Here is a 72,089-nt window from a genome sequence, read left to right as displayed (position 1 = left end):
GTGTGTGTTTGTCCTGAGGCTAATTTAGGTTCAGTAGTGTCTAAGCTTAAGGACTGATGACCTTAGCAGTTAAGTCCCATAAGATTTCAAACACATTTGAACATTTGAACATAAATGTTTCATCTTGATTGGCTAAGAAACACACTCACGTAATTTAATAACTTTGAAACAGCGGAATTAAATTATCATATGATTTGAAACAGTGAAATAAAATAATGGTCTGACAGTTTTGGTCGGGATACCCCATGTGTGGTGTTCGTCCGCCTGATGCGAGTCTTCTTATTTGACGCCGCTTCAACGTTTTGCGCGTCGATGATAACGCAGTGATGATGGGCATAAGGCAACACCGAGTCCGCGAACGGATTAAATGTATTATTTTCGTAAAACGTGTGGATCTTTCACTCTGAAATTTAATCCAGTTTTCGAGATTAATGTCACTTTCTAGCACTGCCTTAACGAATTATAGGTTCGTATTTTGTTGTGTGGGGGATTTTCTTCGTTACTAAGGAAATACATCTTTCAAATTAAAGGAGACAATGCTTGGTGGTTTAATACTTTTCAGTTTCTTTCTTTTCACTAAATGTGCATGACTCAGTTTTCAACAGCAACGGCTTTTGCATGCCTTTCTGACTTGGGGTGATTTACTGGTTTCCCGAGCTTCCAGTACCTTTTCTAAATCTAGTATAAGGTACGAAAATTAACACTCTGCCTGTCTTTGAAGAGCTTCGACATCATTTCTTAAATGCGGTTCGAATCCTGCCTCGGGCATGGATGTGTGTGATGTCCTTAGGTTAGTTAGGTTTAAGTAGTTCTAAGTTCTAGGGGACTGATGACCTCAGATGTTATGTCTCATAGTGCTCAGAGCCATTTGAACTATTTTTAAAAGTGCTTCACAGAATTTGGAAAATCCCCACTCCGATTGCGGTCAAAATAGAACCAATTGTATCAACACTCCAATTTCTCCAATTTGTAATCTTGCGTTCACTTTGTTCAGTATGACTACTCAAGAATGCTAGAGAGCTCATTTTTCATTAGTCTCACACTCATCTGTGTCTTCTGCAATATTCTGGCTTTTATTTGAAAGGATGCAAATAAAGTTTGTTGTTTCGACATTGTATTTCGGCACTAACCTTTTTATACGACGAATTGACGAAGAATGCACACACGTTTCATGATCACATCACTCTTCCAAAATAAGCTTTTGACTAACTAACCCTTAAAATAACTGCAAACAAGAAGCTGAACTTTATTACAACAATGGGAGCTTATTATTCTCGTAGTGGGAGGCAGACGGTAGCTTTTGCATTTAGAGAGACCCTTTCTTCGCGGATCAGTGTGTACAGAATTATCACGGCGTGTCCAGTGTTCATACCAGACTTCGTAAACAGCGGCTGCCGGCATAAATGAAATTTGTCGAACCAATACAAGCTTATTAGCTGTAATTATACATTACACCAGCACAGGCGATAATTTAAATTCATAAATTATTCTGACTTTTAGTGACATAAACTGATCAGCCTGAAAAGTAACCCCACGTACGTAATAGCCTGTATGTCCACTTTTGGGACGGGTAACAGCGGCGACGCGTCGTGGCATGGAAGCAAAGAGGCCTTGCAAGTCACTGAGAGAGCTAGCACCACATCTGCAATCGAAAGTCACCTAATTCCTATAAATTCCGGAGAGGAGGCGACGAGCTCTGATGTCACGTTCAGTCATATCCCAGATGTATTGGATCGGGTTCGGATCTGGAGAGTTACGGGAAGAGGACAGCACATCAATTGGAACTCGCCACTGCGTTCTTCGAACCACTCCATCACACTCCTGACCTTGTGACATGGAGCATTATCTTGTTGAAAAATGTCGCTGCCGCCGGGAAACACGATCGTCATTAAGGGTTGTACTTGGTCTGCAGTCAGTGTATGATACTTTTTGGCCGTCATGGTTCCTTGCACGAGCTCCACTGTATCCAGGGATGCGCATATGAATGTTCTCCAGAACATAATCGAGCCGCCGCCAACTTGTCTCCGTCGTGCAGTACAGATGTCAAGCAGCTGCCATCTCACTTCATGATGAAATGGGTATAGGGGTTCTTCAGAGCACGCAGTGCTCTGACACAGCGCCAAGGGCCAGTGCCTATGGTCTCATACCCACTTCAGTGGTAGATTCCGATGTCGTCGTGTTAACATTTGCACATACATGGGTCGTCGGCTGCGGAAGCCCATCATTAGTAGTGTTCGGTGCATTGTGTGTTCAGACACACTTGTACTTGCCCAGAATTAAAGTAGTTCCGCCGCAGTTCGCCTCCTGTCCTGTTCTTCCAGTCACCCCAGCCTACGACGTGCGACATGTGGAATGAGGGGTGGTCGCCCAACCCAACGGCGTCTGGAAGTGGTTTCACCTTGGTCTCGGCACGTACTGAAAACAGTCACCACAGCACTGGTCGAACACCTGACAAGTCGTGCAGTTTCCGAAATACTCGTGCCGAACTTCTGGACCATCACAATCTGCCCTCGGTCAAACTCAGATAGATCGCGCACCTTTCCCATTCTAAACACGGACAGCACGCTCACTGATACTAAGAGTACATACGTCGTGAGTGTGTCTGACTAGCTGTCATTCCTCGCCAGGTGACGATATTGTCGCTTGGACGGGTTTATATCCATAGTAGGTGGGTGGTCATAATGTTCTGGCTAATCAGTGTATATTAAAAGATATTAATTTTGAGAGGGGGAATTCCAGTTCCAGGGGGAACTGCTTCCCTCTCCCTCCTCAGGCAGCCTCCCAGAATTCAGCATCCAGCACTGCGGGACCCAGGATGGTATCCGTCAGTAGTTTAACAACGACGGTTGCCACGTACAGCTAAGTGTATACTGGGCCAGTACCTGCGTCCCACCTCGGTTACACGATTCGCAATCGTTTCGCAACACCTCTTCATACTTTCGCAGGGATAGGACTAGACGCAATTAGATACAGTACACAATGTCCTTCCCGGTCGGTGGACGTGTGGGGCAGATGTGGCGACAAGAAGGACACCTGCCCATCCGAATCCCCTAATAATGCGAAATCCAGATAACAAGACGATACGGTATAGAAGGCGAAGAAAAGAAGAGGAAGAAATATAGAGGTCCTATCTTCCGATTAATAACGGTATACTGTGCTTTATCGTGAAGCAGATATCTCTATGTGTTTACTAGACCCATCTGTTGATTTCCTTACAAGTAAAGGTAAGGAACGTGTTAAGTATCAAATAAACCAAAAAGCTACAACAAACCATGAGCTAATCTTAGAAATGAACGTTAATCACTGTTGAGATTTACTGTTAATACAAGGTGACGCAGAATAACGGGAGTGTTTGAAATGAGTAGTGGCAGCCATGGGCGGGTGGCAGCACTGCGGGTTCGTGACAGCGAGTAAACAGTCCACCATTTCAGTAATCATGGATCAGTGGAACGGACAACAGCGTGCATTAGCCATAAAAATCTATATATATATATAAAACAAAGTCGGGTTTGTTACAACACTTATAACTCGAGATCGGCTGGACCAATTTTCATGGTTTTTTATTTGTTGGATTTGTCGCCGCCCCGAATAGCAGAATACATCTTAAAAATAATGAAAAATTGACGAATACTTGAAAAATGCGTTATTTTCCCTAAAAGTTCTTTAGTTTCGGAGCTGTCAAATTTTTTTGTCAAAATCTGTAAGTAATGATTGACATTTATGCATGCGTTCATAAACTATTTAAAATGGATGAATAAACTATTATGTGTATTTTTTTTAAAAAAGTTGAAAAATATTACGCGAGCGTTCAGAAATGTGTAATGAATACTTAGTCATTTCAATAAATGCTCATTTGTTTATTACATGTCAAACATTTGTTGTCCAATCCTGTCAAATACTGTAACAACTATTTGTGTGTGCGTTCAGAAATTTATTTTGTGTAAAATGTCTCGAAAGTTCAGGTAGGTACTGTTATATTTGTTTGTTTTAGACATTAATTTGTGTAAATTATTTATTAAATTAATTAAAGATTTATTCTAGAGGTTAACAAAAGTGTAAATGTCTTTTCATAGGTTGTCTATGATTTTTCTTGATAAGCTATTGTCTATGTCTCGATTGTTTTATGTGGTTTTGTGCGAGTGCATATTCAGTATTACTATTAATATAAATGCCGCGTCCTAGAAGATCTAATCTTTCCCAGCGGAGCCGTAATTCAATTAGGCAACGGAATATCGCGAGTCAATTATCTGACGAAGAACGAGAAATTGCCCGAGAAGAGCGCCGCGTTAGGATGGAGCAAAGAAGGGCCTTAATTCGTGCTTCTCAAACACAAGAGCAAAGAGAGGCAGCCCGTGAAACGGCTAGATTAGAAACGAGAAATCATCGAGCTTATCGTACAGATGAACAGAGGAATAATCTTCGAAGTGCAAGAAGAAATGGTTCAAGTATTGATTTGAATCGAGCAGCGTTTCGATATGATTGCACCATCGACTACAGCTTGCATCGTTTAGTTTGCATTGGTCCAATGGACGTTGTTTGCCAGCATTGTGGCGCATTGAAGTTTGCTGGTGAAACGCCTGGTTTGTGCTGCCTTAGTGGTAAAGTGACATTGCCATTAGTGGTCCCGCCACCAGAGCCATTGCGTTCCCTGCTTTATGGCGAAACACTAGAATCACGACATTTTCTAGCGAACACTCAAAATCAAATCGTAGGTACTCTGTATTCATTCAAATCTATCGACTGTGTAACAAACGAAGAAGAAGCCACTAATTATCCAACTGAATTTTTGAACTCCTTGGATGTGCCTGGTTTACCACCGCACAATTTACAACTGAAGGTTGGCTCGGTAGTCATCATGCTTAGAAATTTAAACCAACCAAAACTGTGCAATGGAACGTGGTTGGTGATAAGAAAACTGATGAGTAATGTGATTCACGCGTCGATACTTAAAGGAAAATTTAAAGATGAGGAAGTTCTTATTCCAAGGATTCCGATGATCCCAACAGATATGCCCTTTGAGTTTAAACGAATTCAATTCCCGATTCGTCTTGCCTTCGCCATGACGATCAACAAATCACAGGGCCAATCCTTGACTATTTGTGGCCCCAATCTAGAAAATGCGTGTTTTTCTCATGGTCAATTGTACGTGGCATGCTCACGTGTCGGCAAACCATCCGCATTATTTGTTCTTGCACCTGACCAAAAAACAAAGAATGTCGTTTACCACAAGGTGCTTGAATGAAAATCCGATTAATGAATTAATCAGAGTCTATCCCAACCTGCACAACATAGTTTTCAATGATTTTTTTCTGACATGTGTTTGAAATACTTAATTATTATTATTTTTTTAATTTTTATTCTCATTCTGTATGTATTCTTCATCATTCATCAAAATAAAATACTTTAATATTTCTATCTATATAATACTATTTTGTATCATTGTATTATGTTCATCAAAGCCTAAATTAGTTCAGCTAAAAGGTAACACGACATTCATTGACTGTTAGGCGGTACGAAGTTCGCCCGGTCACCTAGTGTTTTATAAAAGCTACGATAGTTGGTAGAGGCGCAGAGAGAGCTTCTACTTTTTATAATTTAAGACGTCATGATGCCGTTCTGTCGAAACACGCGATCAAATGTTGGACTAATAACTTCGAAGAGACTGAATCTGCCCTCAAAATGAAAACAACAGGACGACCTGTGCGTTCTCCAGCGAACATTGATGTTGTACGCGAGTCTGTCTTACGCAGCCCACGGCGTTCAATTCGTAAGCAAGCAGCAGTAGTTGGAATGTCCCGGGAGAGTGTTCGCAGTACTCTTCATCTTGATTTAAAATTTCATCCGTACAAACATCAGATGGTGCAAAAATTGAAGGAAAACTATTACCGGTTACGATTAGGATTCTGTCATCAACGAATGATAACAAAAATAATCAATGACGATGAATTTCTAAACCAGTTGTGGATGTCAGATGAGGCACATTTTTATCTCACCGGTTATGTGAATAAACAGAACTACCATTACTGGGCAAACACATATCTTAATGACGTTCATGAGTGCCCTTTACACGCTAGTAAAATGACAGTATGGTATGGTGTTTCATCACATGAGATTATCGGACCGTATGATTTCACAAATGAACACGGAAACACAATAACTGTCAATGTTGATCGTTACGTGGAGATGTTACGAACTTCCGTTAGACCTGTATTGAGCAACTTTTCAAACGTTCAGGAAGCCTGGTTTCAACAGGACGGAGCGTCATCACACTCTGCACCGCAGTCAATGGCATATGTGCGAGAATTGTTTCGCAACCGTGTGATCTCACGATTCGGAAACATTCCCTGGCCCCCTAGATCACCAGATTTATCGGTTTGTGACTTTTTCTTCGAGGGTTACCTCAAGAGCAAAGTCCACTCGACTCGACCAAGAACCCCGGGTGAGTTAAAACAGAGAATTGGGTATGCAATTCGCAATATCCCAGCTGAGATGTTGCAGCGGTCAATGAGGAATCTCAACAGCAGATTTCAAGATGTATTCGCACAGTTGGACGCCATGTAAAGGACGTAATTTAAATGCTATCAATGTTTCGTAAATGGTAAACTTGTAAGGTTTCAGTTACTATGAATGCAAGTTCTTTTCTTCATCACTTCTAGTTTTATCGGATTGTGGAATTGTTCCCGTTATTCTGTGTCACCCTGTTCTATACAATTACAATTTGTTAGATCAAATGTCTTCATGTCAACAGCAGTCATTTAGTCATCGATTCAATATCAGCAAACAATTTTTATGCGTGGAAGACAGCAATGTGTGCAACGCAGTGAAACTACATTATTCTGCAAGTTTGTCAGCGAAAAATATAAAAGTCTTTCACGGACACTGTGTTACAACGAATACTGTTAGAGCAGTATATTGCGCACCTGTCAATTTAGACGAGTAATGACTCATTATGAGAGCCATTATCTTTGTAAAGGTCAGTCAGTATGGCTTTATAATTATCCATTATCTAGCTATTTCTCTGCGTATACCAGATTAAGTGAGTAGTACAAGAAGTCACGACACTACGGTCATTTTCTCTTTCACTTTGAGCCTTGCTAAACCATACGACCTTCAAGATTCATCTATTACTTTTTGCAATTAGTAGCTTATTAACCGGCCACCCAATTTGAACTCTTCTTACCTGTTTATTAAACTCCACACACACCATTATCATTCCCCTTAAAACACAATATACCACATTCCTTTAATAGTTATGTTCTCCATAATCAGTTCACCAGAAACCAAGGTTGACGCTGTACAAAAAATATGTTGAAATTTTTCATGAATTATTTACAAAGGCTCCATATCTGCAACTGCGTGCTTTCCTGACTTCACAAAAGCAGATACGATATTGCATCGTTCTTCTTAACAACACAGGAAATGGAATATCATATATTGGAGGTGGGAGTTGGCACCGCATCTGCACACACAAGTCACCAAATTGCAGTAAATTCAGGGGAAGGGGCGGTGAGCTGTGGCACCACGTTCAACCAAATCGCAGATGTTTTCGATCGGGTTCAGATCTGGTGAACTGAGAGGCCAGCACATCGATTGGAACTCGTCACTGTGTTCCTCGAACGACTCCATCACACTCCTGGACTTGTGACGTTGCGCATTATCTTGTTGAAAAACGCCACTACCGATTTACGATACTCCTTGGCCGTCATGGTGCCCTGCTAGAGCTCCACTGGACCAAATGACGCCCACGTGAATTTTCCTCATAGAATAATAGAGGCGCTACCAGCTTGTCTCCGTCCTGCAGTACAGGCGTCAAGGAGCTATTGCTCTGGAAGACGACAGACTCACGCTTTCCCATCGGCATGTTGAAGGAGGTATTGGGATTCATCAGACCATGCAATGCGCTGCTACTACGCCAGCGTCCAGTGCCGATGGTCAAGCGCCCACTGCAATCGTATTTGCCGATGTCGTGGTGTTAACGTTGGCACATTCGTACGTCGTCGGCTGCAGAGGACAATAGTTTCGAGCGTTCGGTGCACTGTGTGTTCAGACACGCTTGCACTCTGCCCAGCATTAAAGCTTGATGTTAGTTCCGCCACAGTTCGCCGTCTGTCCTGCTTTACCAGTCTGCCCAACCTACTAGGTCCGACGTGTGGAATGAGGAGTAGCCGCCCAATCGCACGGCGTCTGGACCCAGTTTCAACTTGATTTTGCCACGTGTTGAAGACATAGCACTCCTCGAACACACGACAAGTCGTGCCGTTTCAGAAATACTCGTGCCGAACCTCCGGGCCGTCACAATCTGCCATCGGTCAAACTCAGATACATCGTGCGTCTTTCTACAAACGTACAGCACGCTCGGCGAAACTTCATGCACCGTGCGTGTATCTGACAAAAAGTCATTCCCCACCAGGTGACGCAACTATCGCCTGGACGGGCTTATGTCGTTAGTAGGTCGGTGGTCATAAGATTCTGGCTGATCAGCGTAGCTCGGGTTCAAAAATGGTTCAAATGGCTCTGAGCATTATGGGACTTAACATCTGAGGTCATCAGTCCCCTAGAACTTAGAACTACTTAAACCTAACTAACCTAAGGACAACACACACATCCATGCCCGAGGCAGGATCCGAACCTGCGACCGTATCAGTCGCGCGGTTCCGGACTGAGCGCCTAGAATCGCTAGACCACCGCGGCCGGCTTGCTCGGGTTCTGTTATTATTAAGAGTGTATAGATCAAGATAAATAGTGAAGTTCGAATTTATGTGATTTGATATTTTTACATTTTATTCACATAGCAGTTGCACAGGAATTATTTCAATTTTTCCTCAAATCAAAAGTGTTTCATAATTACCATGATTAATTTCAAGCAATTGAACTTTTTTCTTGCAAAACTAGCCCTAGTGCATGACAATTTGAACCCATTTTATCCACTTCCCCGTCATACTTTGACTGTGAAAATTGTAAAAAATTTTCTCTCAAATCATTAATTAAGTTTTTCAAATTACCGTTATTACTTTCTATAATTAGACATTTTTGTGCCAAACTACACCTCACGCTGGTCAGTTTGATACCCTATTTGTTCATTTCCCGCTGTTCGTTAGGCTGTGAAAATTTTAATAAAAATCCATTTTTTTTAAATTTCAGGGTGATTTTTTGTTTTTTGTTTCGCTCAAAACATTTAACCCAAAACGTCAACTTGCGCTCTATCTCTGTGTCTATGCTATTCTATCACCGTGCCACAATAACACATGAAATGTACAGTATATATATGTCTTTATGAATTTGCGGTTTGCTATAATCCTTTATGTAAATTTGTCGGTGAAAAAATGTAATTTCTTCGCTGCGAAACAACACTGTGTCCGACGTACAGTGAGAAGCCTATGCTACTTTTCAGAGACAGAATGTAGCACAGTTAGTGTTCTTCTTGCTCGTAAGGTACCTTTCATATCGTAAAACATCTGTTATGGCACATATATAAGGTCTGTGGTCAATGCACTATACTAGTAACAGTGGGAGTCAGATGTTAACTTATCGGGCGCCTCATATGCTGCTGCATGAAATCGCCAGTGGTTACGTGTAATAACAACCAGGTAAAAGAAACCTCATGATGATGTTTAAACATTGAAAAGTTTAAACATCAAAAAACCTAGTGGATTAAATAAAACTATCGCAGAGAGAAATATTTCTTTCATTCAAGCTATGGATCCGGCTGTAATTGGATGTGTAAGTCAGCTTAAACTACTGCGAATTCAAAGTTATACCACCTCCAGTAGATCATGCCTACTAAAGCACTGCGATTCTCAAATCTATCTTCGGACTGAGTATAGATTTTGTTTAAAATACTTCATAGGTCAAACACATGTCTCATGTCTGTTAACTTTTGAAAAGTTCCAGATGACACAGAATGCTGAAAGGAAAACATACGTTAATGTTAGAAGTTTCACCGTTACTAAAGCGGAGGATTAAGAATTTCTTGACACGGAACGCGCTGTATTTTATGCTGGGACGAGAGTCATCACCACACGGGCTACTAACGTGTATTCTTTAACAATCACAGATTTCAATCAAAGTTTCTTAGCGATCTACTGATGGTGCTAGATACAGTTTCTCAGTTTGCCCAGTTGATTACGTATATGGCGAAGCCCTACTACGAAGGACACCACGAAATTATTGGATCACAACTTAAAATATTAAACACGTGTCTCAACTATGAAAAACTGGCCAAGTGCGAATAAGGACTCGGGCACTGATGCTTCCATGCTAGCTTAATTATTCACTCAGTGAATCTAGAATCTCAACAATTTTGCGTGTTATCGGTATCGTTACTGGCATGACACCGGTTCTGGGAATTCCAAGATTGTGTCAAAATGTATACAGTGTTTCCTGAGACTAACCTGAACTTGGCAAAAGAAGCGGACAGGGGACTTCAGTTTACGCATATGTAGAGAGAGCAGATGTAATAAAATATTTTTTCTTTACTTACTAAAAAACTAATGCAACTTACATTTTATGTTTGGATGCAGTAATATTTTTCTGTTACGGTTTTGACGGACGATGAACGCACTGCAAGTTCTAATGGCAAAAAAGATATTTTTGTATGATATAATCATAAAGTAATAATTTTCGGACTTTGTCCTTTGCCCTGTACTGTGCAACTTTGCATCTTGCCGAATTTTATGATTCAAGGTCAACGTGACATACTCTATTGTTTTTTTTTAAGTGAGTTTGTGAATATCAAAATGTGACATATAAATGGCAATATCATTTCTTGGCGTTGACTCAGAAACTTAAATATTTTGCACTGCCATGGGACCATAGAACTTAGTATATGATACAAATTTGGGTGATACGCCTATCCATCCGTGAGATAAGGGTTCTTAACAGAAGTGTAGACAGAAAGACAGGTAAAAAACTGACAAAAATATTTTTTCTTTGTGCTATAATTACAAATTAACAATGTCATGAGTTTTTCCTTTGCTTGCACTGTGAAACCTAGCTTCTTGCCAAATTTCATGATTATACGTCAACCTTACAGGTTTCGATGTGTGAATTTGCTTGTATCAAAATATGTGTCATAAATGGCCATATCTTCTGATTGGTTTGATTTAGAAGCTTAAATTCGTTACGTCGTCTAGGGATCATAGACTTTAGTATGTGACATAAGTCTGATACGGCTATCCCTTCCTGAGAGAAAGTGTTCTTCATACAAACAACAAAGGAATATTATACTGGTTTCCTTTCTACCGATTGGGGTACCTAACCCTAAAAAGTAACCGTAAGCGTTGGAAAATGCGAAACTCTGTAGCTTATTACAAGAAAAGAAATGTATTTTAGTACTGCCTGATAATAGGATTAATGTTTTATAACTATACTCACTCATAACATGTAAATAAATAGCAACATGTCGAGTGAGAGTGAACATTTAGATTCAGTCGGGTCTGGGTAATGCATGGGGGTGGTTTATTGCAAGGACAGCGGTAATATACGGAACATGGACGAAATACGTATCTCGTAAGGCAACACTAGTTGGAATCAGTAGACTGTTTCGCGCCAATGCTCGAGAGTTTGGGATCTACGTCAGATGCCGAGCATACAAAAGGAAATACCATACGGATGGTCACTCGCAGGAGATAACTACATAGCATTCAAAAAATGCATATCTCAGTATGGTTGAAGGAATACGCCTAGTAACTCACAGAAACTGGATGGCAACGTTTTCCAGAGAATAACCAGGCTACTTCAGCAGTCTTATTCATGAGAAAATTCTAGTATTTGCTCTCAAAGACAAGTATCACTAATAATTAAACAACAGTCTTACACAGATGCAAAGTGATAAATCCCAATGGTGCAGCGAAGAAGATTCCATTTTTACTCGCTTTAAAGAAAAATTTTGTGGGCAGGAATATAATGAAACATAGACTACATCGAAAAAGTTTCCTCATGTTGCCTGTGAAACAATCGTAAAAAGTCCCTTACGAGCTCTCCATCACTATGGGCACATACTATAACTGAAAATCGTATGAGACGTAGTTTTCATTGGCCTTGTAAGCTGAGGATCGGTCACTGAACGTATGCCGATCTGAAGGTTTTAGTGATTAGGCAGGGGGCCAGCGCATGTTGTCGTGACGTAACTTTGGATGCGGCAGATATACCCTCCGTCCTTTACGGACTGTCGAAACCGTTGGAAAAGAACTTTCACCCAGTGATATTATTAGCAGCTGTTTAAGCTCCTCGTGGAAGTAAAACGAAATAAAAACCTATCTGCACGATACGTGATTGCCAGAAGGGTTAACGTTCGAGGAACATTTGTGGGAGATAGCTTCGTACTTCGACGAGGTCAGTGTCTCCATCTCCTTGGCCTTTAGTGCGGCTAGACCCCATTTCAATGTAAAACTGACAGTTAAGTCACCCGTTTCTTCTTCTTTTTCAAATTCGCAAAGCACAAGGCGAACTGCTCATTAATACTATATCAGAGACAGTCACCACCACCCTTTTCTTTAAATAATTCAGCTCCCATGTATAAAACAGCTTCAAACATCCCCATTACATTTAAAATGAGCTAATGTTCTGAATATTTGACGTTATTTATGTGAAATCACTGTCGTTGAAGACAAAACCCTTCTTAAGTTGGTTTTATTAGTTTTAAGAAAAGCTGCGTTTCATGCAGTACGAGGTCCATGACGTCATTATTTCTGATCTATGTGGCGTAGTTAATGCAATACTGCAGATACATTCAGTGGTGCGGAATATGTCGTTACCGTCTGCAGAATGTGTTGTGAATAGAGATCATAGTTAAGAAGTAATAAATGAAAACGTCCTCCTGACAGTGAAGTTTAACTGTATGAACTCAATGTGAAGTGTATGAACGTAGTAAGCCATAAAGTTGTTTCCTTTCATTAATTTGTGTGAAAAGCGTAACCAAGGCATGTTTGAAGTCGCCAACTTCTGTCACTCCCAAATACTCGACGATAATATCTGGATAATTTGCGCGCCGTGACTTGCTAGCCTCCAGACACGTACACATTGTCTGACTTTCATACTCCACTTATTGTGTTAAACCTTCACTGAAATACTATACATCTTTATGGGTATATTACAGCAGCATTTTAAATTCTGTCAGTACTTAAATGAAATACTGGAAATAAAATTTTTATTGCCCTTGGAAGACGTAAGGTAGTTAACCTGCAAATGGACTGGGATGATTTTAGAAGTTAAGTTCAATAGATTAACAACCCTCGCGAACCAGCGTATTAGTGAAAACCATAACAATATTCAGACAGCAGTTCCTGAGATTATCCCGAGCGTACAGACAGAAACTGTGACTAGTGACTTCAGTTTACATATGTACAGATTACTTACTTATTAATGGTACTACGGATCGCCAGATCGCTTAATTAATCGGACTCCCTTGACGAAAGAATGTTGCATGTAGCTGTGTCATAGTAACTTTATTTGAATTACTGAAAAAAATCTAAACGTTAAATGTATCGTATTTGACAGAACTCACGTAACCTAAACTTTCTCGGCGCATGAAGAGATCTGTCTCATTGCACAAACTGATTTACGTGGAAAATTATTAAATTACATAATGTTCCGTTGTAGATGGTAGAGCATGTGTTTCTCTCGTGTACTCATAATTTTTTGGACGAGGCTCCCCTCCGATCCTTTAAAACTGTACAGGACTTCGCTCACTAGGGTTAAGGGCTAGCACGTTCGGTGGAATGGAAATAGGACAGAGATTGACGTAATGGCAAAATCAGGTTTGCACCAAGTCGTAGTTAGTGCACTGTTTCTGTACAATGGTTTAGTATGTTCTGTGATATCACAATGTGAAAATCTAAATAATTTATTTGAGCATGCATGCACGTTTGGTGTAACGTGTACTAACATTGCCCGCGAGAAGCAGGCACTGATGTTCGAGTCCCGATACGAGAAATAGTTTTAATAAGTCACATTTCTACACTGCAGCGTATGCTCGCGAAATAGGAGTGCGGGGAGGCCAGTCACTATACGGCAGTCATTTTCCAGGAGGTTTCATCATAAAGAATAACTAGAGAGTATCTGTGCAATTTGAATGAAATGGTGAGGCAGGGTGGAGGTGGAACTTACGAGCCTCAGTTATACAGTGGTGAAAATATTTATTGCATTACCATGAATTACTTCGTCTTTTTGTCTTTTGCAGCAGTTTGCCTCAGATTATACCAGTCCCTTTGTTGCTAAACGTCGTTGACATATTCTAGCCTTTATAATAAGACTTCTTCACGCATGTTTTCCAACAATACACAACTCCTTGTACTTGTCGTTTGGTTTTACACTGAAACCAACATTTATACTGCCATTTTGAGTTGAGACTTTGCAGTGAAATAAGTGTCCAAGGAATAGAAAAGCAACTGGAATCACTCAACAGAGGAAAGTCCACTGGACCTGACGGGATATCAATTCGATTCTACACAGAGTACGAGAAAGAACTTGCCCCCCTTCTAACAGCCGTGTACCGCAAGTCTCTAGAGGAACGGAAGGTTCCAAATGATTGGAAAAGAGCACAGGTAGTCCCAGTCTTCAAGAAGGGTCGTCGAGCAGATGCGCAAAACTATAAACCTATATCTCTGACGTCGATCTGTTGTAGAATTTTAGAACATGTTTTTTGCTCGCGTATCATGTCGTTTTTGGAAACCCAGAATCTACTCTGTAGGAATCAACATGGATTCCGGAAACAGCGATCGTGTGAGACCCAACTCGCTTTATTTGTTCATGAGACCCAGAAAATAGCCGGCCGAAGTGGCCGCGCGGTTCTGGCGCTGCAGTCGGGAACCGCGAGACCGCTACGGTCGCAGGTTCGAATCCTGCCTCGGGCATGGATGTGTGTGATGTCCTTAGGTTAGTTAGGTTTAACTAGTTCTAAGTTCTAGGGGACTAATGACCTCAGCAGTTGAGTCCCATAGTGCTCAGAGCCATTTGAACCATTTTGAACCCAGAAAATATTAGATACAGCCTCCCAGGTAGATGCTATTTTCCTTGACTTCCGGAAGGCGTTCGATACAGTTCCGCACTGTCGCCTGATAAACAAAGTAAGTGCCTACGGAATATCAGACCAGCTTCTGGCTGGATTGAAGAGTTTTTAGCAAATAGAACACAGCATGTTGTTATCAACGGGGAGACGTCTACAGACGTTAAAGTAACCTCTCGCGTGCCACAGGGGTGTGTTATGGGACCATTGCTTTTCACAATATATATAAATGACCTAGCAGATAGTGTCGGAAGTTCCATGCGGCTTTTCGCAGATGATGCTGTAGTATACATAGAAGTTGCAGCATTAGAAAATTGTAGCGAAATGCAGGAAGATCTGCAGCGGATAGGCACTTGGTGAAGGGAGTGGTAACTGACCCTTAACATAGACAAATGTAATGTATTGCGAATACATAGAAAGAAGGATCCTATATTGTATGATTATATGATAGCGGAACAAACACTGGTAGCAGTTACTTCTGTAAAATATCTGGGAGTATGCGTGCGGAACGATTTGAAGTGGAATGATCATATAAAATTAATTGTTGGTAAGGCGGGTGCCAGGTTGAGATTCCTTGGGAGAGTCCTTAGAAAATGTAGTTCATCGACAAAGGAGGTGGCTTACAAAACACTCGTTCGACCTATACTTGAGTATTGCTCATCAGTGTGGGATCCATACCAGATCGGGTTGACGGAGGAGATAGAGAAGATCCAAAGAAGAGCGGTGCGTTTCGTCACAGGGTTATTTGGTAACCATGATAGCGTTACGGAGATGTTTAGCAAACTCAAGTGGCAGACTCTGCAAGAGAGGCGCTCTGCATCGCGGTGTAGCTTGCTCGCCAGGTTTCGAGAGGGTGCGTTTCTGGATGAGGTAGCGAATATATTGCTTCCTCCTACTTATACCTCCCGAGGAGATCACGAATGTAAAATTAGAGAGATTGGTAATGACCGTGGCACGTAAAGTGCCCTCCGCCACACGCCGTTGGGTGGCTTGCGGACTATAAATGTAGATGTAGTTGTAGAACATGGGCAGGTCAATTGAATTAACGCCAGAAAAGAAAGCTGCTATACTTGCTTATTCGTCTGTTGGTCTCGGCACCAGAAAGATAGCCTCTAAGACACGATTAAATCAGTGTACGATTTCGACGTTACTGAAAAGATACAGGGAAAAATGAAATGTTGATCTTGAGAATAGAAGAGGTCGGAAAAGGCGTCTACTGCCAAAAAGGACATGGTATTGAAAAGGCTTTCGCTCGACGACCGCCGTCTATCATCAACTGAACTTAAGCGAGACTGGGAAGAAATGTGCGACATCTCAGTAACCAGTAGAACTGTAAGAAACAGACTACTGGAGACTGGACTCTCAGCCCGTCGTCGCAGAAGGAAGCCTTTGTTGACCAAGATAATGCGACAACAGAGACTAAAACGGGCAAAGGCACACGCGACATGGACACCAGAGACGTGGAACAAAGTAACCTTTTCAGACGAGTCCAAATTTAATCTGCATGGCTCAGATGGAAAAGTGTCCGTGCGTCGAAGAAAAGGTGAAGAGTTTTTGCCATCATGCGCAACACATACAGTCAAACACCCATAAGGGCAGATGGTCTGGGGGTGCATTTCCGGTCACGGAGTAGGCCGTCTGGACTTCATCAATGGCACTGTCAACGCAGATATTTACATAAGCATCGTTAAACGAAAGCTTATGCCAACCACTAGAGACCAGTTTGGAGATGTTTCCAATTGCATTTTTCGCGTTTTTCAGGATGACTCCGCTCCTCACAATAGAGCTTTGAAGGTGATACCTATGACTAATATTTGTACCAAACACGAAGCAGATAACTTTTTAGGTTAATTATCACATACTTCTACATTTCAGGTAAAATCTTTCCTTCGACAAAATGGGGTTCGAGTATTAGAGTGACCTGGAAACAGCCCTGATCTCAATCCTATTGAGAACTATTGGAAGGTTATGGGAAATGCTATCACCATAAAGAAGCCACAGAATAAACGAGTGCTGTTGGAGACCCTTATGCTTGTGTTGTTTCATGAACTAGTGAGGAGTACGTTAAAAAGTTAATTCTTTCAATGCCTTCACGAAGCCAAGCGGTGATTAAGACGTGTGGTGGAGCAACAAAGTATTAAATGCAACAGTGTATTTATATGATGCAATAGAAACACTAAAATCCATCAGTGTCATTTTACAACATTATTATGCAGCGTTTCTTTCAACATGCAGTGTTTCTTTCAACATTAATATTCATATTTCAGAATAACAAACAGACTAGCTGACATATCCAGTTACACTCATTTTTCGAGAAAGTGTCAAATTATAAAAAACAAACATTTTATAGAAACAAAAATTAAGAATAAAAACAAATTGACAAAAATTATGTGTATATTCATTTCTGATAGAAATCAAGAGAAATCAGGCAAATTTAGCTTAGTTATTCAATGATTGTAACAAAAATTGTTAATTGTAAGAGGTGATGCAATAAATATTTCCACTGTAGCTGAATGAGAATAACAAAATAATTGGCAGTTGACCATGAAAGGGATATTTTTGAGTGGGGGAGGGGTGTGGTGTGGCGAGGGGGGGGGGTGTCAGTTCACCGTTTCGCGTAAGCGCAGTACGTCTCTAGTGGCAACAACTGGCAGTTCCTACTTGTTGTGTTCATATGTTCCACTTTAGCGTGGAGATCTATCACTTTACAGGATCATACTAGTTTTATCATTTCACAAAGGAAACGTACCACACAGAGAAACAAATCATACAAGAACAATTTAGAACAATTATTTTACATAGCGCAATTGTCGTTCACAATTGACTGGTAACCGTCGGAGCGGACCGTTACAACACTGTTCAGAACACAGTGGTGTGACCAAACTCGTGCTCGGACTGATTGTTGCCCTTAACAGCAAGCTGTAAGTCACTTCGGTATCCTGGTCCAGTTATATTATCAGCACCGTTTACGACACATAGATACCTATGGTTATGGTGCCTATCCACACAGTTTTAACGTGCCACATTTAATCAGCTGAAATGTTTTTAGCTTTGGTTCAATATCAGTTTATGGTGCGACAGTAATAGAGCACTAGTTACGTTCGTCAACAGTTATACATGAAATCGACCTCGGCCTTCGCTTTGGTGGTTCAGGATGACTGCCGAACAGTTAGATAGAATTTTTGCCTCAAGTGTGCGAGACTAATGACCGGAGTCCTTTCCTTGGTAGATACGAGTCTCACCCAAACCTGTTGAGTTCCTAAGGTCATTTTACTTGAGAATAAAAATGATTTTCGTGGTATCCTGGGTACTTTATTCTACGTATTATTACCGAGAATCTGTAATAACAGGGTGTATACGCCCCGGGACAACCGGGAAAAACCCGGGAATTTTTTCATCTGGGAAAAACCGGGAAAAACCCGGAAATTTCTTAGAATTCCGAGAATTTTTCATTATTTTAGTTTTCAGTTAAATTTTTGTAATTTCGACTGGTAAGAACTGATATTCTCACAAAGAATTTTACTGTATCCCGCCACTGCAGAACAATACTGCTGTCATAAAACATAAACGAGACAAAAAAAATTAAAATAGAACTTAAGTTGCAAAGGAAATGCGCCATTTACAACAACGAAACACAGTGCACACACAAGCGTTTGCCAACAGCGAAACGTGTCAAAGGCTATAGAACGAAGGCTATACAATTCTTCATAACAACAAACTGCTTCCGATGACCTTGACGTCACAACTGGTCACATCAAGTTCGTTCGTTTGAAAGAGTTGCTAGCGGGCTGTTGCGCATGCGCCGTTGAGTCGTCTATGAGCAGCACCTTCTGCCGCTTCTGCCTACTTGAAGTGTGGCTGTTAGTAGGAGTGTTAGCTGTATCAGCAGTACCAACAAGCAGCCAGATGCTACCCGGAAAAAATTTTCTGGCGAACCCAAGCTGCTAGATTCGCACATGCGCAGAACAGTCTGAGTTCTAGTGAGGAGGGGGAATAGTCTCCACTTTCAGTGATTGTGCTATTTACTCTCTATTTAGAGCTCTCACGTTAAATGGAAACAAACTATAATTCTGTGGCCGGGAGCTATCAGGTGAATTAAAATAATTCACCTAATTACGGAAGGCTAAAATATGTCATTAGTTTCAGTTTTCTGATTTTATTTTATTTCCATGTTTTTGGCAGTCAAGCATTATTCACCTTGCAGAACAATGAAGTTATTTTTGTCGATCTTCTAAAGAAATTTGCCTTAAGTCTTTTTCGCAGAGGCAGTAAATTTACACTCCTGGAAATGGAAAAAAGAACACATTGACACCGGTGTGTCAGACCCACCATACTTGCTCCGGACACTGCGAGAGAGCTGTACAAGCAATGATCACACGCACGGCACAGCGGACACACCAGGAACCGCGGTGTTGGCCGTCGAATGGCGCTAGCTGCGCAGCATTTGTGCACCGCCGCCGTCAGAGTCAGCCAGTTTCCCGTGGCATCGCAGTCTTTAACACTGGTAGCATGCCGCGACAGCGTGGACGTGAACCGTATGTGCAGTTGACGGACTTTGAGCGAGGGCGTATAGTGGGCATGCGGGAGGCCGGGTGGACGTACCGCCGAATTGCTCAACACGTGGGGCGTGAGGTCTCCACAGTACATCGATGTTGTCGCCAGTGGTCGGCGGAAGGTGCACGTGCCCGTCGACCTGGGACCGGACCGCAGCGACGCACGGATGCACGCCAAGACCGTAGGATCCTACGCAGTGCCGTAGGGGACCGCACCGCCACTTCCCAGCAAATTAGGGACACTGTTGCTCCTGGGGTATCGGCGAGGACCATTCGCAACCGTCTCCATGAAGCTGGGCTACGGTCCCGCACACCGTTAGGCCGTCTTCCGCTCACGCCCCAACATCATGCAGCCCGCCTCCAGTGGTGTCGCGACAGGCGTGAATGGAGGGACGAATGGAGACGTGTCGTCTTCAGCGATGAGAGTCGCTTCTGCCTTGGTGCCAATGATGGTCTTACGCGTGTTTGGCGCCGTGCAGGTGAGCGCCACAATCAGGACTGCATACGACCGAGGCACACAGGGCCAACACCCGGCATCATGGTGTGGGGAGCGATGTCCTACACTGGCCGTACACCACTGGTGATCGTCGAGGGGACACTGAATAGTGCACGGTACATCCAAACCGTCATCGAACCCATCGTTCTACCATTCCTAGACCGGCAAGGGAAGTTGCTGTTCCAACAGGACAATGCACGTCCGCATGTATCCCGTGCCACCCAACGTGCTCTAGAAGGTGTAAGTCAACTACCCTGGCCAGCAAGATCTCCGGATCTGTCCCCCATTGAGCATGTTTGGGACTGGATGAAGCGTCGTCTCACGCGGTCTGCACGTCCAGCACGAACGCTGGTCCAACTGAGGCGCCAGGTGGAAATGGCATGGCAAGCCGTTCCACAGGACTACATCCAGCATCTCTAGGATCGTCTCCATGGGAGAATAGCAGCCTGCATTGCTGCGAAAGGTGGATATACACTGTACTAGTGCCGACATTTTGCATGCTCTGTTGCCTGTGTCTATGTGCCTGTGGTTCTGTCAGTGTGATCATGTGATGTATCTGACCCCAGGAATGTGTCAATAAAGTTTCCCCTTCCTGGGACAATGAATTCACGGTGTTCTTATTTCAATTTCCAGGAGTGTATTTGAAACGAAGTGTTTCACTCCGCACAACTGGCTAGTTTCAACTATTTGCTAAATTTCAAATGCTCGTTTTCATCTTCCGGCACGTATGGCATTACGCTATAATGAAGAACCAAACATCAGATAATACAGTATCGGTACCCCAGAAAATTTGCATCGCGAAAACTTTATATCAGGTTGGCGCCTGTATCTTTGTGAATCTGGACACACTTTAAGCCGAATTATGTATTTTAGTATTATTTACGAAATTCCGATGTTTTCGGAGTATCATGTGATGTCCTGTTTCGTTTATGACGTAATGTAAGATCTCTTAATGCTATGCAAGACCTGTAAATGCTACATGCATACGAACATACGGGCTTCCTACGTCATCGTAGTTGCGCATGGGCGGTAACACCTGTTTTCTGATAATTGGTGAAACGAATGCTAACAGGTCGCGGGAAAATATTGCGAATGGTGGTTTGAAAAGCATTACTTTCAAAGCAAATTTAATTTGATGCAAGATGAATTATGTTACGTACGAGAATGTTGTATGAATTTCTTAAATCACAGAGGGTTTGACTCTCGTTTAAAGCTTAACACTTTGAAGATCAGACATTTACGTCATTCCAGAATGAGATTTTCACTCTGCAGCGGAGTGTGCGCTGATATGAAACTTCCTGGCAGATTAAAACTGTGTGCCGGGCCGAGACTCGAACTCGGGACCTTTGCCTTTCGCGGGCAAGTGCTCTACCATTTGAGCTACGGAAGCACGACTCACGCCCCGTACTCACTGCTTTACTTCTGCCAGTATCTCGTCTCCTACCTTCCAAACTTTACAGAAGCTCTCCTGCGAACTGGCAGAAGTAAAGCTGTGAGTACCGGGCGTGAGTCGTGAGTCGGTAGCTCAGATGATCGTGTTCGGTCAGAGAGCCGGTTGGCCTCTGTAATAAAAAAACTGAGTGGAAGGATCAACCACCGAACTTGAACAGGATGTCCTGCGACGTCCGCAACGACCGAACACAACGATCAATAATGAACAATAAGAAAAAAAAAAGATGGTAGAGCACTTGCCCGCGAAAGGCAAAGGTCCCGAGTTCGAGTCTCGGTCGGGCACACAGTTTTAATCTGCCAGGAAGTTTCATTTACGTCATTATTTGAAATTTTACTGGCACATTTGCCTGATGTATCTTAAAGTATAACACACGCAAAGAAGACAAATGCTATACGTGAAACCTTAGCTTTTCTTGCTGCTACACTATGTACGTTAAATTAATCCATTAATTTTTCGTATTTGTGTGTTAACGCTTCATAACAGTGATGTAGCTATTGGCTGACTACATCACGTGTCCTGTCCTCTGAAGATCCGCTGTCATCGGCTGGCGAGATCACGTGATATGAGCTATGACTGGCTTACAAAAGCATCGCAATCTCGATTTCACTAAAGTCCTGTGATTGGTGGAACTCGAATATATACTTTCGTAATACGAAAATAGGCAGCGTACATGTTGCGGCACGTACAAGCTTGTCCCAAAACGCGCGTGTGTGTTTTTTCCTTTTTTCCCCGGTATGTGTTCGTTTTCTAAAGAGCCCGGAAGGTACACGCCGTCTGTAAAACCTAAACCATTCAAAAACTGATACGTTTTACAGATCCGAGGGAAAGTTTACTGTCAATTAATCGGGGAAAATGTGTATTTTCACCCGGAAGGAAGTGTACTTTCAACCGGGAAATCCGGGAAAAATCCGCGAATTTTTTCCCTTGTCCCCGTATAGACCCTGAATTAAATGCTAAACAAAATGTGAATGTTTGTATCGATCATAAAACTGCTGAAAAAGATTAGCGAACCATAAGTACATTCGCTTCATAACAACCTACTCAGTATATTATAAACCAAATATTCAATTTCACCTCATTTAGAGGTGTATGATATCTTACTACTGTGTTAATTTTTTGCTGAGTTGTGCATTTCGATTAGTTGTGTTAACCTTATAGATCTTTCCGTAGCACTGCCAGAACGTTTGCAAGTGTGCATCAGACACGAGCTGCATTTAGCATTCGTTAAATTTTTGTCGTTATGTAGGTCATGAGTGGTACTGAAGGAAGGGCAAGTCGCAGCAGAACTTTATTACATGCTGTCAATCTTATCCTGGCGTAACAGCGGCATTCTAGCAACAATGTTGCCGACGAGCCTGTTGTTCGACGACCATGGGACGCCTGTTTATGTGGCTGGATGTTCTTCAGCTGCGTCAACTGTATTGAGAGAAAAGTCTCGTTGTGATGAGCTGATGTGTTTCCATTTCCGTGGCTCTCTTGGCTTTCGTGGTCACTGTTCACAAATTTTCACTAACGTAACAGTAACTTGGAAACACGATCACAAAAAAGAATCTGTAGAGCAGATAAATAAATAATACAATAGTTAACAAAGTTTGTGACTGGTAGCGGTAATTTAAAAAACCTTTACAACGAGACGATAGTCAAACATTAAAAAATGGCACCCAAACTCAGGGTCGTGTTATACGACACATATGAAACTTAGATTGAAAGTTTTATAAATGAAAAAATCACTGACCAATGCATTTAAATCACTGCAAAATCCGCACAATCATCACCTAAGGAAAGCATTTCCTCAAGTACATCCTCACTTTTCGTTGCTGAGAAGCTCGATATATGGGTCCCATTCTGCACATTGTGATTTACGCTTCATCGTCAGTATCACATAAAAATTCGTCCTCAGTGCCATCCACAGCATTGGAAATCCCACATTTCTTGAAGTATTTTATCACTGTTTCCACTTTCACTTTTTCCATGATTTGATCACTACTTCACGCAATGCATCAAGTGATGCAGCTCGCATAGCTCTACCTTTCGCACGCGCTTTTCGCCATTCATCTTCCAACTGTTCCATTGTTCACGTATATGGTCTTTGAATGGTTTCTTCAGAGAGACGTCTAAAGGCTGTAGCATCGAAATTAACCAACTCAGTATAACAGCAGTCTTAGTATTACTTAGTGGTATGTGATTTTTGGTGTTCTCAGTTATGTGGCAAACTTAGTTGAATTTGTAGTATATCATGTCGCCCCTGCCACACATTTTCCGTCCACAATTTTCCACCATTCTCGTGCATCCATCCATTTTCACGTGAAAATTACAAACAAGTATAGATAGAAATTTATATTAGGAATGGTTTTGAGCTTGAAAATTGTTATTTGTTTTAACTTTCTGCATGCATTTTAATACTAGGTCTGCTGCATATCAGGCCTTTTCATCGCCTGTGCTTCTCACTTGAACAGTTTTTACTTCTTTTATGTCCATAGTTCTGTTGTTTGTCACATTGAAGTTCATCGGTGTCTTATCCGTATTATCAATATGAGATAGTGAAAAGCTGTGATTTTGCCTCACACGAACAGCAAACTTACGAAAATTCGTAACTTTATCGTTAAGACCTTTAAGTAATTTTGGTGCAACTTTTGTTTTCTGCCGTATTAATTGATTTGTTCTGTTCACGGAACGACTGAAGCAACCTACTGTTGCTTTAAATTATTTGCCATGCCCTGGTCTGTCACGTTACCGCTTCAATGCATAATCCCTGATTATATTTCTTGTAACAACATAAGAATTGTGCCTCTGTTCTTGTACCCATTCTGCAACGTTGGCCAGAAAGCTATTCCTCTCCTCACAGAACACTTTTTCATTGGCAATTTTTAATAGCATCTTCATTCTTTTGCCAGTCTCTTACCATCTTCTCTGTTACACCGAAAGCCCTTGCTGCAGCACCGTTGTTCGATTCTTTTGCCTATTCTATGGGTTTCAACTTGAATCTTGCTTCGTATTTCCTTCTTTTTGTTGGTTCCATCATTAGGCACACGATTTATAAATTTTACGCCCATTACAATTGCAGTAGTAACTGTTTGAACACACAAAGAAACCCACAGCGATACTTGTAACAATATTATAAGAACGTTGCTACTCACCATATAGCGGAGATGCCGAGTCGCAGATAGGCAAAACAAAAAGACTCTCACAATTATAGCTTATTCAACGATAGACAGACATACGCACACATACACACACACACGCACACACACACACACACACACACACACACACACACACACACACACACACTCACACGCTAACGCAACTCACACACACAACTGCAGTCTCAGGCAACTGAAACCACCGTTGGTTTCAGTAGCATTTGAATTTTCTTTGTTTGTGAGAATATTTTATATTAACTTGTGAAAGAAACGAAAACGGAAACTTCGACATCCGCAGGATCGTGGATTATCAAGCGTGCAGGGTAATCTTACGCGATGTTGCTGCTCGCGTGGGTCGGTATACCACGACTTTCAGGGAATTTGGAACCGATCGTATGATTTAGCGTCATACAGGAGCTGAATGGTCCAAAACGACTAGCGCCCACTCTTATGTGTTCTTCCTGTCTTACTGTATATGCACAGTAAGTAATACATTGTAATTATCTTTCCTCCAAGATTGTGCGATTTTATCGGTCAATGGTTATGATGTTTGAAGTTCTTACGCGGAAAACATTCATTAATTTCTGAATGTCTATATCAACAGTCATACAAATCGATTCATAGATCTTCTTGCTGACAGAGGTCAGAAAAATCTGTTTCGTCCACCTGTTCACTCCCTTGTATTATTATTAGAAAAGCATAGGTCACGACTCTTGGTGAATATCAGTTTGACGTTTTCCCATTTGGGTCATATTGCAAGATGTAATTGAGAAGGTGTAATGTGTTGTTCGTAGAATGCAAGTCCTTGGGAACCAGTTAACGTCCCCATGAAAAGACGCCCTTGTAACTTTAGCCATTGACCTCCAATGAGCGTCTGCACCACGCTTTTGCACGTACTTATTGAACGCAAAGCGTGTTGTCTCTCTCCCATTAATTACTTAACGATGGTTTTGTAATATAGCCCTTTGATGGGAGAATTTTATTTCACAGGATTCTTCCAGTGAGTTTAATTTTGACAGCTGCTTTTCCTACAGCTCGTATTTGTAGTCGTTTACTTCAGTTTGCTCCATACGGGTACTGCAATATATTTTAGTGCTGTTACTATTTCCTGTGAATAGTTGCAAGCCGCGCAGTCAATCGATAACGTGATTCTTCGCCTATTTTCGTGTTTTTTATTTTTTTTTTATTTTCGAATTATCAGTCTTCTGGCTGGTTTTATGCTGCTCAATACGAATTCCTCTGTTGCGCCACCTTATTCATTTTAGAGTAGCACTTCTATCCAACTTCCACGACTACACTGCGCAACAGAACGAAAACATCGCATTTAGAATTCCAGTAGTTGTCTCCTACTCTGACGCATGTTTGAAAGCTGGCTCGAAACTGCGTAAAGCCTTCTTCTGTAAAGGTCGAAAAGCGTGGCATCCTGGGCGTCACCATCGGGCTCGATGACGATTCCAACAGGAAGGGTCGACGAATGCGAGAAAAAGGCTAGAGCTCAGAACTTAGCGTGAGATGTTTGGTGGGTTAATGATATCACATTCACATCAAATTTCATGATGATGATGACGTTTGGTTTGTGGGGCGCTCAACTGCGCGGTTATCAGCGCCCAGACGAATTTCCAAACTTTTCTCAGCACAATCTCTCCATTTTCATGAATGATGATGAAACGATGAGAACAACACAAACACCCAGTCATCTCGAGGCAGGTGAAAAATCCCTGACTCCGCTGGGAATCGAAACCGGTACCTGTGCTCGTGAAGCGAGAACACGACCACGAGACTACAAGGTGTGGACACACATCAAATTTCTCCACAATTCCGCACCATGCTTTTGTGGATGTGTCACATAATGGGAGAGTAACCGCAGTGTTCCTTATCCACATGTCGCCCTTTTATTCGACGTCTCTGCGATGAAGGTCAGAACCGCGACACCCACCGTTGAAACCACGCGGTATTCTTATGGGTGGCCAAGGAAAATATTTCAGGCTCACCGCCGCATAGAATCGACATGAAATGGCATAAAGGGCGTCAATGAAATTACTCCTCGTCCTGGGGCGTTGACTCCCGTACATTTCGCGTTCGGAAACAAGAGTTCGCATTGTTAAGAACAACTAGACGACTATAAGACTGCTGACAGCTTTCGTGGAATTCACCCGCTGTCTGAGGACATCGTGGACAACAAACTCCACTGAACTAAATGCTACCACCCCTACCCCCCCCCCCCCCCCCCCCACACACACACTGTGTAGTGCTACCGCAATTTTTACTCTGGTATACAGGGTGGAACCAAAAGGAACCCTTCCAAATCATTCAGCGAAATTTGAACGAAATTAGAATTATATATTCATACCTTCAGCTACTGACGGGCGTTCATATTCGTATATCAACGGGGACAGGTGAAAATGTGTGCCACGACCGGGACTCGAACCGTGGATCTCCAGCTTACATGACAGACGCTCTATCCATCTGAATTTTTTGGGTCTCCTTCCTCCCCTTCAACCCGTCCTTTACGCTCGCCAATTTTTGCCTTCTCGGCCCGGCTTCTCCGCCTTTAAAGAGAGAATGTAACTTGATGATGTGGAAACGCGCTTCCGCTGACCGACAAACTAGCATGCCCTTTCTGCTGCCTTTGTTTGCAACATGGCTTGAATAAAAATAAATGTAAATTCCATTAAGATGGCTTTCACATAATTGTTATGGAAACGTAACTGCATCTATAATTTTCTTTCTCCGTGCGTGGAAAAACAGAAAGAGGCGAACTCATTATTGCTGATAAGTAAAATTCTCTTCTTCAGAAAGGTAATGAATTAAAGTAGGCTTCTGCTGCCTGATTTTACACATAAATAATATAAATATGTATTCCTGTGAAAAGAAGGAATGAAAGAAAGAAACTAAATAAAAGGAAGATACCAGTTTCATCACTGTGTCGTATGCTTCCCTCAAAACAAAGTGATATATACATATGGACTTAACTGGTTTATATATATGATCTTCTCTGATTACTTGCTGTTGGATATTCTCCTCTTGCTACGTGAAGTGCAACCTTGTACCACAAAGCATTCGTCTAATATACGAAATGCTTCGATGGATAATGTAAATTACGCACTTCTGTTGGTTACAGTATTGTTTTAGTTAAAAAATTTGCTTGGTTTTCTTTGTATTTTTTAGTACACATCAACTTTTGGTGCTCAGTTGTAAGGTATACCCAGAAGTCCTCCCTATTGCTTGATTCTTTTGTTAGGATGTAATGAGCCACCGAGGGCACAGAGGATATTACGACTGCAGTGACATTCTTACCCAGTCCCGTAATAGTTCGGGTAATATGTGTGCATCCGCACAGAAGGGGAAGGTCATGGCCGGTGATGCCAGAATGTCTTCCACGAGTAATGAGTGTGTTGGGTAGGGGCACTACGAATGTAGTGTGTGGACATATAAGGTGAGAATGTGGGTCTCGCGGGAGGCGTGCGCGAGATAGTCCCTGCAGTCGCACTATCCTTTGTGCCCTCGTTGGCTCAGATGGATAGAGCGTCTGCAACGTAAGGAGGAGGTCCCGGGTTCGAGTCCCGATCAGAGCACACATGTTCACCTGTCCCTATTGATATATATCAGCGCCCGTCAGCAGCTAAAGGTACTAATATATAATTCTAATTTCGTTCTAGACGGCTACAGGTCATCAACACATCACATCCATAAAAGTATAAAATTGGAACGGTGTCGAAGAATCAAAGGGTGCAAATGCTTTTTCAGCTCTCGTATTTCGCTTCCTCCTGTCGTATAATCGGAGAGGGAGTGACAATGACGGCAAAGGGTCATTCTAATACCCTCCAGTTGGAGAACAGTCTCGGTGCCACCCGTCAATGTCTGTGAACACTTCACAGAAGGGAGCGAAATGTGAAGGCTGAAAAGCATTAGAAATCTTTGCTGCGTCTAATCGCTAGCGTTGCTGCCTCTGGATCCCGGGATCCCGGGTTCGTTTCCAGGCCAGATTGGGGATTTTCTCTGCCCGGAGACTGGGTGTTTCTGTTGTCCTCGTCATTTCATCATTATCATTATCATCATCATCATTCGTGACAGTGGCTAGATTGGGCCGTGTAGAAAACTGGACTGTGAAAAATTGTGGTTTTGTACGGGCGCTGACGACCGCGCACTTGAGCTTCATCATCACTTCCAAATTTCGTCGAGTGACTCTGAACGGTCCCCGTTTGTTCTACCCTGCACACCAAAGCAAAAATTGCAGTCGCACTGCACTCCAAAGCGGTACCATCACGTACAATGCTGTTGGTACCCCACGATGTCGTTAGACAGCGGTTGAACCGCCCGAGATGTGTCAGTAGTGTCAAAGGTTGTCACGCACGTCGTCCTGTTGCTCATCACCCTTAGAACTCTCGTTCTCGAGCACGATATGTGTGGAAATCAAAGCCCGTGGGAGAGGAGTAGTTTCACTGTCGTCCTTCATGTCACCCACTTAACGCCACCTAAGGTACGTTGTGAGTGACGATGTGTCTGAAATGATTCCCTCGGCTACCCATAAGAAAACCGCGTGATTGCAATGCTGGGAGTCGCGGTTCTGACCTCCATCGCACAGGCGTCAAAATAAAATTTGGGTAAGAGGGGATGAGACGGCCTCCTCATCGCGTGACATGTCCACAATGGCGTTGGGCATAATTGTGGTGAAATATGGTGCCGTTGCGACATCGTTCACCGACTTTACACCTCACATGAACTTGTGAGCAGTGGCATTTTTTAGGATGTGTCGACACCTTGCTGTTGGAAGCTTCGTCAAGCCCGAAGATGATGTCACAAGGCACAACGCTTTTGCTCCGTTATGTAGGTTGTAGGTACCTTTGAACGAAATTTCAAACTTAAGACACTCAAGGAGTTTCAAAAAAGCAATCCTTTAACTGTGTCGGTCGTTGTCCTTTAATTGTGCTGTATTTGTTGAATACGCACCAATCGCTGTCTTGCCCTACAGTTTTTACTCTCTACAGCTCGCTGAAGTACCATGGGAAGTATTCCTCGATGTGACAAATGTCCTTGATGTCTTGACAAATGTCCATTGAGAAATGTCCCATCAAACAGTCTCTTCGTTTTCTCGGTGTTTCCATATGTTCCTCCCCTCACCCATTCTACTGTGAACCTAATAATTTCTAATTTCTAATTTTGAGCATCATTCATAGCACGGTGAGTCTCTTCTTTTCCGATTTGCCCGTCTTCCACCTTCATAAATTTCTGTGCGTCCTCAAATAAACTAGCGTAACTGGTACTAGTAGACCTCTTTTGGCTCTGAGCACTATGGGACTTAACATCTGTGGTCATCAGTCCCCTAGAACTTAGAACTACTTAAACCTAACTAACCTAAGGACATCACACACATCCATGCCCGAGGCAGGATTCGAACCTGCGACCGTAGCAGTCGCGCGGTTTCGGACTGTGCGCCTTAACCGGGAGACCACCGCGGCCGGCACCTCTTTTGGCCTGGAATCTACTCCGCCTTTGCTAGTCTGCTTTTTATGTCTTCATTGCTTCTTCCTTCATGAGTCATTTTACGTCCCAGATGTGAATTCCTTCGCCTGCGTCGTGCACCGAAATTTTGATAAGTTTATCGCTCATCTAATTACTTTCGTCTTTCTTCGGTTGACCTTGAATTGATACATTCAACGGTTCAACTCGTCCTTCAATTCTTCCTTATTTTCTCTGAGAACAGCAATATCACCTTATAATTGATATCCATTCGCCCTGAATCTTAACGCCACTCCCAAATTTTCCTTCTATATCCGCTATTTATACTGTACAGTAAGGACGAATGGCTACATACTTTTCATACGCCCTTTCAATTCCGAGTAAAGTGAACTTGGTCCTCAATTTTTACTGTGCCCAATTCGTTTCTATACGTATTGTACATTACTCGTCTTTCTCTATAGCTTGCTGTGAGTTCCGAAGGTCTTATGCCATTTTACGTTGGCGAAAGCTCTTGACAGAAAAATTGTGTGACGTGTCTTGCTTCTATTTTGAATCGCAACAGCAGAAATGCTCTTGCACGTTGCCAAACTAGCCGTCACCTAACAGAACCTCAATTTGCTTTTTCTCCTCTGTATATTATTCTTCTCAAAACTTGCGTACACGTGACGTTAAGCTGTTTGCGTCAGAGTTCTCGCACTTATCAACCTATCTTCGGGATTTTGTGAATGACCATTTTCCGATGGCCTGGTGGTGCGTCTTCAGAACTCAACTGAATTGCCTCTTGTGGTATTCATGATCGCAGTATTTAAAGCCTTAGAGAACTTCAAACGCATCACATCTTTGGTCAGTACGTCAATATCCACTTCCATTCACAGCATCCATCCAGACGATTCTCTTAAATAGTCTACTCTTCATCAGTATTATGTAGATTGCGGTCTGTTCCTGGATCCGTCTTACAATGCGCTATCTGATCTAGGAATCTTCGTCTGACGATGATATAATTCACCTGGAATCTTCCTGTGTTCAAAATGGTTCAAAAGTCTCTGAGCACTATGCGACTTAACTTCTGAGGTCATCAGTCGCCTAGAACTTAGAACTATTTAAACCTAACTAACCTAAGGACATCAGACACATCCATGCCCGAGGCAGGATTCGAACCTGCGACCGTAGCGGTCGCTCGGGTCCAGACTGTAGCGCCTAGAACCGCACTGCCACTCCGGCCGGCTCTTCCTGTGTATTCATGCATTTTTCAAGTATACCTCCTCCACTTGTGACTTTAGAGCAGTATATTCACTGTCACTGACTGCAATTTCTTGTACAACTCAGCGTTTCCCCTCTCTCGTTCCTGCTACTAAGCCCATATTCTCCCACAACTCTTTCCTCTATTCCATACCCTAAAATAATATTCCAGTCCCACATGATTATTAGAGTTCATCTCCCTGTATATATTCAATAATACGTTCAACACCCTCATAAACGTTCTCTATCTCTCCATAGTCTGCTAGCGACGTAGGCAAATTTACCTGAACTATTATTGTTGTCGTTGGTTTTCTTTCATGCATTCATGATAATAATTCTGTCATTTTTATACTTCGTTCTCTCGTCGACCAGTTTAAGGTCTTATTATGTTAAGCAACATTCCTTTCAGTTACTTTCGTTATACGTATATTTGTAAGCCGAGTTTCGATGATTTTCGAGATGTTTATTCCTCTTCAACTGGTAGAGGGGTATTAATTAACGCAGTATATAAAGCCTTGGAGAACTTCTCAGCATTCCTCATTAACTCAGTATCCCACATTAATTCCTTCAGACGACTCTCTTAAACTGCAGTCTACTCTCAATCATTACCAGTTTGTGATCTGAGTCTGTATTTGGTACTCGGTATTCCTTGCAGTCCTATATCGCATTTCGGACTCTCCGCATGACCGCGATATAAAGCATGTCTCCTGGCCTTTTCCAAGAATAACTTCTCCACTGTGATTTTTGAGCAGTGTATTAGTTATTATCAGCTGATTTTATTATGAACTCAGTCGTTGTCCTCTCTCACTCCTCGAGTTTATAATACCCTTATTCTCCCATATTAAAGCGTTCCTGTCCCCTGTGACTATTAGATTACCAACTCCCTTTCAGTAGTGATTTACCCGTTCAGTATATTCATCTACTTATTTCTGTCGTTGGTTTTCTGGCGATTCTGATGAGAAGAAGCGTAACAATGAACTGTTGGGAGCCTTCACGGAAGATCTGAAGTCAGTTTCTGCATCTCGTCTTTCATCAGTGAACTATCAGTTCATAAAATATTGCTCGGTATGAAATAGAGGACACGTGAATTTAGTTTGGGAAGGTAAACGTCTGCAGTAACATTCGGCAGGGGAACGTCTTCACGAAACTCAGCAGTTTTTCCTCTCTGCAGTATGTTAACCGCTTTCAGGTTTCTTGTTCACATATTAACGCCTTAGCTTTACATGTGAAACTCATCATATCAAGAATCTTTCTTCAGTTCAAATGATTCAAATGGCTCTAAGCACTATGGGACTTAACATCAGTCCCCTAGACATAGAATTACGTAAAGCTAACCAACCTAAGGACATCATACACATCCTTACCCAAGGCAGGATTCGAACCTGCGACCGTAATAGCGGCGTGGTTCTGGACTGAAGCGCCTAGAACCGCTCGGCCACAAGGACCAGCTTCCTTCAAGTATTGTCTAAGATGTTTCCTATCCTAAGAAAATAAACAGTTATTTTCTTTAATATATGCTGTGTTGTTTCACTCGTCACATACCCACCCTCTCCATTTCAGTTTCATTTCTATCACTACAACATCTTCGAAACCAATCTTCCCACGTACAAATTTGCTCATCTTGATACTGATTTTTCTCCAAACATAAATCTTTTCATTATCGCTAAGGGCAAACACGAAAAGCAGTGGGTTTCGAGTGTACTGTTAAAGATTTGCTGCCTTAGGATGAAAGGGCGGCGCACGAAAAACAGGGCCCGAGTATTAGACTGTTCACTATCGCCGCCAACTGAAACCTACTGTTTCAAAGCTTTTGCTACTTTGTTTTTTATGATCGGTACGAAAGCTGCTGCAGCTTGATTAAGAAGTGTGATGTAAATATCTCAGATAGATGTATCCTCTTCAAGAAAGTATCGCAATTGTGAAGGCGTACGTGTCTACCGTTTCATTTTCACACCCCGTTACTCGCGCGATAATTCGTGACGTGGTCATTCGCGCGGATGACAGGTGTCATCCACAAAGCAAGCGGTGTATTTGTATACTTTGAACGGTCCTTATGACTGATTTTATGATTTTATTAAATCTAAATATAATACATTTAATGTTCGTACATAGCATATCATGTTCTAACGTTTGAAAAAGTTTGTGCAATAATGTAATAAGGTTACATTTCAAACTAACAAATTTACATCTGTTTTCCATGTAAGCATTGATGTGTGTGTAACAATGCTACTACTTATCAAAAGAAAAGGAAAATTTTTATTTCAAAACAACGACCTAACTAATAAGCATATACAAACAGTAATTTAGTGACAAAGTGCAAAAAAACTGAAATAAAAAACACGTTATTTGCAACACAGTTTACACATATGTCTTTCAAATGATCGACACATGTCCGGTTGTTGCATGCAGTGCACGCTACGAGTTGTTTTATTTCGTGCTCTTCTACGTATATAACACCTTCCACGTGATCCAGTTGCTTTTTCTGGCTGTTACACAATTTCTTGAGTGCGTAACAGTAATTTAGCCCTCCTCCTAATTTCACAAGGAAGGCTTTCAATAAGGACACGTTGCTCTGTTTGAGGCTTTGTTAGTTCCCAGCAGATTTTTTCTATAAAATCAATCCTTTTTACAACATATATGAAGACATGCAATGGTATTTATACATGCACAAAGCAGTTATGGCTGCAATGTTCAAAATATTTCAAAACAGTGCCATAAGCCACCTTCTTGTGTTGCGTGAGACATTGTTCTTGTGACAAAGCTGATCTACAAGATCTACCCCCGGTTTTGACATGCTATAGAAATTAATCATTTCAGGTTTCACTTTGTTCCCCTGTTGAACGATCTATAGCGTCATCGAGGTGCATGCTTGACAGCACCAACACTATCCTATTTTTCTTTGGACAGTATGAGACCAATGTACAATCCTGTTGAAATCCAAAGATACAGGATTTTGCCTCCCTTTGTCTATTTGGTAGAAATTCTTTCGGCACTTGTTTCTTGTTTCTTTCATACTGTTCCGACGTATGTCAGTTTCTTCGCCTGAAGTTTCTTGACTAAAGACAAACTGGTAAATCATTTGTCACGAGTAATATTGCTGCTTGTACCTTGTACTGGTTCGATCATTCGAAGAACAATATCTTCATCTAAATTACTGGCATTATATGGCCCCTGTGGTTGCTTACCGACGTGCGGTTCTAAATTCAAAGTGTAAGCTGTTTTTACATCAACCAAAGCAAACACTTTTAACCCATACTTTGCAGGTTAGTCAGAAATATATTGCCTTACTGGGCAATTTTCCCTAAATGCCAACAGCTATTCGTCAACAGTAAGATATTACTAGGTGAAAAATATTTTTGCAGTTGTGCGTGAATAGTTGAAGTACCTCTCTGATAGCAACCAACTTGTCAACCTCTCTGCGAACACTTACATCACGGATATTCTCAAACCTCAAACATCTCAACAGAAACCTTAATCGGTTTTCACTCACGCATAAATAACATAATTCAAGTCCGTTTCCACCGGCGGCTGTGGCAAAGCGGTTCTAGGCACTTCAGGCCGGAACCAGGCTGCTGCTGCGGTCGCAGGTTCGAATCCTGCCTCGGGCATGGATGTGCCTAATGTGCTTAGATTAGTTAGGTTTAAATAGTTCTAAGTCTAGGGGACTGATGACCTCAGATATTAAGTCCCTTAGTGCTTAGAGTCATTTTTTCAAGTCCGTTTCCCTTTGAGTTATTACACAATTTCGATATACTCTTTCTAGAACATCTCGAAGATCCACACAGATATAATAAATCTATGAAAGCCCTATGTCCATAGCGTCTGTTTCTTTAGTATCCCTTTCCCTGGAGAAGTTACCACGAACTTCATTGATGTATATATTAGTGCATGTTGCGATAGTGCTTATTACGTTTCCATCCAAGAACAAATTCAGAATTTCTATTCCTGTGTTTTTTTTTTTATACGAGCTTGATTTTTTGGTCCAGGCAAATGCGTAATAATATTACAAGATCTGCTCCTAACATTGGTAGGATATTTGTTTTTCCTCCATCTTTCCCTAAGAAATTGTATCCTCTTGAGTTACTTCTTCCTTATATTCATCATTTTCTGACACTTCTTGTTCTGTTCCTGAAACATGACTGCTTTCATGAACACAATCTTCAGTCTCTGAGTCAGCGCTACCGCTGTGAGCATCTTCATTAGTCAGCTCATTGAACCATTCCAGCCACACATTAGGATCTCTACTAAAATATGTCTGAGGTTTTCTTACCTTTGAAATTTCTTCCACAATCTAAAAATAAAGAGAATACTAGGTAACGTGGAAGGTAACTGCTATCAGTTTCAATACGCTTAAATTTACGCACTTGAAAGATTGATTGAATCTAGGAAAGCAGTAAAGTAATATAGACTTACTTTGTTTCAGATTGTGGCAGCAGAGCTCGGGCGGATGACCAGTGCCTTCCAGACTATAATAAACTATAACAATGTTTCATAAGCAATGTATGTCTCGTAACAGAGAGCCAATAATGACTGGAACTAACAGCAGGAGAGTTAACAGAAAGGTACTGGAAATGATGCGAACTCAATCCAGCTGTCAGACAAAACTGAGCGGGAAAGTCATGGGGATGACGAGTGTCATCCGTGCGAGCAACGGACGGTAGAAAACGGGGGACCATTTTGCAGAGAAGTTTTCTGGAGTTTCCATACCAGCAAAGGGCAGTATACAGAATTTGGCGCAATGTGGCGTGCTACAGGGTCAGTTGAAAACGCAAAACGAATCCAGTCCCGTCCTTCCTGCACCTGCTGCGATCGTGAATATTCCAACACGAATGATGCAGTCCAAAGAGGTCGACACGTAAATTGTTGCTATAAATGAACATTTCGCATAGGTCTTATCAACGTGTTGTAAACGATATAGGGATGAAGCCCTACGAAATGACGTGTCCAAGAACACAAAGAGGAAGACAAGCCAAAAGTGTGAAATACTGTACATGGTTACGTGTAACAACTGAGAGTGGAATGGTGGATCCGTTGTTCTATTTCATGAGTGACGAATGTTGTTCCTCCCGACAGTAATTGTGAACTCCCAGGGTACGAGATACTGGTCCACAAACAAACAAAGGTCAACAACAATTCCCGCACAATTAATAAGGACCTCTGCACAGTGAAAATATCGGAGTGTGGTGGGCTGTGTCAGCGCAAGGCTGACTGCAGGTCTCATATTTTTTGAAACAACAGTAAACGCCGCTGCGTGTATGCGAATCAATCAACGCAGCTGAACCTACATGAACGTACTTACGCTGTATTTCAGCAGGATGTGCAAACTGTCACACTTTCCCGCGAGACAATCTCACGAATTCATGGGACATCCACAGAGAGAAAAGGATGCAAAAAAATGTTCAAATGTGTGTGAAATCTTATGGGACTTAACTGCTAAGGTCATCAGTACCTAAGTTTACACGCTACTTAACATAAATTATCCTAAGGACCAACACACACACCCATGCCCGAGGGAGGAGTCGAACCTCCGCCGGGACCAGCAGCAAAGTCCAGAAAAGGATGCAGATACGCAAATAGCCCTTTAACCTTAGAAGGCTTGAAGGACAGAATTCGTAATGTAATTTTGATAACTGATGGGGCAGAGTTGCGCAAAGTGTATATTCACATTTTAAGCGCGTGAAAAAGTGCGCTGGAGCATAAGGAGGACAGTCTCAGCACGAAATTTACCGGTAATTTATGAGACAAGATCAGTTTTGTAAACACTCTCGCTCTGTCCTGTGGAAATCTCACTGAAGAGATAGCGTTTGGAGAAAGGCCGGTGAACGTTACCTGTTTAGCCTGCAGTGACACACGGAGGAAACAGTGTTACCATGTAGAGGTGTTTTTCGTGGTTACTGTCTGGATTCATTATTGCGCTTATGAACACGCTAAATGAGAAAGGAAATCAATAAGCTTTGCAGGTTTGTGTACTGCATACAATAAACAAGTACACACATCACAAAACTTTTGCACCACCCTGGTTCCCAGAACTCCTGAAAATAGACGTTGACTGTGGATATTGCATCACAGACACAGTCGCTTTGACTGTTCAGAGATGTCACTAAACCCGCCCAAAACTGTAAACAATCATGCATGAGCAGCGCCTATTAGACGGAGGGGGTCCGACAGCCGATAATTTCCAGCCATTCCACCAGTAAGGAGGTACACGGCTTGTGTTGACTGTAGTTCAGTCATGCCTAGAGGTCAATACCGCTGTTCGATCGCGTCCGCATTGTTACTTTGTGCCAGCAAGGGCTCTCAAAAATGGAAGTGTCCAGGCGTCTCGATGTGAATCAAAGCGATATTGTTCGGACGTGAAGGAGATAGAGAGAGAGAGGAACTGTCGATGACACGCCTCGCTCAGGCCGCCCAAGGGCTACTACTGCAGTGGATGACCGCTACCTGCAGATTATGGCTCGGATGGACCCTGACAGCAACGCCACGATGTTGATTAATGCTTTTCATGCAGCCACAGGACGTCGTGTTGCGTCTCAAACTGTGCCCAATAGACTGCATGATGTTCAACTTCACTCCCGACGTCCACGGAGAGGTCCATCTTCGCAACCACGACACCATGCAGCACGGTACAGATGGGCCCAGCAATATGCCGAATGGACCGCTCAGGATTGGCATCACGTTCTCTTCACCGATGAGTGTCGCACATGCCTTCAGCCAGACAATCGTCGAAGACGTGTTTGGAGGCAACCCGGTCAGGCTGAATGCCTCAGACATATTGTCCAGTGAGTGCAGCAAGATGGACGTTCCCTGATGTTTTGGGGTGGCATTTTTTGGGGCTGACATACGCCGGCATGGGAAGTGCCGTAACGGCTCTACGATACGTGAACGCCATCCTCCGACCGATAGTGCAACCATATCGGCACCATACTGGCGAGGCATTCGTCTTCATGGACGACAATTTGCGCCCCATAGTGCACATCTTGTGAATGACTTCCTTCAGGATAACGACATCGCATGTTCTCAATGCATGAACGATATGGAACACGCCTGGGATAGATTGAAAAGACTTGTTTATGGACGACGCGACCCGCCAACAACTCTGAGGGATCTGTGCCGAATCGCCGTTGAGGAGTGGGACCAACAGTACCTTGATGAAATGTGGATAGTATGCAACGACGAATACGTGCATGGATCAATGCAAGAGGACGTGCTACTGGGTATTAGAGGTACCGGTGTGTACAGCAATCTGGACCACCATCTCTGAAGCTCTCCCTGTATGGTGGTACAACATGAAATGTGTGGTTTCATTCTGCAATACGAAGGGCGGAAATGATGTTTATGCTGATCTCTATTCCAATTTTCAGTACAGGGTCCGAAACTTTCGGAACCGAGGTGATGTATAACTTTTTCTGATGTGTGTAGTTTGAAGAAATGAGAATGTATCATCATAACAATGCACCGCGTCGAAAATTAGCATGTGTCAGGCAATTGCTTGTGGACAATAAAATTTCTAAAGTGGGCCTACCTACCCACGTTCCCGAACTGAACCCACTGGAACATTGTGGGATGAGATAGATGTCGTCTTCGCTTCAGATACGAACATCATTATCTTCTCTGATTTCGGATCTTGAGAAAGAGTGGCTTGCAGTTCCTTACGAGAGATTCAGGGAACCCGGCGGATGTATCCCCAGAGAAGACAAGCTGTCATAAAGGAGAAGCGTTCACACAGTCCTTATTAATATCATATTCCTCGATTTCATTGTATTTAACGTTAGCATGCCCTTTGATCCACATGAATAATAGCTTCTTTATGATAATTTCCCTTTTTCTTCTAGCTTTCATGGAGTCCATTGCCTGTGGATTAATTTTGTTGAGAAATCTGGTATCTGCATTTCTAGCAGTATGTTTCTAAAGTCCGTTAAAATCAAGATATTCCTTACTGTCAGGTACTGCTAGTAAATTAAAGCTGCATGGGTACTGGTGGCTTCAGTGGAAAACTGAAAATTCCACAAGGAAGCGAAATTTTTTCCTTGTAACCTGTATTTGGAGATAGGAATGCCGTTGCCTGAGGTTCCTGAGCCGTCAGTATAAGCTTAGAAACTCTCCGGAGATTGCCAGCAATGAAGGTTTTTGCTACACTACTGGACATTAAAATTGCTTCACGACGAACATGACGCGCTACAGAAGCGAAATTTACCCGACAGGAAGAAGATGCTGTGATATGCAAATGATTAGCTTTTCACAGCTTTCACACAAGGTTGGCGCCGGTGGTGACACCTACAACGTGCTGACATGAGGAAAGTTTCCAACCGATTTCTCATACACAAGCAGCTGTTGACCGGCGTTGCCTGGTGAAACGTTGTTGTGATGCCTCGTGTAAGGAGGAGAAATGCTTACCATCACGTTTCCGACGTTGATAATGGTCGGATTGTAGCCTATCGCGATTGCGGTTTATCGTATCGCGACATTGCTGCTCGCGTTGGTCGAGATCCAATGACTGTTAGCAGAACATGGAATCGGTGGGTTCAGGAGGGTAATAAGGAACGCCGTGCTGGATCCCAACGGCCTCATGTCACTAGCAGTCGAGATGACAGGCATCTTATCCGCATGGCTGTAACGGATCGTGCAGCCACGTCTCGATCCATGAGTCTACAGATGGGGACGTCTGCAAAACAACAACCATCTGCGCGAACAGTTCGACGACGTTTGCAGCAGCATGGATTATCAGCTCGGAGAGCATGGCTGCGGTTACCGTTGACGCTGCATCACAGACAGGAGCGCCTGCGATGGTGTATTCAACGACGAACCTAGGTGCACGAAAGGCAAAATGTCATTTATTCGGATGAATCCAGGTTATGTTTAAAGCACCATGATGGTCGCAAATGTGTTTGGCGACATCGCGGTGAACGCACATTGGAAGCGTGTATTCGTCATTGCCATACCGCCGTATCACCCGGCGTGATGGTATGGGGTGACATTGTTTACGCGTCTCGGTCACCTCTTGTTCGAATTGACGGCACTTTGAACAACGGACGTTACATTTCAGATGTGTTACGACCTGTGCCTCTACCCTTCATTCTATCCTTGCGAAATGCACGACCGCATGTTGCAGTCCTGCACGGGCCTTTCTGGATACAGAAAATGTTCGGCTGCTGCTCTGGCCAGCACATTCTCCATATCTCACCAACTGAAAACGTTTGGTCAATTGTGGCCGAGCAACTGTCTCGTCACAATACGCCAGTCACTACTCTTGATGAACTGTGGTATCGTGTTGAAGCTGCATGGGCAGCTGTACATGTACACGCCATCCAAGCTCTGTTTGACTCAATGCCCAGGCGTATGAAGGCCGTTATTACGGCCAGAGGTGGTTGTTCTGGGTACTGTTTTCTCAGGATTAATGCACCCGAATTGCGTGGTAATGTAATCCAATGTCAGTTCTAGTATAATATATTTGTCCAATGAATACCCGTTTATCATCTGCATTTCTTCTTGGTGTAGCAATTTTAATGGTCAGTAGTGTGTTCTCCTTCGGCGCTTAAACGACTAACTCGAAGAAGAGGGCTGCGATTTCATTAATGGATATCAGACTGTTCTTCTCGATTTCTGCCTATTCCTAACAAGGAAACTTTGTAAACTGCCACTGTTTAAGTCCTATTTGGATAGCGACGGTTTCGCAAAATGTATGTGCCCTAACCAACACATTTTAATATAATTTACTTGAGCACTGCCACAGTAAACCCTCTAGACAGGGCGGCGGCCTTGGCAGCATAGCGAGCTGTACATTCAATTCGCAGTGGCCGGTCATTTGCAGCTGCGATTTCGACCGCCAGACGGTGGACAGGCGTTGCGCAACCGAACGCATAGTGCGGTCGCCGTCTGGTCGGTCGTTGCCACCACCGGCGTCTCCACCCCTGACCAGGATGGCCAGATAGCCACCTTATCTCGCGCCACACGCTGTATAAAAGCTCAGGTTTCGCCTGCAGAAAGCGTACTTCCTCAGCGAGCAACATGAGGACTGCAACTGTGGTCGTCTTGTCGCTGTTGGCTGCCCTCGTGGTGGTCACGGCAGTACCGCACAGCGAGCGTAAGTCTACATTTAGCTATTGCTAATGCAAAGAGTACCCTGGAGAGTACATAAGTGCACAGAAAATAAAACTGCACGTTATTTTGTTGATCAATCTTTTTTTTTAAATTTAATTCTGTTGCAATTAACTAGATTGAATGATTTGCTCACATTCAGACGACGATCGAAAAAATCTTTAAATGTGTGTGAAATCGTATGGGACTTAACTGCTAAGGTCATCAGTCCCTAAGCTTACACACTACTTAACCTAAATTGTCTTAAGGACAAACACACACACCCATGCCCGAGGGAGGATTCGAACCTCCGCCGGGACGACGATCGAACATTGAGAATAAGGGACCAATAATTTTGCCACCAGAAGGAGAATCTAGTGGCCAGTGCTTAGTCAGAAAATACTAAAATTCCGATTGTTGGATAATGCAAAGAGGGAGCGGGAGAATGTAACGTGGAATTAGATAAAACTGTAAATAGAGTTAGACACCGACCCTATATTAGCTCTCAGAAAACGTACATGCTGTTTTCAGTCATACATTCTAGACCTTACAAATCGGTTAAAGCCAGCATATTTCTGGTGTGCAACAGTAACCAAGGACTGGAGAAAACAGCAGAAAGATAGCCCCAAAGTGAATTATTAAAATGGTAACTTCTCATTTGCTGGAGATATTGTTTCTATAATTTTGCCTTTTACAAATTAAATTGTTAATTGCTAGTTTCTTAGAATGAATTTCTCTCAGTCCCATATCTAAAAGCCATCAGTCTCCTGTTAGCTCAAGATATACGAGCAATTTCCGTTATGGATTAAACTCCTGTATGTTTCTGAGTCTCTTTCACTGAACTCAGCTTTAAGCAGTTTTTGCTGATGACTACGTTACTTGTAATTGAATAACGGAAATTTGATAACTGTTTCAAGACCTGAAACAGCAGATTTTAAGTTGTTAATCTCTTCTAAAAAGTATTTGAAATTTATGTTTGTAAGTCATCAACTGATGGATGTTACCATTAAAAGCTGTATAATAAAATAAAAAATACAAAGCAAATTTCAGTGGACAAGAGTTTACTTTCTGTTGGCGCTCTTACTTTTGAAACAAATTGAATCGTGATATTTATTCTGTTGTAGGACTGTTGAGTGTGTGACAGGTATTAGAGTGAAACCGTGTTTCTTTGCTTGCAGCCGACAAGGAATTTCTGGAGAAACAAAGGAAGCTTATAAGGCTCTTCTATCATGTCCAACAGCCGACAATTATCAAAGAAGAACAAGAAATAGCGAAGTCCTACAAGCCAATTGAGAATCTTGACAACTACCAGGTACTGCTGTCTGAAATTTGCAAGTAATCGAACGGGTGTACTCATTGTCTAAACTGTCTTAGGAATAAAGTAGTCACTGTTTTCTATTTTCCTTACTATTTCAGTACAAGGACATAGTCGAAGTCTTCTGGAAGTACTACGTAGACTACGGCTTCCTGCCACGAGGAGAAGTGTTCTCGATCTACTACGAGAAAAACTTCTACCAGGCAAAAGCCTTGTTTGAGCTGTTCTACTATGCCAAGGACTTTGATACCTTCTACAAGGTACGCAAACCTTTACATATGTTGTGTACAAAGTAAAGTTGCAAATGAAGATGTTTGTGCTACTAACCTAGTAATATCTGATACAAACTTTTCACTTGGCATTTTGATTGAATATATTTAAATCGTTATCTCAGTAATAAGAAATTCTTCTTCATTGTGTCAAACGTCATGTGTCCAATTCTTCACTTTAGCGGGGTTTCCATTAACATTATAGACATAGAGAGGCACAGGGAAACAGCAAAACATCAGTTCACACAAAAAAGTCATGAATTAAATACAGAAATAACACACTTAGAAGAATGTAAGTCGACGAAGATTATACACACTTGTGAATGATACTTGATGTGTTTCATTTCGAACTCCAAACATCCTTCCAAGACAGTGTACCAGTGGTACACAATGAGGTCCCATTATTGATGAATCCCACATTCATCCTCAGCTAATAACGTGGTACCTCGTTCCAGACGGCCGTTTGGGCGAAAGAACACCTGAACCAAGGACTGTTTGTCTACTCATACACTGTCGCTGTGCTGCATCGCGAGGATACCAAATACATCACCCTACCAGCTCCCTACGAGATCTACCCGCAGCTCTTCGTCAACGCAGAGGTCATCCAAAAGGCATATGAGGCCCGCCTACGAGGTATGTACCACTATGTCAGAAGCACGATTCAATTTTCTCAGCCGTTACTTTGTAACAAGCCACTAGAGACCACGGGTCCCTTGTACCATAACATTCAGGAAATAGCCTTGAAACACCACCGAACTTTTTGTTTGTGTTGTTTGAGTTCATGACGCATAATTCTCTTTCGACTTTTTTCACAGCAATGCCATTAACACATTCATAAACCAAATTTAGAAGAATACAGTAACAAACTAGCACTGGTTGGTATTTTCTGTGACCTATGTGAGGCATTTGACTGTGTGAATTACAGTATCATCCTACATAAGCTAATATCTTATGGAAATGTTAGTATTGGGAAACAGTGTATAATGACAAAAGAATGCAGATTGCTATACTTAATAATTCAACAGATGAAAGTAGGGGAGATTCTTCTGACTGGAGGCGTGGGAATTAATTATGGGGTTCCAAAAGACTCAATCATAGTTTCTCATATATGAAACGACGTCCCATCTACAATACAACAAGCAAAACTAGTTCTTTTTGCTGAAGAATCCAGCATATATTGAGAACAGCAGATACGGTACATAAAGTTCTTTCTCAGTACTTTACTGCAAATCACCTCGCTTTCCGTTTCAAAAATAGCAAGACTTACTCAGTTTTGCAGATACAGAAGTGCTACTCCAGTGATAAAAGTAACGCATGGTGACAGCATGATATCTGAATTGGCAACAAAAAAGTTTTTAGCTTCCTTATTGATGAGAATTTTAACTGGAACATGAATTTTTAACTCTTAGGACAACTCAGTTCAGCCACATTTACCCTTAAGATCATTAAAATCCTTGGGGAGAGACAGAGTACTAAGATTAGGCATTTTGTGGCATTTTATTCAGTAACCTCACATTGGATCGTGTTCTGGAGTAATACATTTTTAAGAAAGATAGTTTTCATTGCTCAAAAAATGTGCTATAAGGACAATATTTGGCGCTCACCCACGGTTACCTTACACACATCTATTTAAGGAGTTAAACATTGTGATTTCTGTTTCACTGTATTTGTAATCACCCTTGAAGTATGTTGTAAATAACCCAGTGCATTTCAAAAGGAATAGTATCGTCCATTACTAGAATACCAGAAGGTAAAATATGTTCATTATTGCATATTAAGGTTTTCTTTGGCACATAAGGGAGTGGGCAGTGCTGCCACAAAAATTTTTCATCACTCGCTCAGAGATACAAAATGTCAGCCAAAGTTAAATGTGACAAGAAAACTGAAAGTTTCTTTTAGCCACCTCCTCCTTTTCCGTAGAATAATTTCTGTACTTGCAATGTGTAAAAGAGGGGGTGGTAGGATTACTAATTTACATCTGCATTTAAAAAAGTCTTTGTAAATGCTAAACATATAAGTGTACTTAAATATGAATGTGTAATGTGAATATAACACGACTCGTTCTTCATCATTTGGGTCAGTAGCAGAAACGATCCTTGAAGTATTAAAGCAGCAAACTAAGTAAAGTTCTGTCTTTTACTTTCGTGTAGATGTGGAGAGCTCTAGGAAGGAACCTTATGTCTTCTACGCCAACTACAGTGGCTTCCCCGTCGCCAACAACCCTGAGGAGCTGGTCTCGTACTTTACCGAGGACGTCGGCCTGAACTCCTTCTTCGCCTACCTCCACTACAAGAGCCCGTTCTGGCTGAACCCCAGCAACTACAGCATCCCCTTGTTCAAGCACCGCGGTGCCAGCTTCTTCTTCCTCCTGCAGCAGCTCCTGGCCCGCTACTACCTGGAGAGGCTGTCCAACAACCTGCCCGACGTCAAGCCCATCGACTACACCCACCCCGTGCAGGTAACGGGGCCGTGGCAATATCGAGACTGTACCTCACTACTGTGCAGTCGCCAGGGCAAAGAAATGAATTTAACTTTCATTTTCAGACTGGATACTACCCGGAGCTGAGACTGCAGAACGGAATTGAGGCTCCCGTACGCCCTGAAGGTGTGTACCCCTACAACTTCGACTCTCTGTACGTGGAGCGCATCCAGAACTACGAGAGGAGGATCAGGGACGCTATTGACTTTGGCTACGTATACGGCGTAAGTACCACTCTATTTTTATTTTTGTTGTCCAAAGACTGGTTCAATTGCTGCTCCATACGCTAGCCTATCCTTCGCCAGCGTCGTCTTTTCTGAGTATCTACCACCACTTACATCTGTATGAACCTGCTTCATTCCTGCCTTGGTCTCCCATTGCAATTTTTACATTCCTCACTTCCCTCCAACATCTAACTGACGAACCTTGATGGCTCAAGATGTACCCCTTCTTTTTTGTGAAGTTGGACCATTAATTTCTTGTGGGCTATTCAGTAACCCGGAATTAGTTATTCGATCTACGTATCTAATCTCCATCCATCTTCCTTTTACCTCATTTCAATAGCTTCAGTTCTCTTCTTGTCTTTCGCTGCTTATCCTCCACGTCTCTCTTCTGTACAAGGCTATGCTCGCGACAAATCCCTTCGGCAAAGACTTCGTAACACTTAAATTTTTATTAGATTTAAACGAAAAATCTCTTTTTCACACACGCTATAGCCAGTCTAAATTTTATATGGTCTCTACTTCGGTCAGCATCAGTTATTTCGTGGCCGAAATACCAAAACTCACATTTCCTAAGCTCATTCCCCCAGCTTCGCCTGATCTAAGTTGGCTACATTTCATTAATATTGTCTCACTTATATTGATGTTCATCTTATAGCTTCTTTTCAGGACACAATCCCGTATGTTCAGCTACCGTTCCAAGTCCTCCGCTGTCTCTGACAGAATTAGAATGTCACTTGCTAACGTCAAAGTTTCCTTTTGTTCTCCTTCCACAGCAATGTCCATTCCAAATTTCTCCTTGGTTTCCTTTACTGCTTGTCGAATGAACAACATCGTGAATAGACTACAATCCTCTCTCAGTCCCTTCCCTGCTGCCCATTCGTGTCTTTGAACTCTTTAAAACTGCAGTGTGGTCACTGTACAAGTTGCTATCTGTAGTTAACCTCCACTCCATCGTCAGAATTTCAAAGAATATAATCCAATAAAAGCTACCAAAAGCTTTTTCTAAATCTACAAATGCTCTAAACACCATTCCATTACATTTCACTATTAGCTGACCCAAGTACACATGTGTACGTAACTGTTCACAGCATGACTTCGAGAAATTCAACCTGAAGGAGAAAGATGTGACCGACATCATTGGAAACATTATAGAGGGCAATGCTGAATCTGTCAACTACGAGTTCTACGGCTCTATCTACAGGTACATCATCTCTCTCTTCGGCCACATCGCTGATCCGTTCCACAAATACGGCGTAAGTATATCTAGTCAGTTCAGTGTCTGGCTTGTCGCTGATTTACCAAATGAACGGAATGCACAGCGTGGTTTCACCATTGCAGACACCCGCCAGCGTACTCGAACAGCCAGAAACACAGCTTAGAGACCCGGTGTACTACAGAATTGCCAAGCGAATCCTTTCATTCTTCTACCAGTACAAGAACAAACTGCCACCTTACACCAAGAGCGAGGTAAGTAGAGATATTTTTCGCTGATCGTAGCCCACACATACGTCGTTTTCTCAGCCATCAAAGGAAGATCAAGTGTAACACATTTAATACGTTCATTTTTTTTTTTCAGCTGGAGCTGCCAGGTGTTGCCATTGAGAGCATCTCCTTCGACAAGCTTGTCACTTACTTCGACAACTTTGACATCGAGTTAAACAACGCCCTTTCATTCTCCGAGCCAGAAGAAGGTGACAAATTCAACTTTGTGGCTCGCCAGTACCGCCTGAACCACAAGCCTTTCTACTACCAGCTCAAGGTGAAGAGCGACAAGGAAATCGACTCCGTGGTGCGAGTTTTCATTGGTCCCAAGTACGACGCGTATGGGCGTGAACTGACACTGGAGGAGAGGAGGCCGTACTACTTCTTGCTGGACGAGTTCAACCAGAAACGTGAGTAACTAGTCGTGTTGCATTCCTTAACTACTTTTTCAACTCCGGCAAAGCTTTTGCACATGAAAAGCCACCACGTTGGGGTACGTGAATATCAGGTGAAATTATACGTTACCTCTTAATGGACTCGATAAATTAGTGCATAAGTCTTACACTCTCGTCAAACGTCCAGATGTTCCCATCAATTTATAAATGATGATGTTAATGAAAAACAGTGTTACAGGCTCGTTACAGAATCTAAGTGATCGGAAATAGACGTTGAAACAACGAAAAAGAAGTAGAGAAATAGGAAGTCTATAATTTAACGTCCCTGCTACATTTAGGAGGTTAACAGAGATAGGTACTAGCTCATACTTGATCAGAATGGGTCATCCCTGATGAAGGAATCCCCGTGACATCACAGGAAGTGATTTAGGGATTCAAATTTTTGGTTTTGTTTTGTGCTGGTAATGCTGGTGATTTGCTGTAGCAATGCATTATTTAAAAAAAATTACGGATTCCATGAGAAATAGGGGTGGTTGCAGTTAATTTTGGGCGACCATCATTCCACATAGAATATAAGCGATCTTACAAGTGTCTCATAGAATTCAGTTTATTGAAATCGGTGAATTTAATTACGTAGTGTGAATGATATTTTCATCGCAAAAGGAAACATTAAATTTTTCGTTGTATATATGTGTTCGTGCTATATCTCATTTGTTTATATAATATTATGTGTGTAACAAGCATACTAGTTCTGAGATTGTTGCACAGTCTATACAGGTCCACTTTACAATTCTGAGACCGTATGGTGTAGAACGCAGTATGACTATTATGTTAAGAAGGGCATAATCATAACCAACGGTACCAACGACATGAGTTGCTGAACTACAACCAATTGGGGGCTACTGGACGTCATCCAGAGCTGAGCAAGTTGGCTCGATTATCAATCATTAGATCTTGAGCGATCCATTTGCCTACCTTCACTTCCTCTATGGGAATGGTCATCACCACTCTGGACTACAAAATTAGGATGCTTATGTTGTAATGCTCATAAGTGACTGATTACACGGAAGCCGAGATGCATCAAGGAATGTATTTCTTGTGAAAGTACCTGGCAGATTGAAGCTGTATCCGTGACTGGGATTCGAACTCAGCACCTCTGTCATTTGCGGGAAAATGCTCATCCAAGCACGGTTTCGGACCCACCCTCACGGTGCATTATGACTTATTATCTCCCAAATTTCACTCAAATTCTCCGGTATAACTTGAAGAACCAGTGGTCCTGGGAGAAGGTTACTGCAGAGATATAGTTTTGCCTACGGGATATGTCCAGAAGAAATTTACTCCTTCGCTTCAGAGGATCAATATCATTTCAAGTAAGACTTAATTCACTTAGAAGCGCATGTATTATGATGATGATGATAAGTAATTTCATAAATAATGAGTCTGACAGTTTAATAGATTTTCAATAATGTTATTATTATTATTAACTTTATTGTTATCATTATATAATCGTTGTCACTCCTCTTTGTGGATATATATCATTATATGATCGTTGGCAGTCTTCTTTGTGGATATATATATATACATCCACAAAGAGGAGTGACAACGATTATATAATGATAACAATAAAGGTAAACGAGCATGAGTATTATCGAAGTAGAAGTGCAGAGCTGTTCTACAGTACATCTAGGGATTCAGAAAATGACTGCGTGGAAAACACATTCAGAAAAATGACATATATCAGTGGATAGGGCACCTCTCTACGTTTTGATTCACAATACATGTCGCAGAGTAGTTTTCCACGCAGTCATTTTCTGAATCCCTAGATGTACTGTATATATATATATGAATCCCTAGATGTACTATATATATATATATATATATATATATATATATATATATATATATATATTCGAAGGTTACAAGAGATGGAGGAAATGGACACACATCAATAAATAGAGGCTCCCTCCAAGTTATAAACTCACATTACAGCTGTTCAGTTCTGGCACTGTTTGTGCTGTGGGAAATGGCAGTACATGCCTGAAATGGATGTTAAAAGTGCAACCACAACTGCTCACTTTTCACTTTGGAAATCTGTTTAATGGGATGCCTATCAGCAGGTGCAAAGTAATTGTTTTTCTACATTTTCTGGCGTCGATACCCCATACGGGTACACATTGAAACTACTCTGCGACATGTATTATGAATCGAAACATAGAGAGGCGCCATATTCACTGATATATGTCATTTTTCTGAATGTGTTTTTCGCGCAGTCGTTTTCTGAATCCTCAGAGGTATTGTAGAACAGCTCTGCACTTCTACTTTGATAGTACTCATGCTCTGAGTTTAGTGTTATAGTAAATGGGAACCTTCCAGACAAGAAATTGAGCGAGACTTGTGGCGCTAGCGATATATCTAAGCGCCTTCATATGTACGTTCCACCTAATTTTGAGCCAAAAATGTATTTTGCAATATATTTCTGACTTATAATTTTTGTATCACCTGAACTAATACGGATGCCAAACTTTCTAGTGGCCGCTGGTGAGAACGAAATCAGGCGCAGCTCGAAGGAGTTCCCGCTGTTCGCCAAGGAGGCTCCACGCCACTCGGACCTGTACTACTCGACCGTGGGCGCCATCAAGGGCGAGAACAAGTTCTTCCTGGACGAGTTCCGCTCGCACTTCGGCTTCCCGCAGCGGCTGGCGCTGCCCCGCGGGACCCGCAGTGGGCTGCCACTGAGCGTCTTCGCCATCGTCACCCCCGCCGTGCAGGGCTCCGAGCACCCCTTCCTGGCCTTCGGCGACAACCAGGCCGGCGGGTTCCCGTTCGACAGGCGAGTCGTCGCGTACGAGTTCGACGTACCCAACGTGTACATCTCCGAGACGTTCGTCGTGCACCGCCGCCTGGAGGACATCGTCAGCACCGCGTGAACTGCCACCATCCTCTCTATCGCATCACCATCGCCTTGACAGCACTGTTTGTCGAAACTCATCTGCTCTCTCACGTGTCATCACTTACAAAAAATAAAGAACAATTGCTTTAACGCTTTCGTATCAATTATTCTGCTCCTCAGCTCACACAAATTCCACAGTCAATACCTGCATGACACCTCAACTCTGCAACTTAACCAAAACTGCCGTTACTCGTACTCCAGAACTCACAATATTCTCTTCGCCCCTTCTAGTAACATCTTAGCAACTGTGGAAGTGTAGCTAAGTTAAGTGAAAGAGTACTACTACACTTTTACTTACAAATTTTAAAACAAAGCTAAATATACAGGTATAACCGCAGATATTACGATCATTGGTACCTTAATATGCACCCACTCCAGTGCGTTAATTGTCTTCTCTCTGTGTGTAACAGTCTTCCAACAAACGCGTCACATAATTTACTGCTTGATGTTTTCTGCATAGTCGTAATTGCTGGTCTAAGCGGACTACACCTATGCAACCATACTTTCATATGCTCTTATGCATGTTGTAAGCAAACATTGAACTTCGGAAGGTGACAGATTAATCTGTCAGAACTGTGTAAGTGTAATATTAAGGAAATATTGTACTTTACATCTGACAACTGATTTTATTTTGAAAAATGTAAATTATCTTACGTCTGCAAGTGCTCAAAGGACCCATTGCTGTTTCTCGACCTTTCCGTTCTCAAATACCACGTGCAAAACATGCAACACAAAGTTTTTAAATCTAACTCTGGTTCTACATCTACATATCTACATATATACTCCGCTAGCCACTAAGCGGTGTGTGGCGGAGGGCACAATTCGCGCCAAAGAAGTCATATTCCCCCCCCCCCCCCCAACAACCCTCCCTCTTTCCATACTAGTATCGCGCGAGGGAAAAACGACTGTCTGAACGCCACACTACGAGCTCTTATGTCCCTTATCTTTCAATGATGATCATTACGCGATTTGAAAGTTGGTGGTAATAATATATGCTCTACATCCTCGGCGAAGATTGGATTTCGGAATTTAGTGAGCAGCCCCTTCTGTTTAGCGCGTCGTCTATCTGCAAGTGTGTCCCACTTCAAACCTTCTATGAGATTTGTAACGCTCTCGCGATGGCTAAATGTACCAGTCACGAATATTGCAGCTCTTCTTTGGACCTTCTCAATCTCTAGAATCAGACCAAACTGGTAAGAGTCCCATACAGACGAACTATACTCTAAGACTGGACGAACTAACGTATTTAAGCTATTTCCTCTGTTGAACGACTGCATCGCTTCAGGATTCTACCAATAAACCGCAATCTAGAGTTCGCTTTACACAATGCTTGTGTAATCTGATCATTCCATTTGAGATCATTTCTAATAGTCGCACCCAGATACTTGACTAATGTTACCGCTTCCAAAGAATGATAATATATTTTGCACTCATACATTAATGGGGATTTTTGCCTTGTTATTCGCAGTAGGTTACACATACTAATATTGAGAGATAACTGTCAGTCATTACACCACGCATTTATTTTCTGCAAATCCTCATTGATTTGTTCACAACTTTCGTGTGATACTACTTTCCTGTAGACTATAGCATCATCGACAAACAGTCTAAGGCCGCTGTCAATATCATCAACTTGATCGTTTATGTAAATCGTAAAAAGCTGAGGACCTATTTCGTTGCCCTGGGGAACACCTGAAGTTACTCTTGTTTCTGTTGATGTTACCGCGTTCAGGACGACGTACTGCTCCCTGTCTGTTAGGAAACCGCATATGTCGTTGGATAGACCGCAAGCGCGAACATTTTGTAGCAAGCGACAGTGCGGAACTGAGTCGAACGCCTTTCGAAAGTCGAGAAATATGGCATCAACCTAGGAGCCGGTATCTGGAGCCTGTTGTATATCATGCACAAAGAGGCCAGCTGTATCTCCCAAGACCGCTGTTTCCTAAAATCGTGCTGGTTTCTGCAAATGAGCTTCCCAGAGTCTAGAAAGGTCATTATGACTGCACACAAAGTATGTTCCATGATTCTACAACAAATCGATGTCAGTGCAATTGGCCGGTATTTAAGTGCATCCGATTTTGTACCATTTTTATAGATTCCTATGACCTGGGCCTTCTTCCAGTCCCGTGGAACTTTCCGCTGTTCCAATGATCTCTGATAGATAACGGACACAAATGGTGCTACATTTGTAGCATAGTCAACATAGTCTTATGGTGGTAATTTCTCACTATGTGGGTGGAAGACCAGTATTGCCTTCACATTTAGAGGAGACAGTGATTCAAATTCTATCAAAAGATCTCCATTTATCGCCAAACGCCTTTTTTTAGTGGTTGCCTACATAATTCGCGTATAGGACGAAGGCTATTCAGAAAGTAAGGTCCGATAGATTGCGAAATGGAAACCACAACGAAAATCCGATGAAGCTTCTCATTAGATGTGTTGGACACTGTCTCTAGTATGGCAATAGATCACATCACGCCGCTCTTTTCAATTCTGATCGCGCAGTGAGCGCCTAAAGAAGCCGGAAAAACGGTGTCTCCCGCGAAGTATGGGTGCCTGTGAGAGATTTCGTCTGATTCCATGCTGCCCACACAGCTGTCATGTATTTCGTTCTTCATGCTTATCCTCGGCCGCACACTGCAGGGGCGATGATGTGGCTTTTGCAGCGTTTTCGTTGGGAAGTGTTTCGTCACTCACCATACAGTCCGGACTTGGCTCCCTCAGAGTTCCCTCTCTGCTCACATGAACTGCTGGATCAACGTAGAGAATTGGTAGTAAGCACAGCCGGCTCCCTTATGGGACGAGGATGTTGGAAAGTTGGTACAATGCTGCGACAAATATCTCAGTCAGAGCAGCGACTGTGTAGAAAAGTGGTTGGAAGGTGCCGCTTACTCTTGCAAATAAAACATTTTTGATTTTCGGTGTGATTTCCATTTCGCGACCGTTCGGACCCTACTTTCCGAACAGCCCTCGTATATTTGAAACTGTCCACTCTATTTCACTATAATGGAAATGGAACGGCCTAATTTGAAATTTTTAAATGTACTCCGTCTTTCTCATCTGCTACGGTCCCACATCAGTCAGTAATACTCAAAAGCTGTATGGAGAAGCACCGTGTCCTTAGTAGGTGTGGTGTATAAATGTTCTACCAAAATGTAGTTTGCTCACTAAATTTTCTGTGTGATGGTCCCAGTTTAAGTTGGTTTTGATTGCAATCCATAGGTATTTTATTGAATAATCAACCTTTTATTCGGGATGATTTATTATACAGCTGAATTTTAACACATCCTTGTGGAACACCGGATATCATTGCTGTTTCACTGGATCTTAAACACACTAAATGACAGAAGGATGACGAAAAATTATTTAGAGAAAAGAAAGTATATCCTTATGAACTACAGTTGCAAATACTTTTGATTCTTGGTATTTTCCCGGCATAATGAGTATCCATAAAGTTTCGGCTTTGCAGCCGAATATCGTCTAAAGCTTACCATGATACTTCGGCTGACAACTGTTCGATCAACTTCAGATGATTTGAAAAAAAAATCGTCGTAGTGCAATCGACTGTATGATTGTATGATTATTCTCTATCGGATTCGATTATTACCGTCATCCTCACAGAAAAAAACAGTGTACGTCAATGGATTAAATAGTTGCAATAATAAACATACAGTTATATAGCTGATGGCATAAATATGCTTTTTTAAAAATTATGTAACAGCTGTAGACAGTCACATACAGAAAGCTCTTTGTTCAGCTGAGTCTAACACCAGTAGAAAACCTGAAGATGGGTGGAATGTCGTCAGCTGAAATGTCATGGCAAGATGCCACAGGCAACTGGCTGCAATCCTGAAAGCTCATGGAATGCAGGAACTTTTATTCAGAAGATATTTTTAAACTATAGATAACAATTAAGCTATGTACGAAGTGTACTTCAATAAGTGCAGTCCGTTTTATCATTGTGAACTTTTGTTCTCAGTCAATACCTTCTTTGGTTTTCACGTCAGTTTTTGCTACAGAGCCATTGCCAACACTATTTAGCTGAATGTAACAATCTTCTCAAGTTATTCATAAGGCCGTAATTAATAGTGTGAGTCGATTCAAACAGAGAGTTAGAGCTAGAGTCAAAACTTTTACATACATTTCTCATTCTCCAAAGAGCATATAGTTCGTTTGTCAGAAGGGCAAGTTGTGAAATACGTACAGGGGGGATTAGTGGACATTCCATCGACCTTCCCTCAATTGTGGAGTTTTTGCATCTTTTCTATATTCATTTATATGGTTCTCTGGTTCCATGCGAAGCTTAACTATTCAGTCGTGGAATAAGTCAGTACATAGCTTACAGAATACTGAATAGAAAGTTTATAAGCGAAAGAAAGCAAAGGATTAAGAAAACGGGAACAGGAACTATGAGAAACTGTACGAGTAAATAAATCCTAAAATGTTGCGAGAAGCGCCTGTACAGGATACAGGGGATGTGCCACAAGTAAACCTTCGAACTTTAAAATTGGAATCTATCACTCCTTTTTATCAGTTCTTACTCTAAACGAAACCTACTGAACAGTACACACCTTTCTGTTCAATGCCAAGGAAGTGACAGTCGAATGCAAATCCTTTTTCCGTCTAGTGTTCACCTAGTTACTGTTCTGTTCACTGAATTAATGTCCCAGGTTGTCCTGAAGAAGTCACTATTGTCAGAAACAAATCGTAGGGGCAGAATACACTGATTAGCCAAAACATTGCGAACATTCCCCAACGCGAGGTTGTACGCTGCCTGGGGGCGCTGACAGCGCGTGCCGCGTTAAGGGAAGTACACTCCTGGAAATTGAAATGAGAACACCGTGAATTCATTGTCCCAGGAAGGGGAAACTTTATTGACACATTCCTGGGGTCAGATACATCACATGATCACACTGACAGAACCACAGGCACGTAGACACAGGCAACAGAGCATGCACAATGTCGGCACTAGTACAGTGTATATCCACCTTTCGCAGCAATGCAGGCTGCTATTCTCCCATGGAGACGATCATAGAGATGCTGAATGTAGTCCTGTGGGACGGCTTGCCATGCCATTTCCACCTGGCGCCTCAGTTGGACCAGCGTTCGTGCTGGACGTGCAGACCGCGTGAGACGACGCTTCATCCAGTCCCAAACATGCTCAATGGGGGACAGATCCGGAGATCTTGCTGGCCAGGGTAGTTGACTTACACCTTCTAGAGCACGTTGGGTGGCACGGGATACATGCGGACGTGCATTGTCCTGTTGGAACAGCAAGTTTCCTTGCCGGTCTAGGAATGGTAGAACGATGGGTTCGATGACGGTTTGGATGTACCGTGCACTATTCAGTGTCCCCTCGACGGTCAACAGTGGTGTACGGCCAGTGTAGGAGATCGCTCCCCACACCATGATGCCGAGTGTTGGCCCTGTGTGCCTCGGTCGTATGCAGTCCTGATTGTGGCGCTCACCTGCACGGCGCCAAACACGCATACGACCATCATTGGCACCAAGGCAGAAGTGACTCTCATCGCTGAAGACGACACGTCTCCATTCGTCCCTCCATTCACGCCTGTCGCGACACCACTGGAGGCGGGCTGCACGATGTTGGGGCGTGAGCGGAAGACGGCGTAACGGTGTGCGGGACCGTAGCTCAGCTTCATGGAGACGGTTGCGAATGGTCCTCGCCTATACCCCAGGAGCAACAGTGTCCCTAATTTGCTGGTAAGTGGCGGTGCGGTCCCCTACGGCACTGCGTAGGATCCTACGGTCTTGGCGTGCATCCGTGCGTCGCTGCGGTCCGGTCCCAGGTCGACGGGCACGTGCACCTTCCGCCGACCACTGGCGACAACAATGATGTACTGTGGAGACCTCACGCCCCACGTGTTCAGCAATTCGGCGGTACGTCCACCCGGCCTCCCGCATGCCCACTATACGCCCTCGCTCAAAGTCCGTCAACTGCACATACGGTTCACGTCCACGCTGTCGCGGCATGCTACCAGTGTTAAAGACTGCGATGGAGCTCCGTATGCCACGGCAAACTGGCTGACACTGACGGCGGCGGTGCACAAATGCTGCGCAGCTAGCGCCATTCGACGGCCAACACCGCGGTTCCTGGTGTGTCCGCTGTGCCGTGCGTGTGATCATTGCTTGTACAGCCCTCTCGCAGTGTCCGGAGCAAGTATGGTGGGTCTGACACACCGGTGTCAATGTGTTCTTTTTTCCATTTCCAGGAGTGTATATGAGCGGAGCAGAGATGAATGGGAAATCATTCTAGCGACGGTAAAAAGTTGTACAGACGGATTATTGTGGGCCAGTGCCTGGGAGCGAGCATCTCAGAAACGGTGAAGCTGGTCGGCTGTTCTCGTGCTACTGTCGTTGAGCCGTGGGTGGCTCATGTTCGTGCCATCTATTACGTAACATCTTGTTTTACCGTACGGCCGCGTCGTCATTTTAAATTTCAATTACTGGTGTCATTGAATTGCTGTCTTGCCTGCCCGTGAGTGGCAGCAGCAAGCAGCAGCGGGTATCGATATTTGCCCCGTAGCATTATCTTTGCTGGACGGCTATTACTTTCGGTCGTGGTGTGTCGTCGGAGAGAGTTGGAACCTGGCAGTCGTGCAGCTGTAACTCGGCTGAAGTCAAGTCATTTGGGTCGCGGCAGAAGTTCAGTCAGTACACAGCAGCATTCGGGGACAGAGCGGCAGGGAGGTGCGGACAGCCAGTACTCTCCGACCAATCGTGACAGAGGATGGACTGTCCTATGGACAGGGATGGGAGCCGGATCGACCGCTGGTCGGTCGTTCAGTTGGTCGCCTCTTTGGGCGACAGGTGTTTGGGCTTTTGACCGTTTATGGGCCTCGTCGCTTGATCATCTTGCTGGACGCGGCTCGGTTCCCCCTTGTGCGAAGACGTCGTGGCCAAAGCGCAGGAGTTACCTCTGCATGACTGGATCCCAGCCAGTGTGCCCTGATCGCCGTGTCTCCCAATTTCCGACGGACAGCGGACGCACATGGTTTGAGTGCCAACGACCTTGATTGGTTGTTGATCGGTCGACTGTTCAGACGACGTCTGTTTCGTCACCAACCGTCCTTCGAGTTTGTGTGTGTGTCCGCCTCTGAATTGTTCTCGTTGTTCATCAGTGATTTGTTTTATGAGTGTTCGAGTTTCTTGTGGCAGTGTTTCGTTGAACACTGTGTACCCTGTGTCAGTTCGACTGAACAATGCTTTAAATGCTGTAATGCTGTCTGCGTACTGCAGTAGCCAGTTTGCCGGTTGAGACAGAGCAGCGAGTGAGTGTTTTTTTACCGTGTTGATGCTGCACGCCGCGGCGTGTAGTTCCCCAGCCGTTGGGATGTTCATTTATGTGAGTAGTTATTGTGACTTGGCTTATTAGTACACCAATATTAGAGGTCGAGTGCTACTGGTCTCTTCGCCTCGCTGCCATTTTGGTTGTAGTGCTTTTAGTCTGGTGACCGAAATCAGGTAGTTGGTTGGTTCGTCGGCTGTCTGTCGTTTGGGTTGCCTTCCGATTAAGAGATTGTTGGTCAGGCTGCCTGTCTCGCCTAAGCGGTTAGTGTTACAATTCCAGGCCGACCCTTGGAAACTACTGAGCGCCGTTCCTTGTCGGTTACATAGTAACTTCCCTGCTTGAGTTTTAGTTATTTGGTTGATGTGTGGCCTTCAGCCGAGTTTTTATGTATCCTGAATTAATGTTCCCGTCTTTCTCTTTAGGCATAAGATTGTTATTCCTTATATGCGGCTTTCAGCCGAATTTTACAACAAATGTTCTAAGCCCTTATGCCTTTTTAATTATTGTGTTGATGTGTGGTCTTCAAAAAAATGGTTCAGAGCACTATGGGACTTTCGATTGCGTTTCTGTTTTACTTTGGATATGTTTCTCAGTACTGAAGCAAACATTGCAAAAAATGCTAACCCCATAACTTTCTAGTTCGTCACCGTCGTAGTCTTTAGGAGAATGTCCGCAGGTGGCATGAACGTTTCGGCCACACTTTTGGCTTATAAGAGCACCGCTAGCTTCTTTTAAGCAGACGCAACAGATATCAGAAAAAGAAGGATTTTCGGTAACCACAGAAATGGAAGACAGTTCGGTAAACATGGCTTCAAAATTGTTCAAATCGCTCTGAGCACTATGGGACTTAGCATCTGAGGTCATCAGTCACATAGAGCGTAGAACTACGTAAACCTAACTAACCTAAGGATATCACACACATCCCTGCCCGAGGCAGGATTCGAACCTGCGACCGTAGCGGTCGCGCGGATCCAGACTGAAGCGCCTAGAACCGCTCGGCCACATCGGCCGGCTGTGTGGCCTCCAGCCGAGTTTTAATTTCTCTTAAATTGATGTTCTTGTCTTGCCATTTGGCATGAAATGTTATAAGATAAGACCTTCTGCCTTTTCATTGTAACTCATCTTATTGTTTAATATGCGGCCTCCAGCCAAGTTCCATCAAAATTAAATTGCTAAGGCCTTCAGCCTGTTTAGATTGAAGATTTGGAAAATATAAAAGGATGAAACCTCGAGAAGAACCTCGCATTTTAATTTCTTGCTTAGGCCTTGTGTCCTGGTTTTTGAGTGTGGCCTACATCCGATCTAAGGTTAATCAAGGGAGGTCGATTAAAGTTTTAAGTGTTTTGCATTCTTGTTGTAATATTGTGTGTTGATAAATAAAGTTTGTATGTTGAGCGCAACTGACAGCAACTCATTTTGGCCCCTTTCCACAAACTAATCTGCTCTGTCTTGCTAGCGCAGGCGTTTCAGTCGTGAGCGTCTATGGAAAGTGGTTGAAGAATGCTGAAATCACAAGTAGGCGACAAGGAGTTAGACGTCCATAGCTCATGACGGAACGTAGGGATCGGATACTTGGCCACACTCTAAAGCACGATGAGTTGCGATCTGTGGCAGATCTGACGGCAGAGTACAGTCCTGGCACAGTGTAACGGAACATATTAAAGGCTTTACTTTACCGAAGTATGCGATACCCTCCAAATTCAACCAGTTTAACGAGTATTTATGATTATAGAAAAGGTATTGTGTATGTTAACAATGATTGCATAACATGTCTGCATAAACAGTCAACCCATTAAATTATACTGAATAACTGACCCACACAAAAGTTGATATCACTTGATCACTGATACAGCAAATGTCATCATGTAAAAACACTGAGTTCATTTTAAATAATTAATATGAAGTACGAAAAATAGTGGCCAACTTAGGTATTTTGGATCTCCTTAAATAAAAATCACCCAGTGAAACCTATTTGTTCACTAGGAGCGTTTTCACTCAGTAATCACGTAAGCAATCCTATTTTAGACGAAATCCAATGTAATTCTTAATAATTCATGTTATTTACTTATTTATGCAAATTAGAGAAGTCAATTGACAAACTTCTAAAAAACGGCCTTTTTGTAACAAAGAATTATTCTGTCAAGTCAACAAATCTGTCTCTCATTTTAATAACATGTTAACTTATGTCACTCGATGCAAATTAATAACTTTTCTGCACAAATTATGATAACAGATGTACATGTGACTTATAAACTATATCTCTTTTTAGTAGTTCTTTGACAATGTTATAAATACAAGCAGCAAGGAGGGTGGAAAAGGCAGTCGGAATGTCACTTTGGTAAAGTGTGTTTGTGTGTTATTGTTTGAGGTGGATAAACAATGCAAAGAACATGTAACAGAAGTACTACTTTGTGTTGAGTCATGGTCTTTGGTGGACAGTGGAATTAAGATGGCCACCAGAGTAATAAATATTTGAAGTTTACATATTTGTTGGTTTCGCTCGTTCTTTATCATCAAAAGCACATAAAAAACACGGGACCTCATGTTTTTAACCCTAGAAAACCAGATTTAGAGCCAGCATCAGCATCGAGACACGGCAGCGATCCAGCAAGTAGCAGCGATTACCACAACACAATGCATTTTAATGGCGCCAACCTAACATCAAGTGCTAACAAGCTCCGTAAATGGGAGTGAAATAGTGCGATTATAGCAATTAGCAATATCTACGACCAGGCGACCATTACAACAGGCACTAGTGTTTCGGAGCACACCATTCAGCGCACAATGTTGATGATTGTGTTCCGCAGCAGAGGACCCCTCCGTGTTCCCGTGTTGAGCCAATGACATCGTCAATTATGATTACAGTTGGTATGCAGTCATCGAAATTTGACCGCGGATCAATAGCATCACGTCGCCTGGGCAGATAAGTCCTGTTCATTGTAAAACGAAGTCAATCGCCGTTTACAGATACGCCGTCATACAAGCGAACGGCTACTCGGAACATGTTGCGTGACACGGACACAGGTCTGTGGGAGCATTATTATGTTATGGGGGACATTCACCTGGGTTTCTATGGGACCTGCGGTAGTAATCAAAGGCACCATGACATCTGTGGAATACGCGATCATTTTTAGCCGCAACCTGTAATCCCTTATGTCTTCATCAACAGCGACGACATCTTCCAGCAGGATAACGTTCTGTGTCACAAGGCCGCAATCGACCTGCAATGGTTTTTGGAGCATGTTAGTAAAGTCACTTTGATGTCTTGGCCATCAAATTCGGCTTATTTAAATCCGACGAAACGGAAATGGGACGCTATCGGACGCCACCTTCACGCCCACAGACCAACCTTTCGTAAATTACGGGAAGTGTGTGACCTGTACGTAAGCATTTGGTGCCACAAACCTCTGGAAACCCATCGGGTACTTGTGGCATCCATGGCACACAGAATCACCGCTGAATTGCGTTCCAGTAGTGGACCAAAACGCTTTTAAGTAGGTGGTCATAATAGTTTGGTTCATTTGTGTATATGGACAGGATTGGCAGCGTTAGAATTCCGATTCACCTAAACAAAGTTTTACACAAAAAGTTTGCGATCTCAAAAATTAGTTCTCCTTTTCTCATCGAAATATGACAAAATGAAATCAAAGATAGTTTATTTAAACACAGTAATTTGAGTGTGGTGAAACGGAGAATATAAAATCTAATGTCAGCAGTAAAAAATACTTCTTTTTTTACACCAGAGAAAAGTAACACATACATTAATCATTTAGCGTAAATGTTAAATTATAACTATGCTAAATGTGTCAAAAAATATACAGAATATAACGAAACGATAAAATCTTCGAGGAGGCTATAATGTATTAATGTAAGAAAAGAATAGATGCTGAATGATGAATGCAGCTTGCCGCTATCTTTGTGTAATGTCTTGTCTGTATAGACGTGTATCTGTTGCCTTTAAGATCCCTTCACTTTCACACATAAATCTATACAGTAAAAGTAAGGGTCTCCCGTTTTGTCTTTAGGCTGATCCGTGATAAGACAGGCGAAAAATTAGACTAATGGAGGATTATTAGTATTTTCTCTAATTCTCATTCGCTCTCTCTCTCTCTCTCTCTCTCTCTCCTTTATCTATGTACAGTTTTTGATATAATATTTCATTACGTGAAATCAGCCAAACAGAATCTCTGGTGGAGCCCTTCGTCTTAGTATTCAGCGGCTGGCTTGCTGTAAGAGATCTTTACATTTATTATTATTGTTAAGCCCTGCATTCAGTTGGGAAAATCAATCGTTTGAACAATTCGTTCCTTTTACGAAAGATTTCGAATTCCAGATGTGTACGAAGCCTTTTTGGACGATTTAACAAAGACTCGGTGATTGCAGGTTCTCTTCGACACAGCTGAAACTTCCCCACTAATTACAGGGCCAACGCGATCACCAATGATTCAGACAAAGAAGCCATTCGTTCATTCACTCCAGAATAAAAGGGGTCACAAATCTTATTTATGAAGGAAATTGTATATTCAATCCATCTCCATTACATGTTCAGATCTCTGTTGGTTCCAAGTCTTAATTATTTTCCGTTACAATTTCTTTCTCTTCAAACAACCCGCTAGTGGCACAAATGTTAATAGCTCGCTTTAGCGCGAAGGAAAGCAAATATGTCTCTTTTAGAAACCCGTCAATCTTTCAACAGATACTTCCGAAGCTGTCCTAGTTACTAGTCTCACAACCATGGAGAATACATACATGTATCTCTGTTATTCCAAAGAATAAACGTACTAAAAAATACTTTGGCGTCGACGAGCTGTCGCCGCATATGTTACTAGAAAATCAGATCAGATACTTTTCCAAAGTAAATAAATGTGGATGGTTTGATTGACAATGATTAATTGTTGCGTGGTAGAGGGTAATTTTCTGTGGGGACATTACAAGGCGTAACCAGTAATGGGAATATGACACTAGCAATACTTGCTTTAACAAGTACGAACTTAAGGTAAACTGTAACAAGTAACGCGCAGAAGTAGTATTGTATCGTTTTGCGGAAACTTTATTGGAACGCCATCCCTTCTGTATAGTATACTTTCACTCGTGTCAGCCTTCGCTGTTAGTTCTGATACACGCTCTACACAAGGCATAAGTAGATGATACCGACAAAACTTCAATGTATTGTGGTGGAAATCTTTCGGAACAACATGAGTGTAACAAACGGTCTCGCGTCACCAAGGGACGTCTCGGTGTAAGAGTTCGTAGCTGTGAGTGGATATTTATCAAGGCTGTTGCGTGTAGCTTCTGTTTAGGATTGTAATGGATGTTTGTGCGATACTCCCTCAAAATGACAATCTTATTTTTATAATACATGTTCATCAAGTCTTCATTTTCTTCTGCCCTGAAAGTGTCTGACCACTACGAATTATTTAGTGACAGACCCCTGCTTTACGTCGTCAACAAACGAAATGATGTGTTATAATGGAAAATAAAACTTGAATTGAATTGCACTGATATCACTATATGTTTCAAAATTAAACTGGGTTATCTTTCTATCATCATTCATCTGTAGCAACGAAATAATTTGGTATTGACATCCTTATTGATATTTTTAGACCATTGGGCCAACATCGTCTCTGTAAAGAAATTACTACTCCACGCTATTGAGGAATACATGTCTTGCCACTTTGGTACCACATTCTTACTGCTGCTTCTTTACTACAGTAACTGACGACTGTAACCATTCTGTCAATGGAAGGCCACGGCAAAGTACGAGGGCTATTCGGAAAATAAGGTCTGATGGGGTGAAAATCCTATGAAAATCCGATGAAGCTTTGCACAGATGTGTTGGTCAGTGTCTCTAATATGCTCATCGATCGCGTCACGTCGCTCTTACCAGTTCTGAGGGCACGGTGAGCACGTGCATGTGCTTAGAACAATAGTGTCTCCCGCCAAGTATGAGGGCTTGGTGTGACATATCGCCTGATGTTATGCAGCCCACATAACATAACTGTAGTACGTTTCCTTCAGCATAACAATTCTCGGCCGCACTCTGAAGGAAGAATGAAACTGTTCCTGCTGCGTTTTCGATGGGAAATGCTTTCATTACCCTCAATAGAGTACGTAATTGACTCTCCCTGAGTTTCATCTCTGTTCACATGCACCGCTAGCTGTGAAGACAACGTTCCAGCACAGACAGCTAACTCTAGACCAGCGTAGAGAATTGTCAGGAAGCGCAGGTGACTTCCTTCTATGACTAGGGTATTCGAAAGTTAGTACGACACTACACCAAATGTCTAAATCTGAGCAGCGACTATGTAGAGAAGTAGATGGAAGTTATAGCTAACCGTTGCAAATTAAACATTTTTGGTTGTCACAGTGGTTTCCATTTTGGGACCGATCGGACCTTACTTTCCGAATAAGCCTCGTATATCCAGTAGGACGTTACTCAGGAGGGCAATGTGGGATAACTGTTTCCTGAATTTGCGAATGGAGGCTGAAAATGAAAACTACGCAGGCACCGTGGTCACACGAGTTACAGTCACTTGGAGTCCCTTTATTCTCTGATAGTGTTTGGTGCGTCACAGTACCGCGTAAATTGAGAACGCTTAAACTCTGTCCGGATTTGAAGGACTGCTGATTCCTTCACTGAGGAACTGAAATCAATTTTTACATACCTCTTTTCACATTAGTGTGTGAAAGGCTTAGCCTTCGCCATTCTGTCACAAAAATAATGCTCGTTAGCAAGTATTGGAAAGTTAAATTTCGTTACGGAAAACAAACGATTACAGTAACATTCCGCAGGGGAAAATCTTTTTGATATTAAACAATCACTGTTGTATGGTAACCTATAACAGTTTTCTTCGCATATTTCCACGTCAGCTATATACACAAGTTCATCACGCCCCATATCTTCCTTCAGTTGGCACCTAAGACGTTTGTTAAACAGATAAAATAAGCCATTAATTTCTTTAGTATACGTTCTGTGATTTCCCTCGTTTGTGTACCCAGTCTCTCCATTTGTTTCATACCTATCACCATGTCTTCTTGAACAACAGTCGTTTCACTTATCCTTCTCCTCATCTTCATGCTCTTTCACCACCAAACATGAACCTTTGGATTATCCCCAGGACAATTATGAATATTTTACTTGGTTTTGTGAGTGCTATTAATGATTTACTACTGTAGTTTAAGTCTGTCAGGAAATGATTTCCTTTCGTTTTTCCTGTTGATGAGACATGCCAAAAATTTATCTCCTGTGCCAACATTTTCATGTCAGAATTGCACTTGAAACCTATGTTCTCAGTTATTTGCTGGCTGTATTCCAATGTTTGTCCTCCTCTGCAATTTTTGCCCACTGCTGCTCCCTCTAGTTCCACGGAAGGTATTCCATAACGTCTTAACAGACCTCCTATCTTTCTGTCCTTTCTTCATGTCACTGTTTCCCGCATATTCCTTTTCTCGCTGACTCTGCGGACAACTTATTACCTCAACAATCGTCCAAATTTTCAGCATACTTCTGCACACGTCATATCTCAAATACTCTTTTGCTAGTGTCCCTCAATCCATGTTTCACTACTATACAATGCTGTGCTCCAAATGTACCTTGTCAGAAACTTCTTCCTCAAATTAACGCCTATGTTTGATACTTGAAGACTTTTCATGGACAGGAATACCCTTTTGGTCAGTGGTAGTTTGCTTTTGTGTCCTCCTTGCTCCGTCCGTCATGTGCTATTTTGCTGATTACGTAGCAGAATTCCCAAAGTTCATATATTTCGTGATCCCTAATTCAGATGTTAAATTTCTCGCTGTTCTTATTTCTGCTACTTCTCGTTACTTTCGTCTTACCTCGATTTACTCTCAGCCCATATTCTGTACTTAGTAGACTGTTCATTCCGTTCAACAGATACTGTAATTCTTCTTCTGTTTCACTGAAGAGAGCAATATTGCCAGCGAATCTTGGTATCCTTTCAACTTGAATTTTAATCCCATTCTTCACCGTTTGTTTTATTTTCGTCATTGCTTCTTCGATGTATAGACAGAACAGTAAGAGCAAAAGGCTGCATCCCTGTCCTACACACTTTTAAGTCCCAGCGTTTCGCTCTTGGCCTTCGAGTCTTATTATTCCTTCTTGGTTCTTCGACATATTATTGTATACTACCCAGTTTTCCCTGTAGATTACGACTATTTTTCTCCGAATTCCGAAGATTTCGCACTATCTTACATTCTCGAACACTTTTTCCAGGTCGACAAATCCTATGAATGTGTCTTCTGTTATCATCCAAAGTGTCAGAACTGCCTCTCTGGTGCTTTTACCTTTCCTAAAGCCAAACTAATCGTCATCCAACGGATCCTGAATTTTCATTTCCATTCTACTCTATTTTATTCTTGTCGGCAAGTTAGGTGCGTGAGCTGTTAACCTGATTGTGCGATATTTCTCGCACTTGTCGTCTTTTGCAACCTTCGGAGTTGTGTGGATGATGTTTTTCCGAAAGCCTACGGGTATATCACCAGGCTCACACATTCTACGCACCAACGTGAATAGTCGTTTTCTTGCCGTTTGACCCTTGGTTTTAGATTCCGACAGAATTTTTTTCCTCCCATCTGCCTCATGTGATCTTAAATCTTCCAAAGCTCTTTTAAATTCTAATACTTGATCTCCTATCTTTTCGCTATCGATTCCTGTTTCTTCTCCTGTCACGTCATCAAACATGTCGTCCCCGTCGTAGAGGCCTTCAGTGTACTCGGTCCATCCATCAGCTCTCTCCTCCACACTTAAGAGTGGAATTTCTATTGCAATCTTCATGTTACCGCCCTTGCTTTTAATTTCACCGAAAGTTGTCTTGACTTTTATATTAGTGTAATAAATTTATCTTGAACATAATGGTTCCTCGGATCGTTCCTCAGAAGGAGAGTAGGTTTCAGAAGTTTTGGAAAACTTATGCAACTGCTACGCAGTTATTTTGATTTCTCTTGGAAGAGTTACTGGTTACTGGTAACAGTGATACGCAGTGAGCAGTTTCTCCAATTAGAGTACAATGAGGTGACATAAGCCATGACACTGCTATGTGCACATATACAGGCAGTGGTAGGTATGAAAGGACAGTACTGCTTGTGCCACTGAAAACCTAAACCGGCACAGAACAGCTGACGCCAAACGTTATACAGACGCGGTTGTACTTCATCTATGCCTTGCATCTGTTATCGTTCAAATGGCTCTGAGCACTATGGGACTTAACATCTATGGTCATCAGTCCCCTAGAACTCAAAACTACGTAAACCTAACTAACCTAAGGACATCACACAACACCCAGTCATCACGAGCCAGAAAAAATCCCTGACCCCGCCGGGAAGCGAGAACGCTACCGCACGACAACGAGCTACGGACCATCTGTTATCGTCTGAGTATGGAGTATTTCAATACTCACCTTTATGCTTGAGCAAGCATCAATCACGAGCCACTGTGCAGTCTTCTATACCGTGGAAATATGGTATCTCTGTTAATGAAGGGTACCTTAGACACCTTATTATTTGTAAATTTACCAAATTACCAACAGCGGTTGCCGGGTGCCACACTGTTAGCGGGCAGTAGATTACCATAGTGGGTTCATTGTGCACTTATTGTAAGATAGGTGAATTTTCATGGCCTATTCAAGTCACAGTCATTAAAGATTTTAGTGTTGATTATAATATCCCTTGACCGTGCTAGCCGGTGAAATCGTGGACAGATCAACTCATAGGTTTAACGACCTTCCTATTGTTATTGGTTTAAAGTTGGTGCATTTCGCCTGCGTGTGAGAGATAGTAGTGCCTTGACTTAGCGTTGTTCCATGGCGAACGAAGAAATGTAAGAAAATCGGAATGTAAGAGGACGTGGAAGAGGTGTGTGGAATGAAATAGTCATTGTTAGCCGCCATCTTGTGTAATTTGTGTTTTTTTGAGATTCACAAGCGGTATGTAATGTTAATGTGGAGTTTAGTAACGGTCATAATACAGTTGTTGCATTTCAAAGGTAACGGCGCGTATTTAATTTTGGTCAAGAGATCCTGTGATGAACTATTATTTACTACAAACTCGTATAGGACTGCGAACATTTGGTGGTCGTTGTTTGCTGTAGAACCTGCTACAATAACATCGTAAAAAAAAGGAAAGTTTTCTCTGCTAAAACGAACTCGTTTCACTCGCAATCATCGAATGAACAAATGCGAATGGCAGTGTTCCAATTCGAAAAGATCCTAAAGAAATTTTCTTTCTCTTACATTTCAAGAATTTTACAGGCAACCTTCGGAGTCAGCAGCTGCTTCTACACCACGAGAGTATCTTCACTTCCTGTACGCCATTACGTACGCTGTGAGGGTGATCGACACCATTTGGGATACTGTCCTTCACAGACATACAAACAGAGACACTACACACACTAGTTGAGTAACAATGAGTTTAATATTATTAGCTCAAAACATTAATTTCTGTTTCTGATCAGTAATATTTTATGATTTTCTCCTGGGCTAGGACTTTATTAGTAAGACTTGTGACTGAGGAAGACGGGAGAAAGGGTACAATTAGCATGGAAGGTCAGGGCCCCTATAATGTCACTCCTTAAACACAACAACTACCAAATCAATAAATTAACAATTTATTCAAAGACAATATTGATAAAACAGCTAAGAGACAATCAACACGTGCGTGGCCATCTTTAAGACAATACCGAAATATCACAGATAGCTTGCTTCTCAAGCAAGGGAACAAATTAGAATTACGAAAACTTACTTGAAGAGATGAGCCACAGAGATTTCAGTACTTAGAGGAACAATAAAGTACAATCAGGAAGTGATTTAGAGAAATGTGTCACAGATAATTTATTTAAAGGAGCAATAGTTTGTAATATGAAAGTGATTTATGAAACGCACACCAGTTCGTTAAGAACCCAAATACCACAAGCAGCACAAAATTTGCAATTTAATACAATTCATTCCCAAGCAAATATATTTTTAAATATACATGAAACACGTTAAATGTTTACCAAATGGGCAGTGACGCCAGGTTGCCGGAAGCAGCAAACCAGCCGTCCAAAACAACACCTAAACGTCGGGGCCCAACCGGGAGTCACTTCCCATTAGACAGCACGTCACAGCCTCTGTGCACCGAAGCGGAACGTGGCGCTGCTCCCACACACCCTAACGCGCAGAAAACTGGAACACAAACAGACCGCAGAAGAAACGGCAAACACGAAGCAAACATCAATTAATATAAGTTAAGAGATCAATAAAAAACAAATAAATGAAGAACCAAAGGCTCTTTTACTAATACTGAGCGAGTGCATTCAAGTAAATGCACGCGTATAAATTTCTACTTACAAATGATTGCCTTTTACAGAATACGAGCCTTTACTAATAACTGAGTGAGTGCTTTCAAATAAATGCACGTATATAAAGGAACTACGTACAACTGACTAGCTTTGCAGAATACGAGTCTTTACTAATAACTGAGTAAATGCTTAATAGAAGTGACCCAAATTTTACAGCAATATACAAGGTACGTCGATTTGATGGCAATCAAAATACACTGAAAAACTCATACAGGCAATACATACACAACTGGATACTGTCCCAAAAAAAAAAAAAAACAAAAAAAAAACAAAAAAAAAAAAATAAACACACACACACCTTCGAGCTAGTCAGCTTCCTAATAGTACTCTAACCAGCGGATTTTTAAAAAGTAATAGTAGCTGCTGGTCTCCATGCGGTTACACACTCTGCCGGCTGCTCTTACTTCAACAACACGTACATTAGGGCAAACAAGCAACAAGTACGCGCGCTGGTATGCAAATGGTACAACGAAACGAAGGCACAAAAATCACTTACACCTTCGATGGAGAGCGTTGTTCGAGATGGTCTCCAGGGATGGGTCTCTCCGAGAAAACAGGCACCAAAGCAACGCGACGAACAGCATCCGGAGTTGACATCAGGCAGGTCAAACACAAACTCGCGACAGCCTAAAGATTAAACCCGCCGTCCCGCTGCTAGCCGAGCATGTGTGTTTTCCTCTTTCGTCCACGCAAGCACGTCCTTGCACCTCCTAGCGGGCCCAACACCAACTGTCACGAGCGTGAAAACACACGCGAGATCACAACAGGGGAAAAGATCCTAGTACAGCTGGGTAATCGATAGAGTCGCGCCAAAGGACTGGTGTGCCAGAAAAGACGCACCACGGCTCGAGACTGATCTTCGATTATGGGCGAGGGCAGTTTTATTTGAGGTTTGCCACTTCGGTGAGATTCCCCTTCTGTCAGCGTGTTCATAAGTCTGGGGTCTGTTTGGTAGGTGCAGGGCACGGGGAATTTGACTTGGGGCATCTGTCAGTGGAGGAAGCCTAGCAAGTTTGGAATGTGCCGCAGCAGTTCCCTCATATACTTCCTGCCAAATTGGGACTGAGAAATAAAATCGAATATCTAATTAACAGATCAGGTGCCTCTTTGGGCAGTCGCCCTATTGTCTCGCTACTCTGAAAATGAAGGTGCTGCGTTGTGAGGCAGAGAACACGTTGGCCGAAGGACTCACTGGCCATCCACTTAACGCAGAGGTTCTTCCATTTTTCTTGTGAAGAAACGTAATGGAGTTAGGCCCATCATTGCTTACCATGCTTTGAATAACAACGTCTTTCTGGAATTTGTTCCCTTGTCTGATCGGCACAATTATTTTACATGGTTTTCGGGGAAAGGCAACCATAAAATCAAATCCCCCTGGCAGAGGAATCAAAGGCTGTGACTATATTTGTTACAGATTGGAACTTGTAGGAATTCAGTCGAGTCCCTTTCAGGTTGTCCACTGGATCAGCGGTTCTGTCCACCTTGATCGATTCTAGTTTTGGTAACATAAAGTTTCAGTTTGTTTACAATTACATGGATGACGTCGTCATTAACAGCAAGACTTTTCCCGGACATTTGGACCACCTTCGTCAGGTGCTATCAAGGTTGGAGAAAGCGGGGCTAGCGGTTAAACCTTCAAAAGTTGACTTAGCGTGATCCAAGATTTCCTATTTGGGACTTTTAGCTTCATTTGATGGGGTTCGAGTGGACCATATTTGAACTCGGGCTATTCACAAGTGTCGTCCTCCTAGAACTAAAAAGGGAATAGCTCGATTTGTCAGTATGATAAACTTTTTCGCAAGTGCATGCCAAAATTCGCCGAGATGGCAGCCATTTTGAATTTATTGCGTAGAATGGGGCAAGAATTCAGGTGGACCGAAAGTCAGCAGGCTTCCTTCGATGCACTGACTAACCTGCTTAGTAATGTCCATGTATTACCCATCCCCAATTTTGATTTACATTTTATCTTGCAAATCGGTACGTCAGTTACAGGGATAGCAGTCGTGTTGTTGCATTAACAGGTAGGGGCATGGCGACCCACTGCTTATGCGTCTCGCTGTTTAACAGTTACTGATACCTATTACTCCACCTCACTTGAGGTGTTCGCTGTTCCAGTTCGGAAATACTCAGGGAATTCAAAATTTCGATTTCCACAGTGGGCTGAGAATGCGAAATTTATGGCATTACCTCTCACCACGGACCATGCAGAGGCTGACGGCCGTCACTTGACGATCGAGAGCAGCAGGGTTCACCTAGAGTTATCAGAGCTAACAGACAAGCAACAATGTGTGAAGTAACCGGAGGAATCAATGTGGGACACGCGACGAACTTGTCCGTTAGGACAATGCGGCGAAATGTGTCGTCAATGGGCTATGGCAGCAAACGACCGGCGCATGTGCCTTTGCTGACAGTAGGACATCGCCTGCAGCGCCTCGCCTGTGCTCATGTTACACCGGTTGGACCCTAGACGTTTGGAAAACGGCGTTATGGTCAGATAAGTCCCAATTTCAGTTGCTAAGACCTGATGGTAGGGTTCCAGTGTGGCGGAGAACCCACGAACACATGGATCCAAGTTGTCAACAAGGCAATGTGAAAGCTGATGGCTGTGTAATGGTGTGGGTGGCTGTGTTACATGGAATGGACTGGGTCCTTCTTATGTTAGGCTACTTGGAGACTGTTTGCAACTGTCTATGAACTTCATGTTCCCAAACAACGATGGAATTGTTATGGATGACAAAGCGCAAATGTTACTGGACCAAATTTCTTCGACACTGGTTTGAGGAACCTTCTGGACAATTCGGGCGAATGATTTGACCACCCAGAAAGGTCGACATGCATGCCATCAAATATTTATGAGACATAATTCAGAGATCAGTTCGTGCATAAAA

At 42.5% G+C, this 72,089-nt stretch overlaps 1 protein-coding gene across 1 annotated transcript; it reads left to right on the top strand.

Annotated features, from left to right (window-relative positions):
* Nucleotides 1-41,276: 41,276 nt before the first annotated feature.
* Nucleotides 41,277-50,629, top strand: LOC126161392 (hexamerin-like). Its single transcript, XM_049917172.1, has 10 exons — nucleotides 41,277-41,429; nucleotides 42,601-42,734; nucleotides 42,839-42,997; nucleotides 43,462-43,639; nucleotides 45,157-45,464; nucleotides 45,551-45,709; nucleotides 46,798-46,962; nucleotides 47,048-47,176; nucleotides 47,286-47,601; nucleotides 50,119-50,629. The coding sequence occupies exons 1-10, from the start codon at nucleotides 41,354-41,356 to the stop codon at nucleotides 50,514-50,516; spliced, it is 2,022 nt and encodes a 673-aa protein (XP_049773129.1). The 5' UTR covers nucleotides 41,277-41,353; the 3' UTR covers nucleotides 50,517-50,629.
* Nucleotides 50,630-72,089: the final 21,460 nt, after the last annotated feature.

Source organism: Schistocerca cancellata, chromosome 2, assembly GCF_023864275.1.
Source record: "Schistocerca cancellata isolate TAMUIC-IGC-003103 chromosome 2, iqSchCanc2.1, whole genome shotgun sequence".
Lineage (NCBI taxonomy): Eukaryota > Metazoa > Arthropoda > Insecta > Orthoptera > Acrididae > Schistocerca > Schistocerca cancellata.
Note: the sequence above shows the minus strand (reverse complement) of the source record. Positions and strands in the feature narration are given on the sequence as shown.

Bases quoted from the DNA above. Each gene is read 5' to 3' on its own strand.
- LOC126161392 (XM_049917172.1), top strand. From the start codon at position 41,354: ATGAGGACTGCAACTGTGGTCGTCTTGTCGCTGTTGGCTGCCCTCGTG. The intron at 43,640-45,156 runs GTATGTACCACT...ACTTTCGTGTAG, and splicing joins ATATGAGGCCCGCCTACGAG to ATGTGGAGAGCTCTAGGAAG. The intron at 47,602-50,118 runs GTGAGTAACTAG...CAAACTTTCTAG, and splicing joins GGACGAGTTCAACCAGAAAC to TGGCCGCTGGTGAGAACGAA.